The 56425-nt window shown below is 45.4% G+C and overlaps 1 protein-coding gene across 1 annotated transcript; it reads left to right on the top strand.

The window, feature by feature from the left end:
• The first annotated feature begins 8381 nt into the window (after window positions 1-8381).
• Window positions 8382-55456, top strand: TULP1 (TUB like protein 1). Its single transcript, XM_056844809.1, has 14 exons — window positions 8382-9103; window positions 15299-15347; window positions 23843-23954; window positions 25283-25435; window positions 27697-27825; window positions 30892-31011; window positions 33820-33954; window positions 35951-36051; window positions 38398-38568; window positions 40786-40898; window positions 44230-44338; window positions 47411-47509; window positions 49362-49533; window positions 55305-55456. The coding sequence occupies exons 1-14, from the start codon at window positions 8382-8384 to the stop codon at window positions 55436-55438; spliced, it is 2319 nt and encodes a 772-aa protein (XP_056700787.1). The 3' UTR covers window positions 55439-55456.
• The last annotated feature ends 969 nt before the right edge of the window (window positions 55457-56425 follow it).

The following is a 56425-nucleotide window of genomic DNA, read 5'->3' as shown; positions in this document are numbered from 1 at the left end:
GAGCTGATATTTGCCATGGTAAAGGAAAATGTCAGGTAAATACAGGTGCTGCTTTGGCGGGGGTGATTTCTGTGGTGCAAGTGGGGGAGGAAGGAGGGGATGCCTCTCTTTAATGTTAAAGAAAAGGACAAGAGATCCAGGCACAAACCTCCTATGTAGCATGTGGTTTGGACCACAGCTTGACCTGAGGAACACCTAGCTGTTGTCCCTGACTAGTGACAGGGACAACCCAAGCACTCCATGTTTCACATTTTTTTCAAGAAAACTGCCTGAAGCATGAGAAGAGGACAAGGAGCCAGCATTTGATTTGCTGACATCATGTAAGTAGCAAAGCTGAACTTTGCACCACAGGTGGAGATCTCATGGTGTCTGTCTTCAACCTGTGAGGCTCCTTTCCTTGTACATGCATCTGATAAGGGATCCTTGGAGTCTGGTAATTTTGCATGTCCAATTGTAATTACACCACAGAACAGCTACGAATTGGAAGACATCTATGCATTAAAGAAAGTCCAACTGTTCCCCCTACATGCACACGTTTGTTTGTTTTTTTCAACTCAAAGGCAGTTGCAAACAGGCATGGTGGTTTTGTTTTCCTTCCTGAGTGAACATCACATAAACAACTGTATATTCTGATGTGGTATGGATATCCAAAGTTTAGTCCTATTTTCTGTCCAATGCCAGGGTCTTGATGTGTAAAGAAAAGGTTTCCAATAGATTTTTCTGTTGTAAAGAGCAACCTGGCAGCACTGACCCATGTATCTCACTAAAACATAGCACAACAATAATACAATTCTAGTGTGACCTAGGTCTGCTAAGTGAAGGATAAAGAAAATGAAAGCAATTTTGAGAAAAATTGAAATCTTGGCTGATAGGGAGGCTAGTTGTATACTGCTTCAGACAGCATATCACTGGTATGGAGCAGAAGTGGATTGTTCCAAAGTGTTCTAGTAACCTGTATGTTCTTGGAGGTGGGAACTTCTCAAAATGCCTGACTTAAAGCACTTATCAGTGTTGGGGAAACTTTTAAACCCCCACTTGTGTCAAAACATAAAACAAAAAAAATAAAATCTGAATTTTTCCATCTTTTGGTCTGAGTCTTTCTATATCCCTCTACTATCCCCTACAACTGGAAATTACTGTATTGCAGTGACTTCAATCTGACATAGTTACTCCCGCAGAGCATACATGATGTGCAGAATGAGCATATGCTTAGTTGAGATCCAGCTTCTGGAGAGTAGTGGTTAGAGTGGACTAGGAGTGGGAAGAACTGGGTTCAAATGTTCACTCAGCCATGTGCTCACCTACCTTACTGGGTTATTGTGAGGGTAAAATGGCAGACGGGAGAACCACATACACTACCCCGTGCTTCTTCAAGGAAAGATGAGATAAAAATGAAGTGGATACCAAGAACTTCCTGTCGGATTTAATGACTGCCAGGTAAATGTGAACTTGTATTTGATTATAACAGCATGTTGGGAGAAATGTTGCGTGAGGGTCCAAGAAGATACTTGGGATGTGCAGCAGCGTATGAGAACCAACACATCGGAACTAGATGGCTATCACCTATTTTACAAATACGATGAAGGGAGCTTTGAGTCTCGAAAGTTTTTGCTCCAGAAATCTTGTAGGTCTCTTAATGTGTTACTAGACTCGAATCTAGCTGTCTTACTGTACACCATATCAGGCCATCTTTGTGGAATCAAGATGCCTTAGCACTGCAAGCAGATTAGAGGGTCCCAATGCAAAACAAAAGGGGGTGTACTGCATTTTGAGAACGTTACCACGAGTCACTTGACCGGGCTGCGCTGCATGTGTAAATGTAATTATTTACATGTGTAAATAAGTCATCACAAATCAAATGTGTAAATAAGTCATCACAATTTCTATATCAATGTTTTTCTGTTCATGTTAATTTTTCAAGTACGCTGCAATCAAGTGTGAACCACACATATCTATTCTATTAGCCTTGAGTGCTACTAGTAACTTAGCTCATGCTGAACAGGATGGAAGATGGCTGGTACAGAAGATCCCAATTTCAATTATTCCTGTGCAAAGTCTTGCAAATCTCTGCACTCCTTGCAAACAGCTTATCTAACAAAAGCAAGGAAGTGAAATAGATAATGGATTCCTTCCCCCTCCCCTCAGTCATTCAGGGTCAATATTCACTGTAGTGCAGGACCATCTTTTTAAAAGGAAAAGTCTAGAGTGATTGAAGCAATAAGACAAGAACAGTGCCTACATGTAGCCACCCAAAATTTGCACCTAATCTATAAATGAGGACTGCAGTACTAGAAGAATCTACATCTGGCTTTCTCCTCCACAACAGCATGTTACCCATTCTTCTAATCGAGGCAGGAGAAAGAATACTGCTTTTAAAAATCAACTTTCCTATGGCACATATTGCTCTTTATAGGCTAGGTGAATTAAGAAACAGGTTTCATCTGCTACAGTAAACAGTGGACAGAGAGCAGTTAGAAAATGTCCCTGGGCTAGCAAATCCGAGGAAGGAAATAGTGAGACCAAAATTTGGAGGCAGTAACTGGTGGTTCTTGAAGTACATGACACAGCTCAGAATGAAATCACAAGCTAAACATGATTCTCATCAGAGAATACAGGGAATGACTGTTCCGTAGTTGTGTAACAGAGAGATGAGGTCCTTCATCCTCCCCACTGTTGCAGCCCACACCACCAATTTCTTTTCCTGTAATGTAAGCAACTAATTCTTTTAAAAGCCATATGGATATATGGTAACAAAATGCCACCTAGTGGCAAAGGAGTATCTGTTATAATATCAGGCCAAGTGCGCAGTGTTGCAAGTTAATTGGAATGGGCAAGAGAAGCTGAAGATGGACACTGGCTCCAACATTCACACCGGGTTCCAGATTTGGGGGGTGGGGTTGAGAACATGGACCATAGATCAGGGATGTGATCCCATTCTCTTCCCACCACTTTCAGTTGGCATTCAAACCACACTGCAGTACAGTTTCTCTAAAGCTGTAAAAAATTTCAGAGCATTCATAGAATCATAGAGTTGGAAGGGGCCATATAGGCCATCTTGTCCAACCCCCTGCTGAATGGTGGATCAGCCTAGAGCATCCCTGACAAGTGTTTGTCCAGCCTCTGCTTTAAGACTGCCAGTGAGGGGGAGCTCACCACCTCCCTAGGAAGCCGATTCCACTGCTAAACAACTCTTACTGTAAAAAAGATTTCCCCCTAATATCCAGCTGGTACCTTTCCGCCCACAATTTAAACCCATTATTGTGAGTCCTATCCTCTGCTGTCAACAGGAACAGCTCCCTGCCCTCCTCTAAGTGACAGCCCCTCAAATACATAGAGCCATCATGTCCCCTCTCAACCTCCTCTTCTCCAGACTAAACATTCTGAGCTCCTTCAGCCTTTCCTCATAGGGCTTGGTCTCTAGGCCCCTGACCATCCTTGTTGCTCTCCTCTGCACCCACTCCATTCTGCCCACATCCTTTTTGAAGTGAGGCCGCCAGAACAGCACATAATACTTCAGGTGCAGCCTGACCAATACAGTGTACAGCAGACATCTTGCAATTTGGATGTTATACCTCTGAGGATACACCCCAAGAGTGCATTAGCGTTTTTTGTCGCTGCATCACACTGGCAGCTCAGTCCACCAGTACCCAAAGATCTTGTTCGCACACACTGCTACCCAAAGTGTATCCCCCATCCAGTTTGCATGTCCTTCATTTTTGTTACCCAGATGTAGAACTCAGCACTTACCCTGCTGAATTGCATCTTGTTCACAACCACCCACTTGTCCAGTGTGTTCAGATCTCATTGAAATCTATCTCTATCTTCTGGAGTGTTCACTGCTCCTCCCAGTTTGGTGACTGGAACACATGAAGCTGCCTTATACTGAATCAGACCCTTGGTCCATCAAAGTCAGTATTTTCTACTCAGACCGGCAGCGGCTCTCCAGGCAGTGGTCTTTCACATCACCTACCAGCCAAGTCCCTTTAACTGGAGATGCCAGGGATTGAACCTAGGACTTTCTGCATGCCAAGCAGATGCTCTGCCGCTGAGCTGCGACCCCTCTCATTTGCAAATTTAATGAGTAGTCTCTCCACACCCTCATCCAGATCATTTATAAAAATATTGAAAAATACTTTGCCCAGAACTGAGCCCTGTGGCACCCCACTAGACACCTCTCTTCAGTTTTTTTCTTGTTCCCCCCTCCTGCACTGTTATCTCTTAAGCTACAATAACCACCACCTTTTGGCTGGCCCGCCTTTACCTTTGTTCCTTCTGCTGGCTGAAGCCCTCTAGTTTTATAGTGAGGCCCCAACTAACATTGGCCCATGTTCCTCTTGAACAGAAATGTTCTTTGTCAAACTTTACAGAAATAAAATCACTCTAATGGCTTGCACAGAATTTTTTTTCCTGCTTGTCTGCTGTCTTTCTGCTTCTTTTTCCAAACTATCATTTGGCTGGGAAAATGAAAGGGAGGATTTGCCTTCAATGCTATTAGTTCATATCTATGTTATAATAGTTTAACTTCAAGGATTCTGATAGATCACAATGGGTAGCCATGTTTGTCTGTAGCACTAGAAAAGAGCAACAGTCCAATAGTACCTTAAAGACTAACCAGATTTCTGGCAGGATATGAGCTCTCATGAGCCACAGCTCACTTCTTCAGATTCTCCCTAAGAATCTTAAGATCTGTAATTTGGAAAAGGTGCTGCAAGGGATCTCTCACCAAACTACATCCACCACCACCTCTACCATGGGGAGAAGGAATTACTCTATTTAACCTTTTGGTACAGAGTAAGCTTTAGGTGGAAGAATTGTTTGATTACAGTAATGAACCCTTTAGATAAAACTAAACTATCCCACATATGAAGCACTTGCACAATTTATAATTCACCCGTCGATTTTAAAAAGCCCACCAGGTGGCTCACAACATAAATTAGTAATGTAAGATTAAATAAAAATAACAAACCAAGACAATGAAAAATATAAAATGAATAAAAAAGATAAATAGCAGCAGTTTAAATCCATCCTACAGCCCCGCCCACAAAATCTTAGAACCTTAAAAGCAGTTAGGATACACAAATATGTAGCGCAATTTCAGCTCTGAGCTTGTAACACTGAATTGTGTTAATTATACATCGAATATATAAATCAGAGGTAAATAGGGTCAGATTTACTGCAATTCCAACAAAACGCTTCTTCCTTTGAAATGAGTGGGCATCCCACCACACACACACACACACACACACACATACGTACACAAAAGGTCTTTTCAGAACTCTTGGCGAATGGGATTTTGTAGAGTCTCTTGCCCTACCCCTGGTCAAATGATCTGATACCAGGGTAATTTTGTCTTATACTCTAACAAGCAGTTTGGTTGCCTACTAGAGTCATCTGGAGCTATTCATCTGCAGGCTCTCTCTGCATGGGGCATGTTGTGGTCTGGTTTGTGTGTTGACTAACTGGTATGATGGAAAGGGTAGCCTTGAAGCTCCTTGATTCTATGAACAAGGGGGGAAATACACCCAGATAACTGATGCACACAGGAAATATTACACCAATAAGACTCTGAGACCTCTTTTATTCATGTCCCAGACACATAGCGCGTGTCTTAATTTTTGTCAGTCTTCTGGAGCATAGAGCCCATTCACAAGGCCTTGGCTGTCAGTAAATTCTACTTTATCCATTCCTGACCTCTGCCAAATAGCTTTCAGAGATGACACACTGTTCTAGCATTCAAAGATTTCCATGGTGTTAGAGAGAAAGCAAAATGGAAAGGATACGGTAGCAAGGGAATGCTCATACCTGGAGCTTGTAGTGGGAACTTTCACTATGTGTTCCGTATGGTTCCATTTTGAATGAAGAAAATAAAACACAAACCCCAAACTGGTCAAATTAACAGTCCCTGATCTTGTCATCAGATCTGTATGGAAGGGACCATGCTGAGTCCTTTCAGCCTGAGTGCAAGAGAAAATGTTCAGTTTGCACAGATACTCTGTGATATAGCAGAAGATCATAATCCCCTCTGGGGTATCTAGAAGCTGCATGATCTATGGGGAGGGGGAAAACCACACCATTTAGTTCTTTACTGCTCTTTTTGTAACTAGGATTTTTTTAACCTGACAGTGTTTAGTCATATGCAATAGAAATTCACACATATATATATGCTGTAATCATGAGATTTTAAAATCATTCTGGACAGCAATTTATTCCATTTGCTCTGGAAGTCTATGGTAAAAAATGCATGGTCCATTTATTCCCTGTTTCAGCCTGGATTCAGCCAGGTTCAAACGCACGTTCAGCGAAAACGCATGTGTTCGATCCTGGCTGAATCCTGGCTGAAACAGGGAATAAAGGAGGCTAAAGCGACCATGCGTTTTCGCCCTATAAGGCAAAAATCAGATTCTTTCTGCTTTATGGAGCTCCAATTTGGTTTCCTGCTCTTTCTTCTAAAATTGAATCTCCTACTAGGATTTCCTTCCTGTTCTTTTAAAACGGACTGAGCTTTACCCTTTTGTGTCTTCTTGAACAAAGACAGTAGATGAAAGATTTTCAAGCTTACAGATTCCCTATCCAAGTTTTCCCTCAGACCTCCCTTTAATTATAAGATACTCACACATTTAGAACAAAGGGATAATCTTGAAATGTGTAGTGATGCCAAAAGGAAATATGTACCCTCTTTCTAGGGATTGAGCAACCCATCTTTTCCGGTGCTTCTAGATTATTTAAAATTATTAACTATTCCAACCTTTTCTTCTTGGCCAGACATAATGTCTTACCCCTTAACGAATTATATGGCAGATTCTCAGATAGTCCAATTGAACAGAGAGTCTGCCTGTGTGGAAAGGCAAAGAAAGAAAGAAATATCTATTTTTTATTCAGTTGTAATTTATATTCTCCTATAAGATCTTTTATTACTCCATTGATCTCATGCTTTCCAGTATGTTCACATGATTATCATTTAATATATTTGCTCTCTGGTAAAGATATGGCTGTTATCCTATCAGTAGCTCATTATTTAATAGCTACCTTGAAGAAGCTAAAATGACTAAACTGAGGTTATTGTATTTTGGTCACATTATGAGAAGACAAGAGTCACTGGAGAAGACAATCATGATAGGAAAAGTTGAGGGCAGCAGGAAAAGAGGAAGACCGAACAAGAGATGGATTGACTCAATAAAGGAAGCCACCGCCCTCAATTTGCAAGATCTGAGCAAGGCTGTCAAAGATAGAACATTTTGGAGGACATTGATTCATAGGGTCGCCATGAGTCGGAAGCGACTTGACGGTACTTAACACACACACACCTTGAAGATGTGTCCAAAGCTATAATCAACTTACACCTAAATGCACATTTGCAAACAGGTGCTCAATTTGCACTGGAAATATATTGTATAATAATTATACTGTATAATAGTAATTTATGTCATATGCAATAGTTATTTATCTTTGACAGTTGGCAATTTACAAGATTAGAAAGCCTTCCACTGTCAAAACAAGATGCCAGTAAGCATTTTAAGATCTAAAAAAATCAATGTTAAGAATTGTATTTGATTTCTGCATTCTAAACTTCCCATTGGCACATTTAGACAGTTTGCGCTCTCTGCCTCAGCTCTATTCATTATCCTCGAGAGTGGCATCTTATTCCCACAGATGGTCTGGTTGAGTAACCCATGTGCCGGTCAAATTGTACCTTTCCTAAGGCGATCAGAGGCCTCAGAGGCTCTCAGAATAGCTCATTAATCCCCTCAGTACATGGTACAGATGGAGCCAGTACAGCAGAGATGCATCTGAATAATCCATAAATTTTACAACTAAGTTTTAGATATATGCACCAGGAACTGAATTGGCAGGCACCATAGCCAACTAGCACCATGTCGATAGGGTTACCAAACTCCAGGTGGTGGCTGGAGATCTCCCACTGTTACCGTATATACTCGTGTATAAGCCGACCCGAGTATAAGCCGAGGCACCTAATTTCACCCCAAAAAATGGGGAAAAATGATTGACTCGTGTATAAGCCGAGGGTGGGAAATGCAGCAGCTACTGGTGAATGTCAAAATAAAAATAGATACCAATAAAATCACATTACTTGAGGCTCCACAGGAGCAGCAGACTCAGATCTGGATAGCCAGCTTTGATTCCCTGCTCCTCCACAGGAGCAGCAGACTCAGATCTGGAGAGCCAGCTTTGATTCCCCACCCCTACACGTGAAGCTTGCTGGGTGACTTTGGGCTAGTCACAGTTCTCTACGAACTCTCTCAGTCTCACCTACCTCGCAGGGTGTATGTTATGAGGAGAAGAAGGGGAAACGATTGTAAGCCGGGTTGATTCTCTTTAAAAAATGCGAAGGAGAAGCTGGAGAAGGGGCGGTGGTGGGCAGTATGGAGGAGGAGCTGAAACAGGCGCAGCCAGAGAAGGGGCGGTGGTGGTCAGCGTGGAGGAGGGGCCGAAACAGGCGTGGCCGGAGAAGGGGCGGGGGTGGTCAGCGTGGAGGAGGGGCCGAAACAGACGCGGCTGGAGAAGAGGCGATGGTGGCCGGAGGAGGGGCCGAAGGAGCCTGGGCAGGCCGCGCCGCTCGCGGGGCCGCTTCCACGCCGCCCGCTCGAGCCGCGGCCGGGGAGAAAGCGGCGCCGGCAGCCAGCGCTCAGGAGGAGGCTGCACCCGCCTGGCCGCGCCGCTTGCGGGGCCGCTTCCACGCCGCCCGCCCAAGCCGCGGCTGGGGAAGGAGCCACGCCGGCACCCAGCACATGGCGGGAGGCCGCACCCGCCTGGCCACGCCGCCCGCTGGAGCCGCAGCCGGGGAAAGAGCCGCGCCGGCAGCCAGCGCTCAGGAGGAGGCTGCACCCGCTTGGCCGCGCCGCTCGCGGGGCCGCTTCCACGCCGCCCGCCCGAGCCGCGGCTGGGGAAGGAGCCGCGCCGGCGGCTCCTTCGGCCTCCTCCTCCGCGCTGGCCGCGGCTTCAGCGGGCGGCGTGGAGGCGGCCCCCCGAGCAGCGCGGCCTGCTTGTTGTTGTTGTTAGTTGCTGCTCTGGAGCAGCAAGAAGTCGGGCGGCGGGTCGCTGCTGCCGCCGCGGGACATGCTGGGCAAGGAGAGGGGAGGAGGAGGTAAGTTTCCACTTGAAATTTCCCCTTAGTGGTACCTCTCCCCCGGGGTGACTCGTGTATAAGCCGAGGGCTAATTTTTCACCCCTTTTTTGGGGTTGAAAAACTCGGCTTATACACGAGTATATACGGTATATCTGAATCTGATCTCCAGGCAACAGATTTCAGTTCACCTGGAGAAAACGGCCACTTTGGAAGGTGGACTCTGTGGTATTATACCCCATTGAAGTCCCTCCTCTCCCCAAACCCCACCCTCCTCAGGCTCCACCCCCCAAAATCTCTAGTTATTTCCCAACACAGAGCTGGCAACCCTACATGTTGAGGATCACTGGTCTAGAAGTGCATCCATTACTTTTGTTTTCACTACAACAACCTGGTTCCTGAAGTGTTTTAAAGGCCTCAGGCAGCCACAGTGCCTGGAGATGCCACCAGACTCAGGCTCAGATCCTTCACTGCTTCCGTGGGAGCTGCCGATCCCAGCAGCCCCACCCCTGCAGACAGAGAGCTGGGCAGCCTCACGGGTGGGACATCGCTTTCCAGCAGTCTACAAACATAGATAAGTCTATATTTGATTATTAAGACTGACTTACCTGTCACACAGGATATTCAGGAATAGACACTCACTTACCTGATTTTCAGGATGTTTATATATTGAATCTGTTCTTCTGCTGGACTGTTATTTATATATTCATATGTGTATCTTATTGTTATCTTGTTGTATATATTGTTCACTTTTGCACCTACTTTCACTTTTTATAAATTAGCACTTTAATATATTGTGTGAGTGCTGTCTGGATTCCTTCCATTATCCATACAGCACTGAGCCTTTCTTTGTCCAGGTTTACCAACCTCCAGGTATTAGCTGGAGATCTCCTGCTATTACAACTAGGGCTGTCGATTCGGTTCGGCCTAAACCGAAAAACAGCCGAATTTCCCCTGATTTGGCGGTTTTTAGTTCAGGACGAACCGAACTAAAAAATGGCGGGAAAATGGGGGAGCAGAACTCAGCGAGTTCGGGAGTTCACGAATAAATTCGGCAAATTCGGGGCGTAGCAGCATAACCGTCAGTAAGCAGCATTCTCCCCCGGCCAATCGGTGGCCAAGCTGGGTCTTCTTCTGGCCAATCAGTCAGGATTGAGTACTGGAGGAATCAGCTGCTGCGCGGCCCGGCCGGGGAGAGAAAGAGAGAGAAATCCTCATGGGGGGGGGGGGGTGCGTGTGCACATTCGCTCCTTTCTGTGGCTGCAGGGGGTGCATTTTTGGGGGTAGAGACCCCAAACTTTCAGCGGAGCGTCAGACAAGCTTTCTTAAGAGACCCCCCAAGTTTTGTAAACAATGGGTCAGGGGGTCCCGAGATATGGGCTCCACCCCTTTTCCCTTTACAAAACTTGGGGGGTCTTGCAAGAAGGGTCCTTTGAAGCTCCGCTGAAAGTTTGGGACCTCTACCCCCAAAAATGCCCCCTGGAGCCCCGGAAAGGCGCGGTTGTGTTTTTAATGGCTTTTTTCGGCCGAATTTTTTCCCCGAACTTTGAATTTGCGCCGAATTGCACAGACCCAAAGTGGGGGAGTTCGGACTTCTGCATATCCCGAATACAGACGGGCCGAATTCGGCTGAAACCGAACTATACTGATTTTTTTTTTCCAACAGCCCTAATTACAACTGATCGCCAGCCGATAGAGATCAGTTCCCCTGGAGAAAATGGCTGCTTTGGCAATTAGACTCTATGGCATTGAAGTCCCTCCCTCCCTCCCCAAACCCTGCCCTCCTCAGGCTCCGCCCCAAAAACCTCCCACCAGTGGTGAAGAGGGTCCTGGCAACCCCAGGTAATGTACATGTTGGGTTGTCAACTTTGATATTAAAAACCACTCCCACACACACACGCTGACTGAGCTCAGACAAAACAAATAACTTCAGGGGTAAAGTTAAGGTGTGATCTGGTGGGGCAGAGAGGTAGAGCCACAGCAAAATTTAGCGGGTCAGGCATGGAGCCAAGTGTGTTATTGTCAGAGCCAATATAGAATGCGATAATTCATTAGTGGACAGCCAGCGTGGGGTAGTGGTTAAGAGCGGTGGACTCTAATCTGGTGAACTGGGTTTGTTTCCCTACTTCTCCACATGAAACCTGCTAGGTGACCTTGAGCCAGTCACAGTTCTCTCAGAACTCTCTCAGCCCTACCTACCTCACAAGGTGCCTGCTGTGGGGGGTGGGAGGCTATTGTAAGCTGCTTCGAGACTCCTTAAGGTAAAGAAAAGCAGGGCATAAAAAGCAACAAAAAATTGTAGTTTAATAGTATTTCAGATACTTTTACTGGTTACTGGATTATGGGGACCAGGACAATAATGAGAAGCCGGTAATCCTGCTGCATTGTGCTCTTAATAGGCACATAACATGCACATTAAAGGGAACAATGACCTAGTAGGTCAGACTGCCTTTTTTTCATTCACAGTCAGCACAGTAAATTGGGATCAGTTCTATCACTGCTCTCAAAGGAGCTTCAGCAGCAAGAAACTGGCAGATTTTAGATTTTCTTTTTCTTTCTTCTCCCATTCCTACAGTTTGTGCCTTGGCGTGAAGAGATGCTAATGAAAATGACCCGAGCATTATGAGCCCAGGCACAGGATCCCACTCAGGATAATACATTTGCAAACATTTTGCGTCAGTCAAGGCGGGCCCAGAACCACATTCACAGTCAGCTTCCTGGGGCCCCGTTGAAACGAATTACAGTGACAGATGTTCCATTCTACAGCATCTCCCAGGATGCTCAGCTGGCAGTCCGTCAGCCCCTGAAATCCTATTACCGACTCTAAAGAAATACAAAGTTAATCATCTCTCTGGCTCTCCACACCTCCCTCTTTTCACCTGCTTCATTGAGACACCACACGCTTTGCTGGGTAGCCAAGGAAGCCCACACAGAAGTCATCTGCCACTGCAGAACATATATGAATGAAGGAACTCTGGTGGAGTTCATCAATGTAATGTTCTAGAGCTGCTTTGCAAGAATAGAGGGATAAGAAAGCCCAAGAAGGGCACCCGCAGCTACACGGGCTGGATGTTTTGAAGTCTGTTGCTTGGATTACGTCGCGTTGCAAGAGTACTGCTTGTCACTCAGAGGTTTTGTCACTTTACGCCAGGGGGAGGGAGGAAGGAGAATTCCTTTCACATATCTTCAAGAAAGGTGGCTTTGCCCAGGAGTTCCTGCTGCCTCTAGGAGTGAGACCTGGTTGCCGCTGAGTTAGAGAGACTGGCGGTCAGCAATGCCCCTTCAGTCAGAGATCCTCCAAGAGGTATGGACCACAGATGGGTAAGTGCAAGTACTCTCACCTCCTAGCCCAGGGGATATTGTTGGCAAACTAGGACTTGTCTTGTTCCTTGGATCTGCCTTACCTACACTGCTTTATAGGATGCGGTGCGGGTAGGGGTGGGGGAAAGGTTTTAACGAGACACGCCAAAGATTATTCTAGAGAAGGAAGAGAGGGGAATTTCTCTAGAAAGGTAAATCCACTGGAGACAGAGAGAAAAGACGCGTATGTTCTCCATGCTAAACACCTTCGCTGGGAGCAGAATCAGCTTGCTTGGCTCAGTGAGATTAGCTGGCCTGTGGCAGATGGACTGAAGTGCCTCATCAATATCTGCCCTGATTATTAATTGATTACAGCAGGAGCGACTTTAAGCTTCATGCTGGGCCCGACTGGCCCTTTAGCTTACTGGGCAAGTTCTGGTTGGGTTACTGCCCTTTTACTGGGGACCAGGACCAAGCTGAGCTGCAGGGTCTGCTTTGCTTGCACCTTGGCTGCAGTGAGGATGACCATGGGTGTCGATTCTCCCACTGGGCACAGCCCCCAGGGCATTTGAACATCCTGACAGCCCCCCCAGCCGCATGTGTGAAAATATCTTTTCGGCTTGGCTGCAGTGGTGGTGCAAAGTGCCATGAAGCCGCAGCTGATTTGTGGCAACCCTGTAGAGACAAACAGAAGTGGTTTGCCATTGCCTTCCTCTGCATACCAACCCTGAAGTTCCTTGGTGGTCTCCCATCCAAGTACTAACCAGGACTGACCCAGCTTAGCTTCTGAGATCTGATGAGGTCAGGCTAGCCTGGGCCATCCAGGTCAAGGATGGCTGCAGTGCAATGAATCATATATTCACAGTGAAGGGGTTGTCATTATTTTTGCTGTTCTGTTTAATTGATATGTACCAAGGAGACCTAGCCACCAATAAATGTAAAATCATTTGACTGCTCTGTCCTTTAGAGGGCGCTACCCTGTTGCTTTCATTGGATCCAGTTAACGAGCAAGCCAGCTAGCAACACTTAAGAAAACTGGGCACATTATTAGGTAGAAAGACATGATTAGATCTGTCTCCGATTTTTGCAAAGCATGGGTATTTAAAATGGGAAAAAACATAACAGAATCTCAGCATGATCTTGCATTGGTTGGTAACTCCAGATGTTTTTGGTATGTATCATTTAAATCACAACACTGCTGCAAGAAATATCAAGCATAATTTTACGCCACAATATTTGGATCGCTTTCAAGGACCAGCATAACCAAACAATCCCAGCTAGGGATTTGGAAGTGTGCTGCACATGAGCTGCCTACACAGAAAATGTTCCTTTGAAGTGCAAATTATGTTGACCATTTAGCATCAAGCATGAAGAAAATATTTTCTTTCTATGTCCAACCTTGTACTAGGCTAGACTATGTTAGAGTGTTGTTGATTTTCTTATTGGAATGGTGAAGATATGCAAATGGTTTAAAATGTTGCCTGGCTTGCCATTCCTTTAGCTAAAATTTAGCACAAAGGAATTTACAGAGCAAGCCTCAGCAGAATTACACCCTCCTAAAATCATGGGGGATGTGGAATGGTATAGTATAGCCCGATCTTGTCAGATCTTGGAAGCTAAGCAGGGTCAGTTCTTGGAAGGGAAACCTCCAAGGAAGACTCTGCAGAGGAAGGCAATGGCAAACCACCTCTGCTTTACCACTTGCCTTGAAAACCCCACCAGGGGTCACTATGAGTCAGCTGCGACTTGTCGGCACTTTACACACACAAGATCATTGACTTCATTGGACGTAGAAGGGTATAGCTCTGCTCAGGATGGTGCTGTTACTCTATTGTGAGGGCGCTGACTTGTGGATGCTAGATATAACTAAGTGGTTATATCTAAGGGGCTCAACTGCACATGGTGCCGGAGTTTCAGGACTGGAACTCCAGACATGTAAACTGATATGGGAGGGCAGACTGGTCTGGATCAATTCTGAGGTGCTGGAGAATGGGAGGGGGGTCCCCACCTCCCATGTTGCTTCCTTGTTTGACAATGTTGTTTTTAATCCCAGGTACCCATATTTGTTTGTTTTCCCCCTGTGTGTGTGTGTGTAAAGTGCTGAAGTCGCAGTTGACTTATGGCAACCCCTTATGAGGGGTTTTCCAGGCAAGAGACTAACAGACAGTTTGCCATTACCTTCCTCTGCATAGCAACCCTGGTATTCCATGGGACCGCCAGGGAATACCAACACATTGTCACCAGAAGAGCATAGAGCTCTCTGAGGAGTATATTGGAAGAGGTGGTCCCATGTGCTGTGGTGTGATGACATCATTGCATTGTGATGTGGTGTGATTACGTCATTGCATTATGGTCATGCACCTGCTGGATCTTCCCCTTCCATGCAACTATTAAAGAGGTCTGTCCTCCTTGCATCTAGTCCCCTAATTGTCTTGCAACAATAGTTGTGGAAGTGACCGATCAAGACATCATTGTGTGAATCATGCGTATTCACTGCAAATAATGACAAACCCCCAGAAGTGACATCACACCTCTCTAGGAATTGCCACAAACTCTATGGTTTTATGATAGAGTGGGTGTGACATCACTTCCGGCCTTTTCTGGATTTTCTGTCACACTTTTGCTGACAGCTTTTTAGTGTTTTCCTTTCTCTCACCAGCCACTGGAGTGCTGGCAGGCAAAGCCCATGGGGAGGGGGCAGAAGATTTCCTGCCTCCAGTGGGCATGTGGCAACCCTACTGTGGCCCAACCCCGATGCCTGCATAAAAAGAGGCCAGATGCTCAGCCCAGTTCTTATGCAGCTGACACAGACATTTCCAGATCTCTCCCTTGTGGCTTGGTGGTGCTCCATAAAAGTTTATCTGACTCCTGTGTAAATTAAACCTACTTCATATCTAATATTCCTGTCTTTACTAGAGTGAGTGAGGAATCTGGGAGCCCTAAGCAACAGAGACTTAATAAGCAGGTATGAAAATCCTCCCCACTCTCACCTTCTCCTGATTCCCTACAGTAAATTTCTAGTGTAAATGTGTCTGCCTAATCTCTGACTGCTCTATGGGGCTTCCCCTACAGCAACATCAAACATTAGCTGTTTAGGAAAATATAGCAGACCTGTCCCTATCTAGCTGTGGAACTAGATTGATGCTACAATGCTTCTGAGCAACTGAAAATATCAGCACGGAATGGAAGACGGTGGCAGCCATGTAAGAAAGGTGAGGCTCCTAGGCCTTAGTAATGGTTGACAGAAGGGGCAGGCAAGGCCTAAAGCTCGGGCTCTGAGTTATGGCAAGATGCGGACTGCATCTCTAAGAAGTCTAAATTTGCTCAGTATGTTGCTTTTGGAGTAAACCGTTCCATGAGCTCCAGCCTTTATTTCTTGCGTTTGTTTTTCATCCTTTCCACCAAAGAGCTCGGGATGATATACGTTTTCTCAATATATGCTCCCAACTCTGTAAAGAGTTTAAACTGACAGATTTACCCAGAAGCATCCAACAATCATTGTGAAGGGAGCACCTTTTACCCAGTACACATCTCCATCCACTACACAACACTGATCCCGCTATAGCAATATCTGGCTGATTTAGGGTGGCCAGGTCCCTTTTCACCACTGGTGGGAGGTTTTGGGGGTGGGGCCTGAGGAGGGCAGGGTTTGAGGATGGGAGGGACTTCAATGCCATAGAGTCCAATTGCCAAAGCAGCCATTTTCTCCAGGTGAACTGATCTCCATCAGCTGGAGATCAGCTGTAATAGCAGGAGATCTCCAGCTAGTACCTGGAGATTGGCAACCCTAGGCTGATTAGATCATGGACTGTGTTCCTTCTTGCCTGGAGGTGGGTCTAAAATACCCAGTCTGGCCAAACTAAATAGCCTATTTGCTAATATACTTTCACCAGAAAACCAGCAATGTTATTTATGCCCCCTTGAGTTAAGCTGTTGGCTTCAAATGAGCACCTGTTTCTCAAATATTTATTGCCAAAGCTTCATGACTTGCGTTTGATCAGTAATAATTATTTATAGCCCTTGATGAAATAGGATTACACACAATGCACCTAATCTGATCCACCTGCTTCTTACCTTCATTGCTTCTATGTGACCACAAGTTGTTTACTAGCACTTCATGGGTCCAGTGCAATCCCATGCAGAGTAATTCCAGTCTAAGCCCGCTGAAGAGTTCCTCTGCACATGCAGAATAACTTTACACATGCAAAGTTGTTTCAGTCTAAACCTCCTGACTTCAGTGGATTTACACTGGAATAATTTTCCATGGAATTGCACTAGGGTTGCCAACCTCCAGCTGGAGATCTTCTGCTATTACAACTCATCTCCAGCCGATAGAGATCAGTTCCCTGGAGAAAATGACCGCTTTGGCAATTGGACTTTATGGCATTAAAGTCCCTCCAATTCCCAAACCCTGCCCTCCTAAGGCTCCACCCCCAAAACCTCCCACTGATAGCGAAGAGGGACCTGGCAACCCTAGATTGCACTTTAAGGGAGCAATCCTAAGTAGGTGTGTTTGAACTGAGGCACACCATCGTTCCCAATGTATATAATAAAGTGAGGCATGAATTGCATGGGTGGAGAATGCTGCCTTTTGTGTCTTCTAAAAGGATGTGTGACTCAACATTTTCAGCTTTCTTTTTATGTAAAATGAATTACATTTGCTTTTTGCAGGCACAAAATGTGCACATCTCACGTGTTACCAGCACCCTTCCCTATAATTTTTGATGGTCATGCTGTTCCAGTTACTTGAATGAGCAGATGATGTAGCCAGCTTGGACAGAGGAATACATCCCCCACCACACAAAAGAAGCAGCAAGTTGTTTGTGAAGTCATCTGAGGGTACACAAGCACTCATGCAGCCCTTCAGAAAGAAAACCAAAGTGAATGACTTTCCTCTCTCTCCTGCAGCACAGCCCTGCTAATACAGGATCTTTTCTTAACTTCTTTTTTAAAGTTAAGCACACTCTCCCTTTCCAGCACTAGGGTGCAGGTCAAAAAAGGAGAGGGGAGAAACAGGCTTTTATGATTCAGCAAGTCTCCCTCCTTGTTATGTTTGCACAGTTAAAACACTATGGTCACCACAGAGTTAGGCACGCATAAATAAACCCAGTGAACTCAACAGATTTAAAGGTCCCTGACTCTGTGCTGGTCTACTAGGCACTATCAGAGCTACAGGACAGCATTTTGTGGGACGTCACTCCTCCTCCTTGCCTAAAAATGAAATGATTGTCTCTACATTTCTCATGGAAGACTGAGGCTAGAGTACAGTTTTTCTGCCTCCATGCTAGCTAGTGGTTTTGTGTTACCTCTCTTACCCTATCAAATTAATACATGACTTATAATTTGTTTCCCTGTTTGCTATCAATGGGCTTCCTGTCTGGTAAGTTGCTTTACCATTATTAGTAAAGGTGGTGGTGGTGGTAGTAGTAGTATGTATCATCATAACCATCAGAGGTATTATTTCATTGACAGGCATTAATTAGCAAATTCGAGTTTGGAGATCTTTAGCTACAGATATTGCACCTGTCATTGTGGTGTATAGCTTCTATTTCTAGTCAGTGGGGGTTACCGCATTATGTATTCCCAGAGATGTATTAAGAGTTTGAAAATGTTATAAAAAATACTGTTCGCACTTTCTATGTTTTCCCAGCGATGTATTAAGAGTTTGAAACTGTTATAAAAAATACTGTTCGCACTTTGTTTGGCCCCTTTAGCTGTGAAGACGTCTTCCAACCATTTTTTCGCCATGGCATGCAAAACCCCTTTTAAAGCGATGTTTTTTATAACATTTTCAAACTCTTAATACATCACTGGGAATACATAATGCGGTAACCCCCAGTGACATATTTGAGTCCATTTTATGTTGTTTACATAGCAGAAGTAACATTTACCATGATTTCTCATCCCATGGACTTCACATTATTTTTAGTACATTTTGATCCCAGCCTCTCTTCCATTTTATCCTTACAACAGTCCTGTGAGGGAGGTTAGGTTGAGAAACAGCGACTGGCCCCAGGTCACCCAGCAAGCAGCAATGATTACAGCATATCAGTGTTTCCATTACTATTCAGAATCTAAAATAGGGGAAAGTTTAACTTGTGGCTTTTTATGGGTATTTTATCATTGTTGTTTTTTATTATATAGTGTTTTAATGTGTTTTTATTATGTTTTAAGCTGCCTTGACTTCCACTATGGAGAAAGGCAACTAAGAAATGTTTTAAAGAAATAAACAAGAAGGTAGCATTGTTTCAGTTCTATTAAAACTTTCTCAGAGAGATACTGTGAACTTATTGGTTCTGAAATACTACAATATACCCATATAAAGCTGACATGGAAAGACAGGACGCTACAGAGTGGGATGTTTAGGAATGTGTCAGTTCTTTACTATGTGGCCATTCTTGTACCAACGGTGCCATTAAAAAGTCTTCAATGATAACTATCAGTATGGCTTACACTAAATGTCTCTTCATCAGGGAATTTTCACTAAAGGACATATTCCTCTTTCCCTCTCACAGCTAACAAGGCATCTAGTGACTATGAGAGGAAATGAGAATATATATCTCTCTCCCCCCCCCCTCGCCTCTCTCTCTGGGATAATCAAAAGGGGGCAGTTCTACTTTCATACAGCACTACCAGGATTCTCCCTTTTTAGTGGGGTAGCTGTTTTATGGTTGGCTCAGGGTAGCCTGATCTCGTCAGATCTCAGAAGCTAAGCGGGGTCGGTCCTGGCTAGTACTTGGATAGGAGATCACCAAGAAATACCAGGGTTGTTATGCAGGGGAAGGCAATGGCAACCTACCTCTGTTAGTCTCTGGCCTTGAAAACCCTACTGGGTTGCCATAAATTGGCTGTGACTTGATGGCCCTTTTTACATACACACACACACATCTGTATCTCTCATCTTTCTCACTGAAACGTAAGGTGGATTACAAAATGCAGAAAACAATTCAAGCAGACAGCACAAAACATCCAGTAACAATGCAATAGGACTAAGATTACAAAAGGTTAGGAAACAGTGCAAACGGAAAGCTGCCTAAACCATGACACACCATACGTGGATTGCAAAGATACAACACAGTACACTTAAAGAAAGATGATACATATTACATACAATAAACATTGCAATAGACTACAATCCTCTGATCTTATACAAACACCCTCCCAGACTGTTCCATTAAACAGGGCTCACAGGAAACTATGTACCTCTTCAACTAAGATAGCATGGATGGCTTGGCATGGTGTGGGACACTTAGATACCTCTGCAGACTTTTAGACACTGAGCTAGAACCAATGACATGAACAGATGCTCAGGTGAACCATAGATCAGCTAGTGGCAAGGAGAAAACTAAACCAAAACCTGGACTACCACATTGTCTTTGTCTGCAGATTTCTGTCAAAATGCCTGGCAAATTCCCATACCAGGGCAAAATACTGATATACATTTTATACAACATACTTAAGTTGCAGCAGACATCCAATGGTAGCACTCCAATTGATTCAACGGGGCCAGTAGCATCCCTCATTCACTTTAGGACAACTGAGCTGGGTACTTTAATTTCTCTTGAAGTATATCGCTGAACCATCTAGTGGTGCTAATTGTGGTGCAGCCTAAAGAAAGCCCAAAGCTCAAGAAAGATGGGTCCCCTATTTATCATCATTGCTCAGAAAATGCCTTCCTGTGCTTTTGTCACCTTTCCTTTGGTTTAGCTTGTTGTGAAAGAAATCAATGCCCAGTGGTATTGGGGTGACATGGGTGAACTGTTATTTGATAGGTCATTGACTTGAGATGTCTATTTCTTGTTCTTATATTTACAAAGAAAACCGTCCCAGTTAGGGTTGCCAACCTCCAAGTACTAGCTGGAGATCTCCTGCTATTACAACTGATCTCCAGCTGACAGAGATCAGTTCCCCTGGAGAAAATGGCCACTTTGGCCATTGGACTCTATGGCATTGAAGTCCCTCCACTCTCCAAACCCCGCCCTCCTCAGGCTCCGCCCCAAAATCTCACACCGGTGGTGAATAGGAACCTGGAAACCCTAGTCCCAGTGTATGGTCAAAGAGGGGGGTGGCATTCAGGGTGAGCCTGGCCCACCTGCTTATTTTAAAGGGTGAACTCGGCCTGGCTAACTGTTATGATCTCGAGGTCTCATTTAAACAATTACTTCTGTTAACAATAAATAATAGACATATTGTGAAAATTAAATCTCCATTTATTTTTAGTCAAAAGATTTCTCTCTCGTGCAGACCTTTCAGTAAATTAGAGTCATTGGCACCGCACATATTTCCAGTTCTTGTTTTGTCCTTGTAGCGCACTGTGTACTTGCCTGGGCGAAGGGCACATGACGCAAGAGCCTTGTTGACATTAAGCAACTCTGGTCGGTGCCTGGGTGGGAGATCTAATAAATAAGTGTGATTGTCGTTTATACCCTATTGGAAACCAACAAAACAAAAGCAGGAGGCACATAACAAGAATCCTCATTTCATTACTTTCCCACCATTTCAAAGGCAATCCTGTGAGATCATTGGCAGTAGTAGTAGATTAGTTTTGCATGTTGGCAACCAAGTGTTGTTTGTTTATATTGTAACATGCCTAGTTACTATCCTGATGGGCAGGAAGCCTTTCTGAATTAAGGAGGGCCATCTCATCCACTCCTCCCTGTAATGTTCAGTTGTGAGTAGGCCTGAGTTGCCACATCTTTCCACACTTCGCAATCACAAAACAGTTGTTTGTTTCTAGGTTTCAATTCCAGTCCATCCCTCAGAGCTCCCACTTTAGTTGGTTTTTTAAAAACTGTTATTTGGTTAGTTGCGCATGCGTGCAACTAGTGCATGTGGTGCATGCTCTGACAAGCAAAACAACAGCAAAAGCAATGAGTGTGGCACCCAGAATCAAAAGTCAGTTCGCTCGTTTTTCTTCTAATTCACATATGCATGTTCCTTTTATAGAAAAATAAAGTGGGAGAAAGGCATGAAGACCGGGGATCCAGGGCAAATAGTGCAAGGGAATAATGGCCATGGGAAAGGGAGCTGTAGAGGACACTGGCCTTGTCGCTGCTGGAAGACCTGCCCAGTCTTCCTCTGATTCCTGAGTCAATCCAAGGGTTCGGGTCATCTAGGGGTAGGGTTGCCAACCTCAAGGTGGTGGCTGGAGATCTCCTGCTATTACAACTGATCTCAGGCAACAGAGATCAGTTCACCCGGAGAAAATGACCTCTTTGGGAGGTGGGCTCTATGGCATTATACCCCACTGAAGCCCCTCCCCTGCCCAAACCCCACCCTCCTCAGACTCCACCCCCAAAAAAAACAGGTCTTTCCCAACCCAGAGCTGGCAACCCTATCTTGGGGTCACCAAAATGCTGCACTGGCATTTCACCATCAATGCTGCATCTCATACCTCCTCATGCCTTTGTTCATCTGGGGGCTTAACGCACGGCCAATTTGTCTCGCTTTTGTGCCTTAATAGTAGCGACTCTCCGTGGTCCACACGCACGACCGTCCAAGTGCTGCGCATCGGACCCACCTTAGTCGCGAATTAAGGCAAAAAAAACCGGGTTAAGCAATCCCTGTTTTCTAGCGATCTTTTCAGTGCTAAACCGCTACTTTTTTAAATTTCGCTACATTACTGGAACGCCGGCGTGCGTGTAATCACATGACTAGCCCGCTACTAACCTCCTTTCGTTCAAGGACACGCCCCTTACTGGTCTCCCTCACATAGGCGTAAACTTGGGGGGGGGCTCAAGCCCTCGAGCCCCCCCCCCGAACTTGCGAGGGGGGACTGAGCCCCCACCCCAAGGCAAATGGCAGCTGAAGCACAGTCCTGTCCTACCTTCTTTTGTATAGGCTGACCCGTTTTTTGTCACATTTCCTGGCCGTCCCGTCTTTTTAATTAAAATGCCCATTTTGTCCTGTTTTGAATAAGCCCAGCCAGTTTCGTTGCCTCGCCCTCACAACACAGCTTTATTTACACTCGGAAGGAAAAGGCACAACTTTCCAGCTTTGGGTGGAAGCAAAACGTGGTCCGTCAATCTGATCAACGCGTTCCCATCCGCTGTGCTGTTGCGAGCCTCTGAAGTGGCACGCTGAAAAATGTACAAGGCTTTCCTTCCCCTCTCCTCTGGGCTGGCCACGAAGCAAAGAGGTGAAGTCGGGATGCACTAAAATGAATGACAGGCTAGCCGATTAGAAACAATGGGAGAGGATGCATAGCCTATTGAAGGAGCCTGGATTGCCAATTGCCTTGCATGAGCTCCATTGAAATACATTACAGCACAAACAGAGTTGCAAAGAAAATGTGGAATGGATTTTCCAGTAAGATCTCTAAACCTAGAGCTCTGGGACTGGAATGACAGCCCATGGGACTAGCACAATCCATCCTGTCATCCACACCAGCTTCTACTAGTGAGTTCGTTTGCAATGCCTGTAAACTTCTGAGGTATGCTAGCTTCACCAGATTGCCGGTTTTCTAACATCTCAGCAAAAAAATACCCACATCTTTTTTTCAGTAGCACCAACGCACCTCCCTCACTCTAGTATGCATTCCACTGCCCCACTCCAAAAAGCCATTTCATGCCTGAGAAGATCAATGTTTAACAGGTTGAGACGATGGTATACCGGAACGCTGGTGTTCCAAGAAAAAAAGGGGGAGAATCGCCCTTTGATTGGATAACCCCTCAGCCAATCCTTGGGCGATGTCACTCCCCTGCTATCCCGCACTGCGAACTATCCCACATTATATGGTTGGTTCAAACGCACGGGGAGCCTCCGGCAGCTACTTGTTTCAGACTTAATGTGGGATAGGCTGGCGTCATGCGTTTGATTATCCAGACTTAAATATTGTGGGATTAAAATATTGTGGGATAACAGAGGAGCGAACCAGGAACATTCTGCCCATGCGTTAATGCCCCTGGATTCTGTTCCTTCTGCTCCAATGAGGTCCTGTGTAGAGGCTCTGATGGCAGGGTACAGGGGACGTACTTTCTCTCTCCCTGTCATCCTCACAGCATAGACAGACATACAGCCAGTATTGTAGAGTTTACCAACCAGGGAATCCCACCTCCCCTGCTGAGCATGTTTGCATGGTCCTTTCTCTCTGGGACTTACAAGTCCTTGGACTCTTTCTCTGCTGCAAAACAATGTGTGGTTAGAAGAAAAAGATCCTGCCAACTGTGCTGAGAGACACCTGCATCGATCGCAACTAGTTTCATCTTGCTGTCAGATATGGGATCCATAAATGTTGAGATGTGTGGGAGGCACTTTTTCATACTTTTCCCACTGTGCGACTTTTAGACTATTGGTTTTCACCAGCCCAGGACCAGAGAACAGAGAGTTGTGTGTCACTAGGCTGTCGTTAATTGTGTCTTGGTTAAAATCAGGGAATATACTAGAGTAGAGACCTTACTTTCCTATTTATTCTCCATAAAGAACGTACGCTTTCTCTTACAGCTACATCCACTGGAGTAGAAGCCAAAAAAGAAACAGCCAGAGGCCACATTGGAAGCCAAGCCAAAGAAATCCAAAGTGAAGAAGCTTGAGGAATCGAGCCCTGCAGAGGAGACCACAGGCCGCACTCAGGGTAAGGGGCATAACTAGACCACCAGAAATGGTGCTATGTGGCACATGGAGCAGTGCCTTATACAGAATCCAGGCATTTGTCCATCTGTACCAGCATCGTCTGCTCTGACTGGCAATGGTTCTACAATGGCGCTACAAGGTCTCAAGTAAATACCTGCTGCAGCCCTGCCTTGTGAGAATGTTAGCAGGATTGGGCCCTGGTGTCTCAAGAGCATGTTCATTTCATATTTCAGGAATGGGAACTGGGATAAAACATGTGCTCTACTACTGAACTCAGTCCCATCCAAATGGCCTTGTCTGTTGTCCAGCAGACAAGTAGGGTATCATTGTGGCCTCAGCGCAGGATGTCAGCAACTCGCACATTCAAATAATGGTGAAAGACAATCTAGCCACTCTTCTCTGTACACTGGCATCTAGTATACAGGCTACTGTAATGTGCATTATGTAGTCCAAACCACTGCTCAATGCAGGATCAGCTGAAAGCATCCCTGACAAGAGTTTGTCCAGCCGCTTATTGAAGACTGCCAGTGAGGGGGAGCTCACCACCTCCCTAGGCAGCCGATTCCACTGCTGAACTACTCTACTGTAAAAAAAAAAATCCTAATGTCCAGCCAGTACCTTTCCACCTGTAATTTAACCCCATTTAAACCCATAGAATCTATTTCAGAGGGCATAGTATGGGTGGGGAATGAGCTCTGCATGCTATCTTATCTGGCCCACTGTGCTTTAAATTTTACATAGCACAATGCAAATTAAATTGTGCCCTGGTCACATCTGATCTGGCCATGGCACGCACCTCACACCCATATTGTAACAGTAGTATTCTAGTCAGGTTTATCCAAGAGGAGGGCGGAAACACAGGGCTGGGGAATACACACATACACGAACACACAGGAAGCTTCCTCATACTGAATCAAATAATTAGCCCATCAAGGTCAGTATTGTCTACTCAGACTGGCAGCAGCTCTCCAGGGTATCAGGAAAAGGTCTTTCCTTTTACCTACTACCTGATACCTTTTCAACTGGAGATGCTGGGGACTGAACTTGAAAACTTCAGCATGCATAAATGACCATTGAGAAAGAGAAATACAGGGGTAGCCTTTTCTGGCCTCACAAATACAAGTTGCCTTTTGCTTTCCAAAAGATCTTGTTATTAATGCCCTTTCTCCCAAAACTCCTTGTCAGTTTACCCCCCCCCCCCCACAAAGCAAATCCTAGAAGCTGCTCTCATACAAGACCCCTGCTCCTCCTAGCTATGCCATCTCCCATGGTGTGACCTCCCTGGCTTTCCCCTTTGTCCATTCTGACTGTGGTGTTTCTTGTCACAAGCTGGTGTCAAAAAAGTGAGAAAGAAGAAGGAGGAAAAGTTAGAAGAAGCGGATGAGAAGGACACGTATGCCAAATTCATTAGAGATCCCAAGAAAAAGAAGGAAAATCCATCATCTCATTTCAATGTGGCCAAGAGCCAGAAAAAGAGACAAGGTGAGGGGGCCCTGTCAGCTCCCTTTCCCTCCTCCCCAATCCCATCCTCTCTCTCTTACTTGTGCATCTGTATTCACCAACCCCAGGACTGCAATCTGATTCAATCCACAGATTCCAGAGGGTGCAGCACTCTTTGATCTCCATCTCTATGCCTTTTTTTAAATGACCTCCAGCTGAGAGCAGATAACTTGGTATATGGCTGAGTCTCTAAGAGCTGTTTCAATGCCAGCTACCATTTACTGTGCTCTGCAAAAAATCTTTGCATTGTGCATTAATGGTATTCTCAAACATAAATCTGACTGATAGGTAGGAACAACATTGCATGCAAAAACAATCATCCAGTTGCTTCACTATGCACCTAAACACAGCTGCAACTCTCTCTCTCTCTCTCTCTCTCAGTGCTTTTTAGAAGCTAGTAGTCCCGTGGCGCAGAGTGGTAAGCTGCAGTACTGCAGTCCAAGCTCTGCTCATGACCTGAGTTCGATCCCAACGGAAGTTGGTTTAGGTAGCCGGCTCAAGGTTGACTCAGCCTTCCATCCTTCCGAGGTCGGTAAAATGAGTACCTAGCTTGCTGGGGGTAAAGGGAAGATGACTGGGGAAGGAACTGGCAAACCACCCCATAAACAAAGTCTGTCTAGTAAACGTCGGGATGTGACATCACCCTATGGGTCAGGAATGACCCGGTGCTTGCACAGGGGACCTTTACCTTTACCTTACCTAGTCCGTGCACTTAATATATTTATTTTAGAATACAGCCGTGGCATTTGCAAACTAGAGTGCGGTGGGGAAAGGGCTCTTTGTCCTTTCCTTTTGTGCTGTTTTTCCTATTAGGGATCATTCCACATGTTGCTATTTGCTCCACAAAGGAAAAGAGATGTGTACTTTCCCCTTGCAGGGCAAAAAGCAGCTTGGGGAAGGGCAATTTTAGTGGACCAACAAGATGAAAGCATTAGGAACCCTGCTCCTACTATTCCGGTCTTCTGCTGCAATTTGCAGCCTCAACGGCTGCCTTTTGTAAAACAAGCCATGAAAAAAAAAAAAACCTGCCGCTAGGAACAAGCTACACATGACTGAAGGCATCACGTATAGATTGGCCATAAGGGTCATTTAGGAAGCTGCTATGCAGGACCACAGCCAGTTGGAACTTGTTAGTGCAACTGCCTCCTAAAGCTATACTTTTGTAGTGTTACAAGTCCCTGGCAGCCAAAAATCCAGATGCTTTAACATAGGAACATGTGGCATTATTTTGTGCTAGTCTGTGTGGCAATTAGCAGCCACAGATTTAAACTTGAGGCCTGTGTGCCTCTGTAGAACTGCAGCACAAGGTTTGCCAGGACTGTCTTCAGCACTGGCGGGAGGTTTTTGGGGCAGAGCCTGAGGAGGGTGGGGGTTGGGGAGGGACTTCAGTGCCATAGACCCCAATTGCCAAAGTGGCCATTTTCTCCAGGTGAACTGATCTCTATCAGCAGAAGATTTCCAGCTAGTACCTGGAGATTTATTCAAATTAACACCACAAGTGCTGGCTATTAGAAGTTACTACGAAATAACAACACAGAGGCTCCTAAATATGTTGGATTGGGACCCAGTCAAGAACTTTCATCGCTGTTCATCACGTTTTATAAAGTATACTTTACCTGAAATATTCTTTGGGACATTTTCTGCTGATTCGAGGAATTTATTTCTAGGAAGAGATATTTGTATTTTAGTTTATATGTTTGTTCTTGCTGGCTGGCGTAATTATGATTTATGGTTATAATGAATGTGATTGAATATTTGTACCATGATATGATTTTGTAATATCGGGTATGAGTGTAATGTTTGAATATTGAATTCCTATACATTACAATTGTAGTAATGTATTTAGGAGCCTCTGAGCTGTTATTTCGTAGTACCTGGAGATTGGCAACCCTACACGGCACCCACTCTCCTTGAATGTGAAAAAGGATCTGGTTTAGTTCATTTCTCCCACTTGGTGAAATTGACAAAACCTCTTAGCAAGGAACTAATCTAGCTAGCACCATGATGGAATTGTGAGATAATTGTGAAAAAAGAAGAAATACAACTGGGTAACACATTGCAAACTCATGTAAATTAGCAATAATAAGCTCTACAGTCCAGGCAGCAGAATTCACTTGCTCCAAAACTAAAGAAATACTTCTACCTGCCTCTGGCTTTTAAAGCTTCCGTTGTGTTCACTTACATGGTTGTTTCTTCTCCTTTCCCCCTGTCAACTCTTGCTTGTCCAAACCCCAAATCTCCAGAGGACTCTGAAGAGGAGGAAGATGAAGAGGAGGAAGAGGTAGAAAGTGATCCCCCAAAAAAGCCGAAAAAGAAGGTCCATAAAGACACTCCAACTAGTGAAAGTAAGGAAAAGAAGTCCAAAAGTAAAGGTCAGTTACACACTATTGTTCTTAGCAGTAGTAGTGGTGGTACTAGTAGCATATTTTTAGCAGCTTACAGATATATAGATGCAGAAATAGATAATCTCCTACCCTCAGAAGGTTTACAATCTAAACAGATAATGGAGAAAACATATTTTGTTTTGATTTTGCTGTCAAGTCAAAAGCTGACTTATGGGGGCTCCCCCCATGTAGGGTTTTACAAGGCAACAGATGTTCAGAGATTGTTTGCCATTGCCTGTCTCCTCATAGCAACCCTAGTTTTCCTTGGTGGTCTCCCATCCAAGTACTAACCAGGGCTGAGCCTCCTTAGCTTCCGAGATCTGATGAGATCAGGCTAGCCTGGGTTATCCGCATGGAGCTACCTTATAACAAGTCAGATTACTGACCCTTCTTCCTCCGTTTAGCCACTCTGATTAGTAGTGGGTCTCAGCAGAGAAAGGTCTTTTCCAACACCTCTTAACTGAGATCCCTTTACTGAAGATACCAGGGACTGAAACTAGGTGCCTTCGGCAAGAAGAAGAGTTGGTTTGTATATGCCGACTTTCTCTACCACTTAAGGGAGACTCAAACGAGCTTACATTCACCTTCCCTTCCCCTCCCCACAACAAACACCCTATGAGTTAGGTGAGGCTGAGAGAATGTGACTTGCCCAAGGTCACCCTGCTGACTTCATGTGTAGAAGTGGGGAAACAAATCCGGTTCACCAGATTAGCCTCTGCCGCTCATGTGGAGGAGTGGGGAATCAAACCCAGTTCTCCAGATCAGACTCCACAGCTCCAAACCACCGCTCTTAACCACTACACCTAGCTGGCAAGGAAGGCATGTGCTGTGACACTGAGATGACCCCTCCCAAAGTGGGAAGAGAGGAAAACACAAGGGCAGCGATGGATGCTGACCCATGCTGACTTCCATTTGGGCATGAAGATTAAATTATATGGCAAAGGTCATGTGAAAAATATGTTTTTGAGCAATTATTTGATGGAAGAGAAAAAGGTAGCATCAGCTATGCTTTCAAGCAGGGATTCAGCACAAAATGAGCAGCAAGAGAAAAAGAGCAGAGTTGTTTAAGGAAGCTGGAGACCTTAGTTATCTGAAGGAGGTAAGGGTTGGTCACAAGAGTGAAGATCCCAAACAGGGACATAATGAGAAATCTCTGAGATGGTATATGTCTGTACTACAGACATATTGGTTTGGAGGTCTTTTCCTCTCCCTAGGAACCTTCGAGAACTACACTGCTGTGAAGAGCTAGGAATCTAAGGAAGGATTCTCAGCATCTTCATGAAACTACAGGGAGAGGGGCTGTGAATCCATGAAAGACAGAGCATCTACCTGGCATGCAGATTCATTCCCTGCCATCTCCAGTTAAAAGGATCTGGTGGTAGGTAATATGAAACCTCAGCCTGAGACCCTGCAGAACCACTGCTGGTTCAGAGTTAACAATACTAACCTTGATAGACCAAGGGTCTGACTCAGTATAAGGTGGCTTCATGTGCTCGATTCCCAAAATACTTCAGGAGAAGCCTTTACATACAATAACACTGACATAAAATTACAGGGCTTTCCAATGTTCAAAGGTAGCCTGTGATAGATATACCCAGAACAAAAGGTGTATGGGGTGTGATGGGATATCTTGGAAGCCCTCGGTCCATTACTCTTTAGCTATTTCTATATTCCAGTGGAGGACATTGGTACTGTGACTGGTGTGTTTGCAGACTTTTTTAACTGTTCCTGGTTGAATTTTGCCATTGGTAACCTGGCTGTTTTGCCTCCTTAGTCAAGATTCTAGCACATCATTATGACACATTGTGACATCTTCACGGCTAAGCAAGAGAATTCCATGCAACTTGTGAAAAGGGTCACATCCACTGAGATTAGGAGGCTATGAAATGAGGGAGAGAATCACTTCATCCATAGCCCTCCCCTCCATGGCAAAAGAGTAACCAGACAAAGCAGTCTTGGCATTTCCCTTGAGGATTGACTCCTTCAGGGGCTAGGAACAAAAGTCCTTTGCTTCCTCAAGAGCTACAAGAGTTTCAGACATCAAGCTACTGATGGACTGCCAGACAAGAAGAGCCAGGATTACAGCAGCAACATCATGAGTCAAAACATCCTTCTCTGCTGAGGAGTGTCTCTGTGATCCCGAACAATTCACTAAGATTCTCTGAGCCTCACTTGGTCATTGGAAAATGGACAGAATACATCTGTCCTATCTCAGAGGGAGAGGTAATGAGAAGGAAGAGGGGGAGGCAGATTTAAGGGCTATGAAGTCCTCAGATTAAGGAACAGGGAAGGACAGAGATAAAATATTAAAGCAGAGCAAGGTGCAACTGAGGTCCTGCCAGCACATTTGGGACCAAATGCTGAGACCCCATATCTGAACTCGAGAGTTGTGGAGTAAGGTAGGGGTGGCTGTCATTGTGTGAAGAGATTTATGTCCATGGGGAAGGTGGTTATAGAACTGCACCTAAGAAGAAACACCTGCTCTGGTAGTCAGGATGAGGATTACGGAAAGGCTCTCCTTGGCTGTCATTTTGCAACCATCCCTCCTGCCCCTTCCTATATCCATCCTTTCCCTCCTTCTCTTGGTTTCTTTTCATCACAAACATACTCTGAAGGCCAGGAAAGAGCCTTTACCTCCTGTGTTAAGCAGCTTCTTTCTTCTGCCCCATGACAACTCTGCTCAAACAGATTCTGTAGGCTTTTGTTGTTCTTCAACAACGTGCAAACATGGTTTCAGCAGGTAAGACCAGGTCAAAAGGAACAAAAGTGTGCCTGTCATACCACCATTAACATCCTAAACACTATGGTCTGTCTCCTTCATTTTTGCTCCATTTCTCCCTTTTATATTCTTTTACTCCCATTCCTTGAAACTCACTTTTTCCTTTCCTTACTTGATCCATCCCCTCGTTTATCCTTTCCTTACTTGATCTTGCCTCTTCTTCTCCTCTCTGGGCCCCTTTTACCCTCATTTCATTCACTATCTCTTCCACAGCCTCCCCGCCCCCAGATACTCATAAAGGTCTAATGCTTTTCACCCACTGTGTGTCTTAATAGGAGACAAAGCTGAACCTGACACCAAGACCAAGACTTCAAAGACACTGAAGAAGGAGACGCCCTCTGTGTTCCAAGTTAATGGGGACAAGAAAGAGAAAGACAAAAAGGTCAAAAAGAAAGGTGAGAGCCAGAATAGCCTGCTGGTTAGAGTGCTGGACTTGGTCCAAGTAGCCTCGGGTTCAGAGTCCTCCTTGTGTCATGGATGGGGCTGGTTCAAAAGGGTTGGGTGTCCTTAGCCAGCTGCTAGCCTAATGTCCTCTGTCATTGGCCTAGATGTGCTCTAAGACACCAGAAAGGAGGGAGAAAGTGGCTGCCTGCTCTTCCTCCCTCCCTCTTTCATGAGGGTGGTGTGGGGGAAGGCAATCAAGGTGACCAGGGCAGTGGGCGCTGGGGCGGGGGCACCACTTATGGCTGCCACTTACCACCAGTAAGTGCTTTTGGTGCCTACCCAGCTGCCCCCACTCTACCATGACTCAGCCAGGCAGCACCTTTCATACATGCCATTCAGCTGGGCCGTGTCTTTCATTCATGACTCAGGCAGGCCTCAAAGCACCTTTGCTGTGCCACATGTGACTCAGCTCAGCTAGGTGGTGCCTTCGCCACATGCATCTTGACCAGGAAGTGTCCTTGCCACATGAACACACGAAGCTGCCCTATACTGAACCAGACACTTGGTTCATCAAAGTCAGTATTGTCTACTCAGACCGGCAGCTGCTCTCCAGGGTCTCAACCTCAGGCAGAGGTCTTTCACATACTTCCCTGCCTAGTCCCTTTAACTGGAGATGCCAGGGATTGAACCTGGGACCTTCTGCATGCCAAGCAGATGCTCTACCACTAAGCTACGGCCCTTCCCTAAATGCAACCTGTCCCAGACAGGGGTGGCTGAGTAGAGGAGGCTCCCCAGGCCATCAGCCCACTAGGAAAAGTTCTGGTCAGTCCACTCCTGATGGCTTTGTAGGTGGAGCCAGTCATAAAATGTTAGCTTGTACAACAATGAGCCTGGGTGGCCCAGGCTAGCCTGATCTCGTCAGATCTCAGAAGATAAGCAGGGTCAGCCCTGGTCAGTATTTGTATGGGAGACCACCAAGGAATACCAGGGTTGTGACACGGAGGCAGTCAATGGCAAATCACCTCTGAGTATCTCTTGCCTTGAAAAACCTATGGAGTTGCCAGAAGTTGGGTGGGACTTGACAGCACTTTCCACCACCACACAATGATAGTGTTTCAGGGCAGAGGCAGAAACAAAACCCATGCAATACCTTTTATTAGGGCCAACTGAAGGGACAGAAAACATTATGCAAGCCTCTGAGCTTACCAGAACACTTCTTCATACTAGATGTTATGAAAATTTAAAGGAAGCATGATCAAGCTCTCGAAACCCAGCCTTGTCAGCCTTTGGTGTTAGATGCTGAGAGGCTCACAGTTTAAATGCTGTACATTACAGCACTCGCATTGTGAGGGAAAGAAGCAAATAATGGAAGGTCACCTCATTTTTTAAAAACCTACAGTCCAGCAAGGTCTGCCCATCGCTCAAAGACTCATGCAAGAAGCACAATTTCCTTGCAGGCTGAGAGAAGATGGAAGCATGTGGGAGTATACATTTGAATGATAGATGAGACAAATTGATGATGGTTCACAAGGTATTTCAGATTGAAGTTAAACTGGGTCATTATTACCTTGTGGAAGCAGTCTTTACCCAGGTTAGTCCCATCCTGTTGACAAATCTCTCTCTCTTTCTCAGCTGATATTAGGTATCCGTAGAGAGCAGATATTCAGTATATGTGGGAGGGAGGATTTTCTCTGTTGTCTACCCAAAGCAAACCACCACCTCTCAATTGTAATTTGACCTGCAGGCGAAAATACAATTATTTCTGTGTTTTCTCTGGAAGAGGCAAAATCGCAACTATCATGCAGGTGGAAACAGTCAATAGCATGATCCTTTCCCAGCCTGATCAAAGGATGCTTGTGTTTGTGTGTGAAGGAGGAGGAAACGTGTGTGTGTTTGAGCTCTTTGGAGGAAGGGATATAAATGTGAAAAATGAGCAATCATTCCCTCAGCCCCTTTCCCCACAGACAAAGCCAGCAAAGGGTCATAGAGGTGGAGGATGGGAACACCATTAGCTGTTAGTGTTACCCTGTCCCTGTACATGGAGCATTCCTTTTCAAGGCCAAACTGCACATGTGTTTATGTTTACAACTCTGTGGGAAGACAGTCGCTGAGGATAGGAATTTGGAAGGGTGAAATGGCAGGTACGGAGTGAGTTGCACCCTCTTCCTTCCAACTCTCTGCTCCCCACTCGACAAAGGCCTTTGGTCTCCAGTCGTAAACAGGATGACAAAGAACTTGTTGCTAGAAGACTCCCACTTGAGGTTCACGGGGTCCTACAGGATAGTGAGGAAAGGCAGAAATGATAGAAGGGCACAAAGTGTTGCGTGATAATATGGCCGTGTGAGAGCAGCAGCAGGATTGAAAAGAACAAGGGGGTTGCAACCTTAATTGGAACATTAATGCATGACATTGTTCCCCAGTGCCAATGTTTTGGTCTTGCATTAGCCAAATCTGATGTTAAATATCACTGTTCTGCTGAGTCACACTCAGTGAGGCTACAGTAAAAATGGATACTAGTCATGAAGCATACCTATTCTCTCTAGGAACAGAGGAGCATGCCTATTATATTAGCTGCTTTGGAACAAAGGAAGGACAATGTTGCTGCACTCGTCTTGTTTGTGGGCTTCCTAGAAGCACCTGGTTGGCCACTGTGTGAACAGACTGCTGGAGTTGATGGGGCTTGGTCTGATCCAGCATGGCCTTGCTTATGTCCTTATGAGGGTTTGAGAGAAGATTCCATGACCTTATTGCTAGATATTATTATACAGAATCTGACCTGACTGCCTTCTTGATCAAAATCTCTCCCTGAATAACTGTAGTTCTGAAAAACAGCGAGGCTGAAGATGAATCTGATTCCAACGCCAAGCCAAAAAAAACTGAGAAAAAGAAAAGCCCGGCATCCATGTTTCATGCTGGGGGAGAAGGCCCCAAGGAGAAAACAATTAAAAAGAAGGGTGAGTACAGCATCGGTCCTTGCCAGAAGAAACAGAGAAAGGTGATGCTTTAGGACCCGTCTCACAGCCCCTGGTGGCAGATAAAGGAAAAGCACCGAGATGAACTTCCAGCAGGCCTTTAGCAAAGGAGACTCAAGGCTTGTGCGACTGGAAGAAGCGCTGGGAAACCAAAGCCTAACTGAGTCTGAGGTCTTTGTTGACGAATTCTGCTTTAAGTGGAGCTGATATACAGTTATTCTGTTTCTACTACTAGTTCTTGATCTGAAATGTTAGGAACTTTGGGGGTTTCATCCAGTCCTGTTTTCCATGCATAGTAAGGTTGCCAACCTCCAGGTACTAGCTGGAGATCTCCTGCTATTACGACTGATCTCCAGCCAATAGAGATCAGTTCCCCTGGAGAAAATGGCTGCTTTGGCGATTGGACTCTATGGTATTGAAGTCCCTCCCCTCCCCAACACCACCCTCCTCAGGCTCCACCCCAAAAACTTCCTGTTGGTGGCAAAGAGGGACCTGAGAACCCTACTGCATAGATGTACCAAAGGCAACTGTGTACTTTCACTCACCACTGCAAGAAGAACCCCAATGCTCATAATGGTGGGCGTGTTGGCAGTGTGTGCTTGTGGGTTCCTGTGCATGGCCAGTTTGCCACATGCACAATCAAGCTTTGCCAGAGAACAAGGAGTGTTGAGATTTTGTTTTTTAAAAATCCCCAAAGTGACCATGTGGCCTGGCCCTCAAATAACTCTGGATTGCATTAGATTGCTGTGAATGGGATGTAGAATAGCTATGGAGAAAGGGAAACATCAGAGAGACTCATACATGAGAATCTCATAAGCCTTGCTTGGAACTGTGGGATGATGTAACAGAAAAGGGGTATCATCTGAAGGGCTTTAATCTTGGGTCCAAGTAGCTCCTTTTATGTTTCATTTCATCTCAAATTGTCCCTCACTGTCCCAGTGCTCATTTTGTATGTGTGCGTGATTCAGGTATATTTTTTATATAAAACTTATTTTGGTTTAATTTCTTAATAAATGCTAATTTTGCAGACTGCACCTATACGCGCACACACACACATGTTGCACATGCAGCAAATGAAAGAAATTCTGCCCAAAGTGTGTTTTTCTTCTCTTGACCCCAAGGGAAAGCTTGAGATGAGCTGTAAAGTCTGAGGTGCTGATAAATGAGCAGATGAAACAACAAATCATCTAGCCACGTCCGCTGAAAAGAAAAGAGATGGAAAGGCAGTGGCTGGAAAAGGGAGTTGTACAGAAATGTTTGTACCCACTTGTTGGCCAGCAGTGGTGTATAAGCAGCTGGAATAACATGGGGGACCACTAAGGAAGTGTTGCTATGCAGAGGATTGCAATGGCAAACCACCTCTGCTCATCCCTTGCCTTGAAAACCCCAAGAGGGGTCTCCATAAGTCAATTGTGACTTGATGGCACTTAATTATATTATTCTGTAGAAGCCTGACTAACCCACACTAGCTCAAGCTGGTCAGTTTGGCTGCTAACAGGGTAGGCCATGGTCAGTACTTGGATGGGAAACCACCGAGTAACACGAGGGCTGCTACACAGAGGCCGATAACGGCAAACCACCTCTGCTCATCTTTTGCCTTGAAACCTCCATGAGGGGTTGCCATAAGTCAGTTCTGACTTGACAGCACTCTGTTGTTGTTGTAGTTGTTATTAATGTGATGTGTGTGTTAGGTCCCAGGTCTATCTGTCCATTCACTGTTATTCCTTTCTCCAAGGGCCACATATGTAGATCTCCCTCTACCCACCCCCTTTATCTATACAATAACCCTGTGAGGTAGGTTAGGCTGAAATTACTGGTCCAAGTTCACCCAGGAAGCCAAGTGGGGTTTTGAGCTTACATCTCCCTGGGGTTGGTCTGGCACTGTAGCCACCACTAACTCCTTCCTTGCATGCCAAATCTGGGTACAACTTTAGGTCAAGTTGGGTTCCCATTGACCACAGTGTTCTTTTGCCTTCAGCTGCTGCCAAACCTACTGAAAATGAAAGCGAGGAAGACCCCTCAGCAGCAACAGCTCAGAAGAACACCAACAAGAAAGGGAAAGGAAAGAAGTCCAAGAAGGTAGCTGCTGGGATTGTTCATATGGGAATCAGGGAAAAACACCCCCCCCCCCAAAGCCTTTCAGCTCTGGTGGCATGTGAACCATGGGGGCATTAAGTGCTGCTTCTTTAGCAAACTCATTTTGTGAGGCAACCAACTGCATGTCTTATCTAAAACAGAAGAACCTGCAATATGGCTGACTACAGAATATTAATGGTGCAAGCCGCCTCTGTGTACTCAAAAAGAAAGTAAAGAGGAGAAGGAAAGGATCATTGCACATTCATGTAGCCTATTCCCACAGTTTATTTTTCCCCACTGCTCTTTAGACAGGACCAGCTTCTGGCCCAGGTAGTGAACATCAGTTTTGGGGTTCAAGTGCTGGCAACCGTCGTCACTTCTGGAACAAACCTGGAAGTGATCTTACCCCGCATAAGGGTGACAATCTAAGAATCACCCAAACTGGTGATGTCACATCTGGATTCACACCAGAAGTAACATTGTGGCATCAGTATGCTTCTGTTCCCCTGCCCCAAAGAAATTGCTTCCACTGCTCCGCTGAACAGTAGCAGGAGTGGCAGGGCCCAGGGCAACTGGGGGCAACCAACAGGAAAGTCCGGGAGGTGGGCACAATGTGATTGGTTTTACACCAACACTGCAATGTCACTTCTGGCACAAACCCAGAAGTGGTGTCATCGCATTGGGGTGATGCCCTTGAAGTCACCCAAAACTGTATGGTTGCACAACAGAGTTTGGGGTAAATCCTAAAGTGTAGCTCCAATGCAGTGATGTCACTTTTGGGTTTGTGCCAGAAGTGACATCAAGGCATCAGCATAACACCAACCAACACCCCACCCCCCATTTTGTTCCCACTACTCCATGTGAGCAGCATTGGGGTCCTGGGTTGCTGAGTAGGAGGTCTTCTGCCAAAGTGGGAGACCTGGTACACCTATGACTACCTTAGTAAAAAAAAAATCATATGCAGCATCTAACACACTGTTGGTCTTCAGTTACATTCTAAATAATATTAATATACAAGTGGGGGACCTGCAAGGAATTGTAGGAGACATCTCATTACTCCTATACCCAACTATTTCCTTTTCCCCTTCCTTGGCAGTCCCCATAACCTCTCCCCTTTTCCTGCACATTATACCATGTCTTTCTCCCCTTTGGCAACCATAGCTGTATGATAATTATAGACAAGCACAGGAAGAAAACAATTTGATTTAGATGCTGAGGAAAGGATTTGCACAAGTATCCTGTGCAAAACAAGAACGTTTTTTTAAAAAAGATCTCATTATTTTCTTGTGTCCTTTTCATGTCTCTCTTTTTTTTTTTTTTAAGTCCCTGACTTTTTATTTATGAGCCTCATTTTGGGGGAAAGTAAAAAGCTTGAAAATGGGACGTGTATAATCAAAAGCTATGGAAAAATTCTGAAGGAAAATTAGCAGAGCCTTTTTAAAAGAAAAGGAAAAAAACATTATGGAAGCCCAGTCATAAACTGCAAAGCCCAAATTATGAGTTTCAAAGCACCTGTGTTTACCTGCCTAAGGCCTAATGACATACAACCTGCTTAGCTGACACATGGATAATGGTGGGTCATTTTGGGTTACTATTTATATTGTTGTTTTAGATATTTTTATAACATTTTATTTTCTGGAATTTTTTTTCTGTTGTAAGCTGCCAAGCCTGTTTATATAATAGAGAGGTGGGGTAAAAATGTACTAAAATAAGTGCGGTGTAGTGGTTAAGAGCAGTGGTTTGGAGCGGTGGACTCTGATCTGGAGAGCTGAGTTTAATTCCCCACTCCTCCACATGAGCGACGGAGGCTAATCTGGTGAACTGGATTTGTTTCCTCACTCCTACACATCAAGCCAGCTGGGTGACCTTGGGCTAGTCACAGCCCTCTTAGAGCTCTCTCAGCCTCACCTATCTCACTGGGTGTCTGTGTGGGGAGGGGAAAGGAAGGTGTTTGAAAGCCGGTTTGATTCTTCCTTAAGTGGTAGAGAAAGTCGGCATATAAAAACCAACTCTTCTTCCTCTTCCTCCTCCTCCTCCTCCTCCTCTCTGGTTTGGATGGACTAAACTGGTGTTTTCAAAGGGTTACATTTTCAGATGACCTTAGAAATTTTGTATTGTGGCTTCTTAGGCAACCAGACTTTGGATACCAGGAGACCTATTGCCATATAATTTTGGAAGAACAGGTCAAGCAAGGACCCAAAACAAAGGCTGCTGAGGATGGGATCATGTATGAGAGAAAACAGAAAGTGCAAGAATATTGGGTTGTGCATGCTTGTCTTGTGATGATCAGGCTGAAAGTCCCAGGGAAGAGTGTTCATGGTTCAACTCTCTTTGTTTGCTGGACTGTAGAAAGAAGAGAGAGCACCCTCTCCTGTCATTGAAGTGGGCAATCTGGAGGAATTTGTATTACAGCCGGCTCCTCAGGGAGTGACGATAAAGTGTCGGGTCACTCGAGATAAGAAGGGGATGGATCGGGGCCTCTATCCTACCTACTACCTTCACCTTGATAATGATAAAAAGGTAAGAAGCGAAACTTTGCCTTGTGGGAAATGAGTGCTTTGTAGGGAAATCACACTGGGAATGGACAAAAAGTTTGCTAAAAGGACTACCGTTGAGAGAAGTTTCTTGTGCAGTGACGGGATCTGGTCAATGGGGCCAGGAAAGGGATGAGAATGAGCCAGTGAAGGCAGTGGCCTCCTGGATATTAACTGATGGTGTTTCAGTGGCGGCAACAGGTTAAACAATGAGCAGGTAGGCATAACCTTTACATCTACCTGTTAATGTACGTGTGAAAAATTTAACATCTAGTTGGGATAAACTAGAGTCTAGCTGATTAAATGAGGGCACTCTAAGCAATGTTGTAGGAATGAAATGTCTTGAGCCTACCTAACCAGGATTATCAGTAGGGTTGCCAGGTCCCTCTTTACCACCAATGGGAGGTTTGGGGGGCGGGGTTTGGGGAGGGACTCCATAGAGTCCAATTGCCAAAGCGGCCATTTTCTCCAGGTGAACTGATTTCTATCGGCTGGAGATCAGTTGTAATAGCAGGAAATCTCCAGCTACTTCCTGGAGGTTGGCAACCCTAATTACCAGTGAGTAGACTTGGCATCAGGCAGTGGTGGGAGTTTTGCAAAGGTCATTTAAAAGGTAAAGGTTCCCTGTGCAAGCACCAGGTCTTTCCTGACCCATGGGGTGACGTCACATCCCGACGTTTACTAGGCAGACTTTGTTTATGGGGTGGTTTGCCAGTGCCTTCCCCAGTCATCTTCCCTTTACCCCCAGCAAACTGGGTACTCATTTCACCGACCTCGGAAGGATGGAAGGCTGAGTCAACCTTGAGCCGGCCACCTGAAACCAACTTCCGTTGGGATCGAACTCAGGTCGTGAGCAAAGCTTTTGACTGCAGTACTGCAGCTTTACCACTCTGTGCCACGGGGCTCTTACTAAGGTCATTTACTAAGACCCAAAACTTGAACCAGAAACCATCTCTTCTCCCTTTCGCCTGAACAACCGAGCAATTTCATGGGATTGGGGGATGAGGAGATCCAATGTATTACTCTAAATTCCCTACCTGCTTCCACTTTTCACCATGTTGCAGTCTTCTGTAAGAGGGAGGCACTACTTAGCCAGCTGGCCAGTAGTGTGAAGGAGGGAAGAGCGTCTGTTCCTTAGGCTATAGAGGAGATTGGTATTTAGCACAGTTACGGTGCACTCCTAAACTATGTTACAACCTTCTAAGCCCGTTGAAAGCCAAGAGGCTTAGAAAAGTGCAACTGTGCTTAGAATTGCGCTGCTAACTAGCCATATGGCAGTTCTGTGTACACATTGATCCCAAGAATGCTATTAAAATTAAAGGAGCTTGTAAGCAAATCTGATTAGGATTGGGGAATGGTCCTTCTGCAAAGGCTGTGGACTCTGAAGAGCCGCATGACAGATGCAACTGCGTATAGGAGGCACACAGGGAAGAATCCTGCAATGTGTACAGTTGCATATGTAGGAGGATCTGGATCATGGGTCATTTGATTTGATAAAAAAATGAAGAACACTGAATTCTAATGTATATCTTGTACTAAACATTGCTCATATGTGGAACAAGAAGGTCTCAGATAACTTTAAGAAGCGAAGCTTTTGACTGAGTTGATTCTCGCCATCCTATTGTATGCATGCCAGCCCTTCCTCCAAAGACTTAGGAGTGTCATACATTTTATTATCACAGCAACCCTGTAAAGTAGGTTAGATTGAGAGGCAATGACTGACCCATGTGCTCCCATGATTTTTTTTAATATAGCTGAGTAGAGATTTGGATCCAGTTTTCTGTTCCCAGTCCAGCTTTCTAACCTCTGTACCATGTAGGCTCTGTTATTTGCTGTTCTGCCAACAGTAGCTCCTATTAGCAGTCTCCTTGCTTGAGCGATGTGACCTGGGAGCAGCCAGCTGAGGCAAGGTCAATCTCTTTTGTGAGCCGGAAAAGCAGCAGATTTCCCAGTTCACAAGAGGAGCTGCATTCTTGGATGAGTTTGTGGCTCTGGTGTCACACTTCCTGCATGGTTTTTTTTATTTTATTTTGCAGGCAGATTCAGCTTTGATCATTCGATTGGGATTTTCAAAAAGCCCTTGATCGCCACTTTACTTGATGAGGAGTCTGGCCAATATGTGGGACGTGCGGGTGCCTGTATGCCTTTGCACTGCAGCTAGATGAATGGGTTCTGAAGCAGTTTTTCCTCCTGTTTCTCATAGGTTTTCCTGCTGGCTGGTCGGAAGCGCAAAAAGAGCAAGACCTCCAATTACTTGGTTTCTGTTGATCCAACAGACCTGACTCGCGATGGAGGGAACTTCATTGGAAAGCTGAGGTTAGGGCTGCCATATCAAAAATATTAAAATCCAGGACACTCCTTGGCAATGCCATCAAATATTACGAGGGCGGCATCCCTTTTGCTACCAAGTGGTTAACCTGCCAGTTGGCTGTCTGGGAAAGACTTGTGACTGCTTCCCATTTTGGTACCCATTTTGGGACTCAACTAGGGTATGTTCCAAGAATGGGGAGTAAAGGAATAATTCTTAAGCATTGCACAACCTGGACTATGGAAGTCAACAGGACTGCTATTACAATGTAGCTTCATGCCTATGGCTTCCTTCAGCTGCTCCACAGCGCCACCAGCTGGTATTTCCACGCATCCCTTGCTCGGAGAATGCTACGTACTCCAGAGCAAGGAAAAATCTGTTACCAACAAACTGATGACAGCTTGGGGCCTTTTAGTTTGTCAGATCCCTGTGAATGAAGACGCATACAGTATAAAAGCTTGAGCAGTGAGCCTGCTGTGTGTTCACTCCTTGTTGGACAGAGAAACTGAATTGAGCCCAAGAGCAACCAGTGCTGTTTCCAGGAGGAACTGGCTGAGAAGCATGTTGATTGGCTGGCCCTTGTGTTACTCATGAAGCAACATCCCCCATCCCTATCAGCAACACTTCAACTTTAAAAACAACAAATGGCTTAAAAAATAAAGGGGGTGAATACAACAGATAAACATGCAAGAAAGGATGGTTTTAAAAAAAAAAAAAAATGCAGGAGCCTACTGGCAAATATAGGTCTTTTATGCATGGCTGTTTCACTTGCCGTCACCCCTCCTACGACTTCGGGTTTTTGTGTGGATTATGCATGCTGTTTCCGACCATCAGAGGTCACCTTGCTCTCCCCCCCCCCCCCGCGTTTCCCTGTGTTTTGTCCATGTTTTCAAATTCAAGATAAAACAGGTCCCTGAAAATGCGGGCAAAATGCAGGGAAACTCAGGGGGAGAGTGAGGTGACCTCTGACGGTCGGAAACGACATGCACAATCAACACAAAGTCCCGAAGTCGTAGGAGTGAGTGAGACAGCCATGCATGAAAGACCATAAGGAGCAAGGGAAAGCAGTGCTCACTCACAGCAGACAAATGTGACCTGTCCCTGGGAGGAAGGATGTCTTCCTTCGCTTTGTCATTATGAAGGACCTCTTTGGGGTTTCTTGGAATAAAGGAGGACATGGCCACCCGTTTCACATATATTTAGATTTAAGTGTGAATATACATTGTGCTAAATGAATTATGACAGCCTGGTATCATTATCTGGTCTTTTAAAAAATTAGACATCTGTTAAAGTAATGGGTATTTTGGTTACCCTACTGATCGTTCTAACAACATTTATGGAACAAACTTTTGATTCCCAGTCCTAATTATGGGGGCTGGTGTTTGAGGATCCAAGACTTGGACCAATAACCCCTTTATTTAGGGCTAGGACTTATCCCTGAGAGCTAGCTAGGGTGGTGTACGCCAAGGCCTCTTTTGGCATAGAATGGAAAAGGAAAGTGACACCAGCCCCCGTTACTGGCAAGGGGTACGAGACCAGCAGATTGGCCAAGACTATCCTTTCTGCCTGCTCCAGTCAATAACTCATAAACTCTTGTCTGATGTGCTTGCAGTGTTGCCTCCACACCACTCCTGACTGCAAGGACTGTGCTAGAGAACACATGCTCTGGGTCTGCTTCTTGACGTGGCTGCCCATGGCTGCACCCTGACAACCAGTGGAGAGGAGTCTGTAGTTGGCCTCCTTGTCAGTTATCTTGGCATAGGAACCAAGCACCAGCAGATCAAGTATCCTGAACCTTGTCTACCTCATCCCCAAACCCTTCTTACGTGTTAGGAATGTGGTACCCTTGGCCAAACCCTGTCTATGCTGCTTCTGCTGTGGGGATATTTATCTGCTTCTGGAAAAGACAGTCACTGTGGTGCTTGTTTTTTTTTCTTTTACAAGTACTGTACATTACTTTTTTTTTGTAGAGAGCTGATCCTTTTGTTCCTTCCTAGAGACTGGAGCACTGTAGGGTGTGTGGGTGCATTCATGAGATCACTTGTCAATCTGTCTGTCCCTGGGGAGCCCTTTAAAAGGAAGTGCCAAGAAGCTTTTGTGCAAATACATGCATGCCTCTCCACACAATACAGAGTACACAGGTTAGGTCTGGGGTCTGTTTCCCAGCCTGAAACAGTCCTGGTCGGGGGTGGGGGGCTACTGGGCCTGTCGAAGAAGCCAGGGAACATGCGGGTTTCCCCAAATAGTGCCTCCCAGGACTGTTTCAGGTTGGGGAAATGACTTGGAGGGGAGACTTGAAGCCCTTTCTCCACGTGTACTATGGTCCTCGTCCTAATTGGGCACCACACAAATGGGAATTGAGGAGAACCTGTAACTCATGTGCAGTTGTGTCCGACACAGGGATGGGACCTGAATACTCTGTAATGTGTGCCTGCTTTACAACCATGTACTCTGACCTCAAACAGTTATTCTGGCATATATCCTCTTCCAGTACCATGACGCGAGGGTTGTTGTTGTTGTTTTTAAACAGCCTCTATATATGACCCTCAAGGCAGTTCACCAAATCCATCAAGAATATGACAAGTAGATAAGACACACACGTGGTCAGATGTTTCAGTGACCTCTCTCCAGCCCTTAGAGCCTTCCTGCCTTTGCTGTTCTGGATATTGTTCCTCCTTCAGAGTGTGGAGGTGATACCTAAAAATACCCACCTTCCAAAAATAGGTGGCCAAGCAAGCTTACATTCAACAGCTGATGGGGCTTCTGCCTCTGCACAGGTGCAGAGGAGACCTCGACAGCCCCCCTCCCTCAGCAGCGGCAACTGGAAGCTGAAAGGAAGAGTCCTTAGCTTAACCTGAGCCTAGGCAAGATGGAGGGAGTACCTGGCTGTGTCCTGTGCTCCCTCAGATATGCATTAGACGTCAGGTGATTTTTCAAAGTCACAATTAAGTGGTTATTCTGATCTGTACTTTGTGATAGCGTTTAGCCGGCCAGAATCAGAGCATCCTGATATCAGATGTCATCTCATGATTGTCCCTGGGAACCGCGAGGACTGAAGTAGCCTGACTGCTGCTGTCTGTCCCAAGGTGTGGAGTATCACAAGGCTGGGCTTCTAGAAACACTGCAGATATCCTGAGCGAACCTTCCATGCCCTCTTTTATCCCATCCCACTCTTCCCACCACCACCCAAAGACGCAAACGCTTGCACTGCAACCTATTTGGTGTAATGAGAGAATAGAATGGTGTTTATTAATACAGAAAATTGGGGGACTACGCAGATGTCATGTCTTTCTAACACACATTATTTCTATCCTTTGGGGTTTTTTGTTGTGTTTTTAGATCCAACTTGATGGGCACAAGGTTTACGGTGTTCGATAATGGTGTCAATCCCGACAGAGCAAACTCCGATTGGTCAAATGTGCGCCAGGAACTCGCAGCGGTGGCTTATGTAAGTGACCAACCTGAGAGTTTCTCTTCTCCAGCTGCAGTCTGAGCAGCCCCTTGCAGCGGCTAGACGGGTCTATTTGTCTGCCACATTTTTAATCTGCTCTTCCTCCAAGGAGCTCGGAGTGATGTATGTGGTGATGGCCACCTACATTTTATCACAACATCCCTATAAGGTAGGTTAGGCAGAGAGTGACTGGCCCAGGTCACCCAGCGCATTTCAGGATGACACATGCAGCCAGTTTACACATTATGGAGTACACAGGTCAGGTCCAGGTCCCCCACCCTGTGTCTTGTGTAACATGAGTTGTGGGTTCTCCTCAGTTCTTGCATGTGTAGTGCCTGATTCAGATCATGCCTGGGGTGCATGTGAAGAAGGGGTTTCAGCCCCCCCACACACACACACACACATACACACACATCATTTTCCCAACCTGAAATGGTCCGGGGGTGTGTGCTTTTTGGCCACATATACACTGATGGGTTTTCTCAACAGGCTCAGGATCATTTTAGGTCCAGAAATGGTTGGGAGGGGATTGAAGCCCATTCTCCCTGTGAGCGAGATTCACAATCTGAATCAGGCACCACATGCTCAGGAACTGAGGAGAACTCAACTCAAGTCTGACTGTTATACAAGACATAGGATGGGGGTTCCAGATTCAGCCTGTGGACTCTGTAATGAGTAAACTGGCACCTAGCAGGGATTTGAACTCAGGCCTTCCCAGTATTCTAACCAGCATACCGCACTGGCTTTCTATTTCAGTACTCATATGGAGAGCCAGCATGGTGTAGCGGTTAAAAGCGGTGGTTTGGAGCGGTGGACTCAGATCTGGAGAACTGGGTTTGATTCCCCACTCTTCCAGATGAGTGGTGGAGGCTAATCTGGTGAACCGGGTTGGTTTCCCCACTCCTCCACATGAAGCCAGCTGGGTGACCTTGGGCAAGTCACACTCTCTCAGCCCCACCTACCTCACAGGGTGTCTGTTGTGGGGAGGGGAAGGGAAGGTGATTGTAAGCCAGTTTGATTCTTCCTTAAGTGGTAGAGAAAGTCGACATATAAAAACCAACTCCTCTTCTTCTATCTCTGTAGTGGGGGAATTTTGAGCACTTTCAGCCCATTGGAAAAGCTGCCCCTGAATGGAACAGGGCCATAAGGTCCATCCAGATGGTCAGTCAAAGCATACTTTGAATCGCAGGCAATTCGCAGTGTCTACTCTGCAGGGTGTAACGTTGGGGGGGGGGAGTAACGGTGCCTGCTGTCTTTTTTTTTAAGTCAGAGAGAAATGCACTTCTGTTGACAAAGGAGAATGCCTTCTGCCTTCTTTATTATGCCTTCTGTATAGACTTTCAAGAGGCATGCTTCGTGTTATTGTTCTTACTGCTTTATTATGCCTTCTGTATAGAATTTGTACATGTCTTTATTTTATAAATGCATGTTTTACTTATAGCTGAGGCTTTCAAAAAGGTTTACGAAAGCATAAAACAAAAATAGCAATAAATACCATAACAACACAATTAGCTTTTCTTCTTTCCTTTCATGGTACTGCTCCTAGCCAATAGGCTGTGTCAGGGCTTTACTTCAGACCACACCTGTCTGAGTGAGTCCTTTACATAGATTGAGAGGTGGACACCTGAGCTTGACAGGCTGTGAGCTAACCACACTGAAATGCTAGGCTGAATTTTTAAAGTTATTTTATTTTATATAATTTATTTAATCGTATAAATGTTCTTTAAATTCTCCTTGTGTCTGTTAAATTCAAATAAACCCAAAATAAATTTCACTACTGGAACTGTGATAGCTGGATCACAACTATATGGCAGAAATTGTAGCTTATTAGCTACAGGCATGTCTGTATCAAGAATTAATGGATTAATCAGCTGTGTTCTTAAGTGCTTATATGTTCTACAATAAAATAAGACATGCTCCATAGTTTTGATAGAAACAGTTCCAAATCCACATAGGCGCTCAGAGTAGGGCTTTTTGGAATAGCGCCCACTCAAAATAGCTGTGGGTAGTACATCAAATCTTGCTAAAAGAAAGCTCTTCTGTAAACTGGGATGGTTAATAAATCAATATATGGCCAACAAGAATTTGAATATGTAAACCCCAAAAAAGCAGGAGAGCACACATGGTGGGTTCGGAGAGCAGAGCTGTTTAGGTCCCACTGGAACAATCTTTTTTTCATGCTGACCTGGGTCTTCTCATGCTTGTGATAAGGCAGATCCCCCCCCACACACACACTTCTAGTTGACATGTGGATTACCTCTGTATGCAGGGTAATGCCTCTTACATCATAATGCCCTGTTCAAGATCTGCTCCATGTCTTAGGCAAAAGGGTAAGAACACAGAGATATGAGCTGGCCGTGCCCGCAGGTCACAGCACACGGAGAAAGAAACAGTTTACTATTGTTGCTGTTTCATCATCATTATCATCATCATCACCGCCATCAATGCGCATAGTGTTCTACAGTGCAAAAGATCCCTGCCTTGAGGGGGTTTAAAATTATAAGGACAGAAGTGCAAGCAGAGGTCGAGAGGGGAAGGGATGTGTGTTCATTGCATTTACACATTCTTTGGCCTACTTTAAAAGGGGGATGAGGACTAAGGGGTTGTGCCCAAGACTCTATGGGAAAGCATGTTTTGAGAAGAGATTTGAAGGAAGTGAGAGGGGCGGAGTCACCTAGGCAAACTGAGAAGCTGTTCCTGGCTACAAGGGAAAAGGCAGAGTTGTCTGAGGGAAGAGGAGACTTAAGGACAGCTGTGGGTGGTGGAGCTGGATGATCAAAGGTCACAGGGAGTGATATTTTAGGATATTTGAGTATGGGCGCAGAGAAATGGGGGTCATGGAGGGACACCACATTGTCAGAACCATGAAGGGTGAAAGGTTTGGCTGCAGTGCTGAATCATTATTGTTTAATAGGTGGGGAGTGAGTATTGGGTTAATGACTGTTGTGGAAAAGGTACTAACATACTTGGGTGGGAAAGGAAATAGGTGCTTCAAACTATTAAGAATCAGGTTACACTCGGGATATTGATAAGCAAGTTCTTGATTATTTTGGGGGGGTTCTGTTTCAGGAGACAAATGTACTGGGATTCAAGGGACCTCGAAAAATGACAGTGATCATCCCTGGAATGAATTCAGACAATGAGAAAATTCCAATCCGACCCCGAAATGTAAGTAACCGACAGTGTCTTTATCAAAGACACAGGCTCATTTTGAGTTACATCAGTGTACGTGATGTTGGCGATGCACGCAACAATAATGAGGAAATCTGAGGAGACCTCAGATTTGCATGGTATCAACCACACTCATGTCCTACCCTAGACTTCAACAGTGAGTTTGTAATTTCAAGAGGAAGATCATACACAGGAGCCAAGAAAAATAAAGAGGTCCAATTCCTACAATGGGTTCAGCCACTAGCAGCTGGGAAAGGTGAAAAGGGAGAGCAGTCCCTCAAATGAGATAGAGCTACTGTGGAGCAATGGCAAGGGTGGCCAACCTTTCCATTCCCAACACCATTATGCTCCAAGGATACGACAGGAAGCCACATGACATTGGTCACATGACAGGAAGAGAGCAGCAGAGTTATGACTTCACCAGTGTCAAGGCTAGGACCATGGGTAGCAGACTGAAAGAGCTAGGGACAGGAAACGAGGTAAGCACCAGGAGCCATACTGTTGGTGAGGTGCAAAGAAAGATCAGAGCCATGAGCGAATCCTCTCTGACTCTATGACCTCTCCTGCTGTTCCTTTGTATGCATTCCTAGAGAGATAGGAAGCATGGCACCCTTGCTTTCTATGCACATGCACTAAAACAGGATCTTCCAATAGGCAGCAAAAAAAGGCTAATTTTATAAGGATTTGCCACCCAGCAGGTGGGATTTCATGATCTACCTGAGGATTCTGACCCATGGATTAAAACCTCTGGGTATAGCATTAGATATCAGAGACCCAAGTTCAAATCCCTACTTAATCTTTGTCTGACTGTATGAATAAGTATGGAAATACTGATCAGTCAGCAGTTCATTGTGTAAGTCCCCTTCTGCAGGCAAGTGTGGTTGTGGTCATAGCCTGGTCTTGGGCTTTTCATTTAGTGGCTCCCATACTATAGAAGAGCCTTCATGAGAAATGAACCCATCTCCATGGCCTTCAGGAAGCTCTGTAAAACCAAACTGTCCAGGAGGGTATTTGAGGGAGGGTAGAGGTAAAGTACAGTTGCTACTTTGGATTTTATAATGGGAGAAAAGTTGCCTAAAAATACTAAGTAGGTAGGCAGGTAGGAAAGGAAAGGAACCTACACTTGGATTATTCTGAGGGTAAAATGAGAACCTTTTGTAAATGACCCAGAGGAACAGTAGGATAAAATATGACAGATAAATAATTGTTGCAGACTTCATCTGTCCCCTACACATTTAACAGGAAAGAGAGAACAGTCTCTGGAGGTATGGGCTAAGGATTGTCTTTCACAGGCCCCCAGATTCTTCCCAAGCAGTCTAAACATGCACGTATGTGCATACTTAATATCGTGATACCTTAATATTAATACTTCACACATTGTGCAAGCATCCCCTCTTACCCATAGCAGAGGCAAGACTAAGATGCTATTTATACCTCCTATGAAGGTTACAGTGCAGAAAGAGTGGCGGTCTTACCGTAGCTGAAGCAAGTTTTAGGGTATTTTTTGAACTTAATAGTACCCAAATTGGCATGCTAGCCATTACTATACTCCTCTCTTATAGTACTGATAGGGAGATGCACCCATGTACAGAAATGGTACGATTCCTGGAGACAGTTAGCTAGATTCGAGTCCAGTAGCACCTTAGAGGCCAACAAGATTTTTGGGGTATGAGCTGTCAAGAGTCAAAGCTCATGCCTGAAAAATCTTGTCGGTCTCTAAGGCTATCCAGACTCAAATCTAGCTGTTCTACTGCAGACCACCATGGCTGCCCTCTGAAGCAATCTTTATGGAGGAAGTTAGTGTCTTTCGTGAGCGCCTCAGTCTAGTGCTTTTCTCACTTGCTCCCAGGATAATGATGGGCTGCTCCAAAGATGGCAAAACAAGTCAATGGAAAACTTAATTGAACTGCACAACAAATCCCCAGCGTGGAATGATGAGACCCAGTCCTACGTGCTGAACTTCCACGGCAGGGTCACCCACGCCTCGGTCAAGAATTTCCAGATTGTGCACAGCAATGACCGTAAGTTCTTTAGAATGGATGTCCCTTTGAGAGTGAATGGCCTCTGTTTGGTACCTCCACGTGGCTCCAATTCAGGATGTCCAAGAGGGGTAGCTCAAGAGTGTTTGCTACTCTAGGCAGAGCAGTGGTGCACAGGGGCTGGACAAGGATGTCCCTGCACAAACACAACAGAGTGCAGCTGGGAACATTCTGCTGTGCCACAGAGAATTCTGTGGCATGCGCTACACTCAAACATAGAGCTGGCAAAGCAGAAGGAGCACTTAGACTGGTACCTTCCTTCTGGCATGGTGAGCAGCTCTTGGATCGAGCTGCACCGGTGGCAATCTACAGATGAGCTTACCATAGAAGTGGGGCACATCTAGTCCTCCCAGTACAGGCCTTGCTTTCAGTCCACTAATCTGGCTTTACCAAGTGCCAGAGAAGTTTCAATTTTTCCAGTTTTTGTGTGCCTGCAATGGCTATCCTAGATATGTCCTTAATAAAAATGAACTCCTGCAGAGGACAAGGATGAGGTAGGAGAGGAGATTTTTTTTTTCTTACTTCAGGTGTAAGCATGGCTAATGTCTACACTACCACCCATGCTGGTCTCCTTCCTTCAGCTGAGAACTAACATCATCAATGCAGTTTGCACTGCTAGCTTCCCACAACGAGCAAGAGCTTGTCCCAGGAGAAGAGCTCCTCCCTTTTAATAGATATTTCTCGTTAAGCACAACGACACCAGTCACAGATATTGCTATTGGACATAACCAGTGTGAAAGTGAGGTTGCAGTTCCCTGGAACACACTGGCAGGTATTCAACCAGCCATGGCTGCCACCCACTGAACCCTGAAAAATGTGGTTCGGTGGGGGGGGGGTGTCAGTAGTTTGTCAGGAACATTGTGCGGAGCAAAGCAGAAGTCTGCAGTGGGAGGGGGGAATCTACATACCCTCTTCTGTAAATGGAAATGCTGTTCTGACGGAAGAACTGCATGGTTGGATACAGGCCACTTGTAAGTAAGGTGGCTTGCTTTGTCAACCACCTCCAGCTTCCCTGGAGAGGTGGCACTATTTTTTCCCTAAATCAACAAATAAGTTCATTTGTAATTTGGTGGTACACATTTCAAAGTCATAAGTTGAATCCTACAACTCCCTTCTACTAAGTGAGGGAGTCTTGTTCTGGAGAAAGGAGTTTACTTAGGAGGAAGGAGTCTTTTCTTCCAGAACAAGGTTCCTTCCTCTGAAACAAGACTCTTCACTTAGTAGAAAGGAGTAGTAGGAGCCAACGCTACGAGTTTAGGATCCTGGCTGTTATGTCCGCGTGGGGAGGACACACGAGGTCGGAGACGGAGTTCAAACAGCAACCGCATTTATTGTGAACAGGAACAGAACTGAAGAACACAGTGCAAACGGCCCTGCTTTGCAAATGGCCCTGCTTATATGCCCGCCTGGCCGCCCACGGCCACTCCCCCCCTGATCCCTGATAGGGGGGGAAACAACCCCGGGTCACCAATGGCACGTGCCGGCTTAGGGCCAATGGCGCGTGCCGGTTTTGGGCCAATGGCGCATGCAGGACTTAGGATCCTTTGTTCAGGACTCAAGCTCCTAAATTCCCCCTGCATATCGCCTAACTATATACATACATAACACCGGCAAAAGCCACTGCTCTCCTGCGTTGAGGCTCTAGGTATTTTACTCCCCTGGCAGTAACTGAGTGCATGTTCAGAATTATAAATCAGCATATATTTGACAGCAGTACTCCTTTTCGCAGTCAGAAGGACCCTTGTGCAATCTGTAAACTGGGGCTGTCAAACATAAAGCCCGGGGGCCAGATCCAGCCCCTTGAGAGTTCTTATCCAGCCCGCGAGCCAGCTGAAGCAGCCACCTTCCCCAGTGGGCTGGCGAGGCATGGACCGGCCCAACCAAGTGACATTTATGTCATATCCAGCCCTCATAACAATTTGAGTTCGACGCCCCTGCTGTAAACAGTGATCACTACATGGGAATGCACAGAATTTACATCAAAACCTCCAAAGGCAGCCACATTCTTTAGAGAGGTTTAGAAGACAGCAAGGCATGATGGGGGGGGGGGTTAGAATATTACCCTACAGCAGCCTCGCTTATATTATTATGCTATTTGGCGAACCCTGAAGTTCTTCTGCAGTCATATGATAAGGATCCAGTAGAGGGAGCATGAGTCTAAACAGATTACAAGGAGAGATTCTAGTTTGATAGGCATCGTGGATCCTGAAAAAAGTCTGGAGTTATAGTTTTGGTTTTGGTTTTTTGATTGACAATTCCTCTTAGGCGAGGGGTTGTGGCTGAGTTTGTAGAGCATCTCCTTGGCATGCAGAAGGTCCCAGGTGCAATCCCTGGCATCTCCAGTTAAAGAGACTAGGCAAGTAGGTGATGTGAAAGGCCTCTGCCTGAGACCCTGGAGAGCCGCTGCAGGTCTGAGTAGACAATACTGACTTTGATGGACCAAGGATCTGATTCAGTATAAGGCAACTTCTTGAGCACAAAATGTTGTGTATAAATACATGAGGCACTTGTAAAGTGTGAAGACTGTACGTTTCTGCTTAGTCTATATAATATCAGGCTACATTCAAAATGATCAGCGACAGCTACTGTCAATTTATATCCTCCAGTTAAAAAAAAATTGCTCTGAAATTCCCTCTGGATGAGAATAACTTCCAGGGGGAAGGGGGGGGAGAGAGCAAGGGGGCAGTGACTGCACTAATACCGCTGGTGAGGGATGTGTACATACAGTTAGTCTTGTTTACCCAAAAACGATTCAGATGGTTTTATCACAGAGCTGCTATCCTGAGATAACACAACTCCTGTCTACATTAACTGGGCATCCCAGAAAGTTTCAACTACACTCCATTGCTGTCAAACGTTGGGTCAATCTCACAGTTGATAGGAATCCCAAATAGGTAGCTGTGTTAGCCTGTTGCAGCAAAAATAAACAGGAGTGTTCTGGTACCTTAAATACAATGTTATTGCAACATAATCTAGATCTTAGTTCAGAGTTCTAGCCCACAGAAGTTTATGCTGGAATAATGTATTGATCATCTCTAAAATGCCTGTTTTCAGCTGATACAGTTTCTGTAAAAGGAACTATGAAACCTTTCAGAGATAACAACTCTGCTGTTGTTTTACTTGGTCACATGCATACACTTGAAGATACCTTATACTGATTCAGACCCTTAGCCCGTCAGTGTCAGTATTGTTGACTCAGACTGGCAGTATCTCTCCAGAGTCTCAGGCAGAAGACTTTCACATAATGTATGACCTGATCCTTAACTAGAGATGCTGGGGATTGAACCTGGAATCTACTCCATGCTAAGTAGATGAGGTTACAGAGGCCCCAATTCTACCAGGGAACACTGATTCTCTTGCAGCTCTGTTCAGCTTCTGATTAGTGCCTTGAATGTGCAACATCAGATGCTGAAAGAGGTTGTGAGCAGTGCTGAAGTACTAAGCAGAAGAAGTAAAATTAAGACTTGCCTCTTCCTCTTCCTTCTAGTTAAAGCATATATCAGGACCACGTGCATCACAAGGCTTAAACTACATTGTCCAGTGAGCTCAGAAACACCCAGTATGCATCCAGCATGCTGAGCGCATCTGCCAATTTGGCTGTTTTCTTGAGTCAAACTAGAAATTGCCATGTCTGTGGGTCCAACCCATGGATGCCAATGCCATGTTAGAGAAGAATTTGGCCATTTAAAAAAGCTGAGAGCGGCGCAGCAGGACCAGGTGATCTTGTCCCCCCCCCTCTTTTCAAGTGCCAAAACAGCCCTGTTTCAGCACTTGAAAAGATGCAGGGGGGGAACAAGATTGCCTGGTTCCAACACCCTCACACCATTTTTAAATAGCCAGATCCTTCTCTAAAATGGCGACAGCATCCATGGGTCGGACCTGTGGATACTGTGACATCTAGTTCGGCACTTAGTGATATCTCTTTTGAAATCAGATAATGTGCGCCGACTGATTCCGAGAATCTGTGCTCAAGATCTTGGGCCGTCAGTTTTGATTGTGTGCATGTCGGCGATTGGCACAGCAGCTCTAGTACAATCAGAAGATAAAATACTCCAACGCTGGAACTTCTGTCTCCCTCGAGAGTGCTGGGACTGGGCACTGTGGAATCCACCTCGGCACAGCAAACAGAAGCAGCAAAGCAGTTTTGCAGAGTGTCTGGTTGTCACCTGTCCAGCCCGATCAGGAGATGTTACTGTCTAGGGTGTAGGGTTACAGGACAGAAAGAACCTGTTAGGGGCCCCAGTTATTTTTACAGATTTCTCGTTACCCTCACTTGTAACAAAGGGAGCAATGGCCAAAGCAGTAAGTCAGAGAGAGTTGTAGAATGCCACAAATGCTTTGGTGAGGAATTCTGGCGAGGGGGCAGTTCTCTTGAGGGAGGCAGCACGTATTGCTTCTTCTGCCCTGTCACCCAGCTGGAAAAAGAAATGTTCTTACTTGGTAGCTCTGTTGAGGAAACAGCAGTTCGTTGCTCAGCAGGTGGCGGGTCACCTCCTGAACTCTGCTGGGCTCTTTCCTTTCCCCTTCTTGCTCTCTTCTCCTTAGCATTTGAATAGGGGTGTACTGAATAAAATGCTTTGTTCAGCTTCATATTAGCGACACTGCTTTGGCCCTGGAAGAAGAGATACAATCCCTATTGTAAAAGTGGTTCTCTCGAGACAGCACTTCTCTGGGAAGGCTCCTCTGGTGACAGCATTAGCTGAGCACCTTAGTTTCAGCTCAGTAGAGTAGAGGGAACTACCGAGTCTTCTAGTAAAGCCAGAAATGTAACAAGGGTTTGATAAACACATGAAGTTGCCTTCTGCTAAATCAGTCCACTGGTCCATCTATTGTCTACTATGATTGGCAGCAGCTGGCTCTCCAGGGTTTCTTGCAGAGAAATGTCTTTCCCAGCACCAGCTACCTGAGGATGCCAGGAATTGGGGCCCTTCAACATGCAGAGCTCATGCCCTACTACTGAGCTATGTAGGGTTGCCAGGTCCCTCTTCATCACCGGTGGGAGGTTTTAGGGGCGGAGCCTGAGGAGGGCAGGGTTTGGGGAGGGAAAGGACTTCAATACCATAGAGTCCAATTACCAAAGCGGCCATTTTCTCCAGGTGAACTGATCTCTATTGGCTGGAGATCAGTTGTAATAGCAGGAGATCTCCAGCTAGTACCAGGAGGTTGGCAACCCTAGAGCTACGACACCTCCACACAGATGTGAGAATAAAGGTGTTGTTTTTTTTTCAGCTATTCCATAAGTTGTGCTTTCTGCTGCCTCCCACTCCTGGGAGTAGGTCATTGCTATGGGACGGCATCAATAAGAATTCAAGTGCATTTCCACAAGTTCTTTCTGGGAAAACACAAACTCTCTTTTAGTGCAACCAACTTTTGTGAAGGCCAATGCTAGTATTTGGGCCTGTGCTGGATCACCGCTTGTATGCTCTACTCATAGGAATTATTGTGGCGTGTACATTGGCGATGTAGTCTATGCTCAGGTGGACATAGAGCTCTTCTGTGTGACATCATCACAGCTTTTAGGATGAGGGTGTGGCTTTTTAAAGCATTTGATCAGGAGCAGGGTGTCATTCCTATGCAGAGGTATACTATGATACCACAATCTAGTACTTCCCCTCCATCTGTCTGTGCTGAATTAGGCAGAGAGAGAGAGAGAAGCAAAAGCTGTCATTACTGTTGCTCGTCATATAAGATTAAAGCAGAACCTGTTCTTGATCATCTCCTGAACTGATAGTGTCTTATCCCCTTTCTTATAGTTGACTACATCGTCATGCAGTTTGGCCGGGTATCTGATGATGCTTTTACCATGGACTACAACTACCCACTTTGTGCAGTGCAAGCTTTTGCTATTGCCCTGTCTAGCTTTGATGGGAAGTTGGCCTGCGAGTAGCACTCCTCAGATCCTATCACAACCAGGGTATACTTAACCTGGAACAACATGGCAAAATTCCTTCTCTTTGGAATGGTCGCTGCAGACAACAATTTGCTCGATGATACAAGGCAACAGAGATGCTCTGCACCAGGAACAGCCGCACAAGTGTTTTACTCAAGGTTGCCACTGCACGGCTGGATACGGCTTCTGAAGAAATCCTGGTGGAATCTATAAACATGAATCCTTATTGACAGAGTATGGTTGGTGACACTCGTGTCTCTTGCACTGGCTCTTCTGTGAGAAATAATGATGATGAACCCCAGCAAACAGCTGCTTTTAAGTTGTGGCATCTTGGACTGTGACTCTCAGAAACTATAGCATTTGTGTATTCTTTGTTAATTTACTCACTCCCAAGGGATCTGGAACCAGCTAATGGTCTCAAATAGTCACTTCCTGTACACATAACAGTCGAGGCTAGCATCGGTTTGATACTTTGAATCCCAAAAACATTTGTATTGCTTAGATACATCGGGTGGGGGGGGGGGAGGCATTTGGTAATTTACAATTTAAATGAAAGAGAAGGGTTATTTTTTTTCCTGTACTGTTAATGACCAATAAATGAGCAACTGGTAGGAGGAGCCCCTATTGGTTGTCCCTTTAGAAATCATGGCCTGCCTAGCTACTGTTAAAGTAATCTGGTAGGCTGTCAATTAATAAGTTGCTTTTTAGACGTCTAATGAATTTAGAGGTGGATTTGCAGTTCTCAGTGACTTATTTTAAACACCAACAACTGGTGCAGAAGGACAGCGCAAAGAAGCATTTCCTATATATATTACCCAGGAAGCCCCACACTTTCCCGGCTGGCTAGAAAGCAGTTAGATGCAGATGGTATTTAGACGGTTGTTTTTTAGTTTATGTGGAGTGACATGGCTCACAGAGAGTCAAACATGCACAGGACAACTACATGTGAAGCATAGTTTTCAGTGTATACGACATGTTTGTAGA

The sequence above is a fragment of the Euleptes europaea genome, chromosome 2 (genome assembly GCF_029931775.1).
Source record: "Euleptes europaea isolate rEulEur1 chromosome 2, rEulEur1.hap1, whole genome shotgun sequence".
Taxonomy (NCBI): Eukaryota; Metazoa; Chordata; class Lepidosauria; order Squamata; family Sphaerodactylidae; genus Euleptes; species Euleptes europaea.
The sequence above is the reverse complement of the archived record's forward strand: the minus strand, read 5'-3'. Positions and strand labels throughout refer to the sequence as shown.

What these genes read in the sequence shown, in the direction of transcription:
- TULP1 (XM_056844809.1), top strand. Translation starts at nt 8,382, where the DNA reads ATGGAGGAGGAGCTGAAACAGGCGCAGCCAGAGAAGGGGCGGTGGTGG. An exon ending in GACCACAGGCCGCACTCAGG is followed by an intron (nt 23,955 to 25,282) that starts GTAAGGGGCATA and finishes TCTTGTCACAAG; the next exon opens with CTGGTGTCAAAAAAGTGAGA. An exon ending in GAAAACAATTAAAAAGAAGG is followed by an intron (nt 33,955 to 35,950) that starts GTGAGTACAGCA and finishes TTTTGCCTTCAG; the next exon opens with CTGCTGCCAAACCTACTGAA.